The following is a 72,089-nucleotide window of genomic DNA, read 5'->3' as shown; positions in this document are numbered from 1 at the left end:
AATAACAAAGTAGAAAAGTATTATCTAAGAAAAAGGTATATTCTTTCCTATTTCCATTCAATTCTCTTCTGATATCTGTCATATCTAGTTTATCTAAAATTCTATTCACTTCTTTGATTTCTTTCTTATTTATTTTTTGGTTAGATTTATCTACTTCTGAGAGGAGAAGATTAAAGTGCCCTACTATTATAGTACTACTATGTACTATACTATACTATACTATATAAGTACCTGTAATTCATTCAACTCTTCTTTTAAAAATTCAGATGCCATAGTATTTGGTGCATATAGGTTCAGTGTTGACAGTGCTTCATTTTCCATGGTACCTTTTATCAAAATGTAGTTACCCTTTATATTCCTTTTATGAAACAAATATAATACTGATGCCTAAACCAGGAAGAGTAAAAACATAAAAAGAAAATTATAAACTAATTTCATTAATGAATATGGATGCAAAACCCCTAAATAAAATGCTTACTAAAAGATTACAATATATTACAAAGATTATACATTATGATCAAGTTGGATTTATACCAGGAATGCAGGGATAGTTTAACATAAGGAAAACTATTAACATAATTAATTATATCAATAATAAAAGTTTGAAAAATCATGTGATTATATTAATAGATGCAGTTTTTGAAAAAGAATATGTTTTTGAAAAAAATATGACACTCATTTTTCTTAAAATAAAAACACTTGAAAATATTGGCATAAATGGATTTTTCCTTAAATTGATTTTTTTAAAAGAGCATTTATCTAAAACCATAAACAAGCATTATTTGTAATGAAGATAAGCTAGAAGCCTTCCCAGTAAAATCAGGTGTGAAACAAGGATGCCCACTGTCACAAATATTATTCAGTATTGTATTAGAAATCCTAGCAATAGCAATAAGGGAAGAAAAATAAATAGAAAGAATCAGAATAGAGGGTGAGATAATAAAACATTCTCCTTTTTGCAATAGTATGATGATATATTTTGAAAATCCCAAAGACTCAACTAAAAAGTTAGTTGAAATAATTAAAATTTTAGCAAAGTAGCAGGATATAAAGTGAATCTATATAAATCATCAATATTCCTATATGTCACAAACAAAACCTTGCAAGAAGAGGCAGTAAGAGATACCCCATTTAAATTAACTCTAGACAATATAAAATACCTGGGAATAAACCTGCCAAAACATTTCCCAGGAACTATATAAACAAATATAAATAATAATAAAGACCATTTATAACAATAATAATAATAATAATAATAATACCATTTTACCTAAACTATATATTCCATGGCCAGCCTAGCTAAATTACCAAGAAATTATTTTACTGAATTAGAAAAAATAACAACAAAATTCATTTGAAAGAATGAAAAGTCACGAATATCAAAGGAACTAATTTTTTAATATGTAAAGGAAGGAAGGTTAGAAGTACCAGATCTTAAACAATATTATAAGATAGTAGTTATCAAAGCTATCTGGTACTAGCTAAGACTTAGAAAAGTAGATCAATGAAACAGAGTAAACATACAATTTACAAATAAATATAATAACCTTGTATTTGACAAGTGTAAAGACTTAAGCTTTTGAGATAAGAATTTAGTAAAAATTGTTGAGGGAACTGGAAAGCAATATGGCAGAAACTGGGCATAAACCAATATCTTACACCATTTGCAAAAATAAGGTCAAAATATAGACATCACCTAGATATAGACATATTACAAAAAAATTAGAGGAATATGGAACATATTACTTATCAGACTTGGGAATAGGTAAGCAATTTATGCACAAACAAGAGTTAGAAAGCAAAGTTAGGTATAAAATGAATAATTTCAATTACATTAAATTTAAAAATTTTGTACAAATAAAACAAATGTAGCCAAGATCAGAAGGAAAACCAAAAATTGGGGGAAATTTTTATAGGCAATTTCTCAGATGAAGTTCTCATATTCTCAAATACATAAAGAACTTTGTCCAATCTATAAGAATATGAGGCATTCCTCAATTGATAAATGGTCAAAAGATATGAACAGGCAGTTTTCTGATGAAATCAAAACAATTTATAGTCATATGAAAGAATGCCATTATTGAGTAGAGAAATGCAAATTAAAACAACCTTAAGATATCATTTTATACTTACCAGATTGGCTAAAATGACTGAAAGGGAAAGCAACAAATGTTGGAGGGGACATGGAAAAATTGGGACACTAATTCACTGTTGGTGAAATTATGAACTGATCCAACCATTTCAGAGAACAATCTGGAATTATGTCTAAAGAGTTATTAAACTGCCTATACCCTTTAACTCATCAATACCACTAGGTCTATTTAGGGAAAAAGGAAAAGAAACTATATGTTCTAAAATGTTTATAGCAGGTGTCATGGAAATGCTTGTTTTATCTCATAAATTAAACATAAAATACATAAATTTTTTAAAAGAATAGTATTATCTGATTGATGGAAAGGAATATAGGAGTTTTTTAGTTATCGGTAGCATTATATGACTATTCAAATTGAAATTCAGCAAACATTTATTAAGTAGCTGCTATGTGCAAAGCCCAAGACGAACCATAATATAGTAGAGAGTTGGCCTTGAAATCCAGACAATCTGGCTTCAAGTCCTGCTTCTGAAATATAATGGCTGTGTGACCCTAGGCAAATCACTTGAACTCTCAGTCATTTAGTTTACTCTGAGGGTACAAACTGCAAGGTAGTTGCTGATCTGAATTCTTATACGAGGAGTCTACTCACTGGGAAATTATGCCAATGAAATTACAGATCTGGTCCCAAAAGAAAAAAAGGAAAATGACAAAGCATTGTTCTGGGGAAAAGGAGAAATACCAGAAAAATGTTTTCTGCACTCAAAAAGACTGAAATCAAGTAAAGCAGATATGACAGGTACACAGATAACTATAATGCAAAATAGGGAGGAAATGGCACATGAAAGAGGTACAAAGTATTAATAACATTACAACAAAATAAAGATAACTTCCAACACAGGGGATCAAGAAACGCTTTACGGAGGAGGCGGTATTTGACCTGAATCTTGAAAAGGTATCTGTAGAGAAGTCATACATATATATACATATACACATATATATGTATATATGTGTATGTAAGTATATGTATGTATATATATGTATACACACATATATTATATATATATATATATATATACATATATATCATCAGAGGGTAAGTTAATCAGTGGATCAGTCACTGGATCGACAATCAGGAAGACCTACATTCAAATCCAAGCTCAGATTCTCATTAACTGTGTGACTCTGAACAAATTACTTAACTTCTGTCTGCCTCTAGTCTCCTTATATGTAGAATAAAGATAATAATAGTGCCTACCTCCCAGGGTTGTCGTGAGGATTTAGTAAGATATTTATAAACCTTAAGGCACCATGTAAATGCTAGTTATTGTTGGTATTATTGCTGTTATAGTGGGAGGTAAAAAAAAAATACTGTACAGCAAGTGACTTGATTTGATTTCAGTGGGTCACAGAATCTCAGAACTACAATTTCATACTTGAGAGGGAACTCAGCAGCCATTTAGTCCAAACCTAAACTGAAAAAGAGGCCTAACTAAAATACACCCAAAAAATGGTAATTCAGCATTTGCTTGAATATCTTTAATGGGAACCTCACTGCCTCCTGAGGCAACTCATTCCATGTTTGGATAGCACTAATTATTAGGAAGACTTTCCTGACATAAAAATTAAATATGCTTCTCTGAAGTCAAGAAGGATGAGGACTAAGAAAAGGCCACCCGATTTGGGAATTAATAGATCACTGGTCATCTTCAAGAGAGCAGTTTCACTTGATTGATGAGGCTTAAAGTTAAATTTTGAGTGGTTGTAAAGTGAATGAAACAAAACAAAATGAAGGTGATGAGTATAAATAATTTTTTCTAGGTATTTGGCTGTGAAAGGGTAAGACATCAGATAAGAGTTTAAGGGAATGGTAGGGTCAAGTCAAAGACCTGGACATCATCATATACATCATCTACAAACACATTTGGCCCTATTTGGGATATCCTCTCTGACAGTGGCTAACAGCTTGGGGGAGAATATGTGTCTTAGTGTTTGTTATTGCTGTTATTCAGGCATTTCAGTCATGTTTGAATCTTCAAGACCTCATTTGGGGTTTTCTTGGCAAAGATACTAGAGTAGTTTGCCATTTCCTTCTCCAGCTCATTTTGCAGATGAGCAACTGAGGCAAACAGTTAATTGACTTGCCCAGGGTCATATAGCTAGTAAGTATCTGAAGCTAGATTTGAACTCAGGAAGATGAGTCTTCCTGACTGCAGGCCCAGCACTCCTATTTGCCCCATTTCTTAGCGTTAATGCCTCACTTAATACTGACAACCCAAAGATTATTGAACAAAATTATGTCTATAGTTTCATCTGTCAGAAAATCTTGTATGATCTTAACACATACATAGGACATACCTTGTTGGAAGAGGGAGGGAGGTAAAAAGTATTTACTGTCAAGAAATGACAATACTCCAGATGTAGGCTGGCCATATAATGTATCATACATGTAACATATGTGAAGAGAAATAATATGAGATGAGACTGAAAAGTTGAACTAACACCAGATTATAGCAGGCCTTGATTGCCAGGCTAAGAGTTTACTTTATTCAATAATTAACAGGAAATCACTGAAAAATTTGGACCAGTGGAGCGACACAATCAGACCTGTAGATAAAAAAGCCTAATTTGTCAGTGATTTGAAGGATAGAATAAAGAAGGGGAAGACTAAAAGTGTGGAAGCCACTTAGAAGGGTACTGCCATCATCTAGGCTAAAGACAATGAGTGATTGAACTAGGGTAGAATGCAGTGGGGATAGAAAGGAGGGAAAAGAAATAAAAGATATTATAGAGCAGTTCTTAAACCTTCTTAGTGTCATGGAGTCCTTTGGCAGTCTGATGAAGCTTATGGGAGACTTTTCAGAATGTTTTTAACGTATACAGTAAAACACACAGGATTACAAAGGAAACCAATTCTGTGGATGTATAGTTATCAAAATATTAACAAAAACAAATTAATGGACCCCAAGTTAAGAATCTTTAATGTTTTTATTAGCTATGTAACTCAACTAGATATTGAAGATGAGGAGGGGAAAGAATATAACATTAACAAATGGGCAAATCAGGAAGAAGGAAAAGTTTGAAGGGAAAGGCAATAAATTCTGCTTAGGATATGTGGTGTTTATGCTGGTAAGCCTAGTATAGGGCACCTTGTACTTACATTAGGCACTTAGCAAATATTTATTAAATTGAACTGAACTGAATGCAGGTTTGTTGAATTGACCTGGACCTAGTATGTACTTACAAATGTGAATATAGTGCTGAGGCACAAGGTCAAAGCTGGAAGTACAAATCTGCAGGTTGACAACATAGAGATGTCACTTGAAGTAAAGAAGAGTCAATGGAATCACCAAAAGAGCATCTAGAGAAAGAAAAAAAAGGTCATTACCTTACAAGTATGATGGTAGACCATGAAGATGTTCATAAATCTCTTTTGTATTAGGAAATCAGTCAACACTACCCTTCTAAGGCATTATTCTATAATATCCACCTAACAGGAGCCACCTATTCTGGATGGTTCCATTATAAGGTTCCACTGTAAGACTGACTTACCTACCCTGATCACATAGCGAGACCAAACAGCATGCTGGAGGCAACATAAACACTGTCTTGGGCTAGTGACTTAAGCCTCTAGCCCTGCAGAGGACACACAGGTTACATGATAGGAAAGGGGAAACAAATACTAGAAACATACTCCATATCTACCAACTGTCAGAGGTTAAAAACAGGTACTTGGAAGCAAGCTGTTCTGGAGTAACCTGTGTGACCTGTTTCACAGCCAGGAATTAAGTCAAATCTGCCGCTCGTGATTTGCTATAGTGGGGATGGGGAAGTTTCCACTTTAATTATAAATTTCTCCATAGGAGGCACTATTTACTTTTCATCTATGTGGTCCCAACCCCTAGTAGTGCATCACACAATAAGAGCTTAATAATTATTTATTATCGAATTATTTAATTGATATTCCCAGTTGAGTGTCTATATTCATTCTGTGGAATGAATGAGGGTGAGTGGTTAGTGCTGTTCCTGAGGCATTGGCAGCTAATTTACTAACTAATTTACAATCAGAAACAAGAAGCAGGAAATCTTAAAGGAGATTTCCAAAAAGAATACCATTGGCCTCTTTAGCTAACTAGTAGTGTTTAAGAGACACGTTAAACCCTTAAGCTATAACAGTCTAGGCAATAGAATGTCTTCAACCTAGGTTGAGAAAAGTTCTAGCCAGTCAGAGAAAAGCACCCCAGAGATGTTTTTCCATAAACCAAGCTCAATATACAACAACAAATTTCTGGACTTTTGGCTCCAAGCTATGATTCAGGTTCAGTTGCTGAATTTTATAATTAGATAAAGGTACTAAATTATTTCTTTACTTTTCAAAATATCCTAAAATGATCCGCCTTGGTAGTTAATGTTATTTGACTATTTCAATGAAGTTACTTCTAATATTTATTAAAAGGATTTTGTTTGGGAGGTGTTTTTAGTTTTTCTCTCATTCAGTCCCTATGGATTAGGTACTGCCACCTGGTGACAACATACCTGAATTACAGCTTTGTTTTTGAGAAAGTTGATTAAATTCCTTTTTCTTTAAACTGGAGAACCAAAATAATCACTGTAAAACAACCCTGTCTAGAGGATGAAGGGAGTTGCTTTAGTAATATTTCTGCAAAGATCCTTTCCTGTCTCCCTCTATACCCTTAGGCTCTAATCTTGGGTTATAATAAAACACAGAACGATCACATAGATGTAGCTACAACCCAAGTGATTCCTAAATACTTGTGAGTCTCGGAACTGAATATTTCAGAAACCAGTAAGTAGTTAAACTAATCTACTGATTAGGGATATTGAGAAAGACATCAGGGATCTCTAAATCTTCTGCATTTCTATAATTCACTGATTTATATAAAATAACAACGTGAACTAAATTTTCAGATCCAATTTGCAGAAGATTAGTTAAGTCTATTGAAAGGTAATTAGAAATATGACTTTGATCTGTGCAGGGAAAATGCAAAAAGCAAAGGAGGACTAATAAATGTAATCCTGGGTTAAAGCCTGGATTTTTATAAGACTTTCCCCATTGGTAGAATTATGACTCAATGCTACATGCTTATGCAAGCAGAGGAGTTAGAAGTCCTTCCTCCCACCTACTTTGAGAGAGAACACATGTGGTTCTACTCTCTGGAGAAAAATCCAGAGAGAAATAGAACAGATTTTGGAAGGAAGACATTAAAGGGGAAAATCAACTCCCCAACACATCCCTGATATCCAACCTGCCTTTCTAGACATTTCAGTAAATTACCCCTTAGGTGATATTGAGGAATCTCTTGATTGAGCTGGGATGTGTCACTCCCAACAGAAGAGCTCATTCTCTCTTGGTATTGTCTAGTATTTCTAAGCTGTAAAACTTCTCTGATTTCTGTTTGCTATCTGTTTAGATACATGGACTTACTTGCTATTCACTATTTGTGCATTTGTGTAACTAGCATTTGGTGGGAAAAGGTCAAGCCTTTGGACATAAGCCTAAGGTATCCCTTCTCCTTTAAAGCTTAGGGACTAGAAATGTATTAGGCATATAAAGAAAAATAGTAATTTCCCCTAGACTGGATATATTTCAGAAAGTAGGTAAAATTCTTGTTTGATACCCTCCCCCACTCCCCTAATTGAGCAGCTATAGCCCTTTCTCCCACTCTCTTCCAAGCAGGAATTAAAGTTCCCTTTGGAGAGGTAAAGCCAAATTTCCAGAAATGTCTATTCATGCCACCCCTTGAGACACATTTAGGCAAACCCAGGTGGACATACATAGAGCCTACATGGGCAAAACACACATTGCATAAGCATCACAAGATAAAAAACTGTCTATTTCTTTCCTTTTCTCTCTCTGTAAGTACCACTCAGGTAGTCTTTATATCATAGGGAAACAACATATGAGGTCCTTTCTGAAATTATAGCTTGGAGGAACCTCCATTTCTAGCTATGCACTTGAATCTAGGGACATTAAAGCAATCTCAAAAATATTTTTCAAAATACATCAGATATGAAAAATTTATATTTGATTCCGAGTTCACATTAATCTTTTTGTCTTTACCAGTGCCATTCACTCTGCCCAAGTTGTCACAACCCACCAAAAGTTTCTCATTTTTTAAAAAATGTTAAAGTAGACAAGAAAAAATAGCTGAATGTATTCAATATCTTATTCATTCTGCTGCCCAAGTCTCATTAGAGCCACATTTCTCTTAAGTTCTCAGTCTATGTGCCCAGGCTGTTGAAATCACATAGTTGACTCTATAAACTGAAAGTCAAAAGGAGCATAGCTTCAGTTGTCAGAGACTGTTAGGAATTCCTGTTATGCACAAAATCAGACAATTAGCCAAAGTGGAGTGAGAAGGATTTCTTGTTTGACATTAAGACAACTTTAAAAATAGAAACAAGAAGCTTCTGGGAAATAGGGCATTCACAAGTTTAGGTCAATGTATGAGATAGACTCTCACCTATTTATCCAGAATGATTTATGGTCAACCATTAGAAAAGAATGCTAATTTCACTAATTTTGACAGTAAAATGTAGCTTTTAATTTTGTGGTACTTTTTCCTCAAAAATTGGTTTAAAGTATTATGCCCAAATTTTGACAATTCATACTTCATTGTTCCTTTTCCTAAGTTTTCCTCAGATTTACAGATGCATACCTTCTTTAATACTATTGAGATCAGTGAGTTCCTTCTGCTATACAAAGGGATGAATAAATCCATCTTATTAAAAATATTTTTAAGAACCTTCTATTGTTCCCCATTGTCTAGAGGATGAAGTCCAAATTCTTCAACTTTTCATACAATACGCTGGACAACATATCCCAATCCTCCAAGTTTACATCTGCTCCAACAGTCTTCCTTCCATTCCTACCATTCTCATCAACTCCTATGTACTAATGACAGACATAAATGGATTGTCCTGTTATCATCCAAATCTTACCCATTTCAATAGGAAATCATTGCATTCCTGTAAGCCTAATATAATAAGAACCTAGACTGAGATGATAAGCCCTTTAAGAAATAGTACCTATGGAGCAAAAGTAGAGAAATTAGTTTTGTTTTGTCCACAAAGAGTCTGAGTAAGGCTCTGTCATCTAGAAGAGAAGGGAGGGAGAGAACAAAATAAGACATTTTACCAGAAATTTCTAACATATTTAGTAACTGATTAAAAGCTCACCAAATCGTGGATTTAAAACTATCAACAATCACATACTACATTGTATTGCTATTTAAATGTTTCACAAGTAGGTAACTAGACTCTAAAGTTCCTTGATGGGAAAGAGTGTGTTTAACACTTGGCTTATTTGTCTATAATTCTTAACACATAGTAGGTGTTTGGTAAATACCTTTTGAATGAGAGTTCTCAATTTTTCAATTTGTTTAAAAGACTGGAAAGGTGGTTGGTCTACGTGTCTGTAATAGAACAAGTTAAGAAAAGATGAACTTTTCTGAGCTATTTTGTTTTGAGAAAAAATATTGAACATACATGAGCAAAGAACATTATGTATATGTTCTACCCTAGAGTGCTATGTGGCTGCTTAATAAATATTAAATAATAACAACATATGGCAGTGGGAGATTTGGGATTGTAGAAACTTGCTGGGTTCCTTATTTGTTTTTATTTCATTAACATTTTTGCCCCATCAAAGAACTGTGAACAATAAACTTACTTTGGCCAACATATGGGAAGAATTAGACAGAAGAACTTTTATTTCCCATTATTGTGCCCAGAATAATTGCTTTGTTAACCAGAAAACTGTCTTTGTCTTCAACCTCACCAATGACACGAAAAAAAAAGTTAGATCATAAAATGGTATTTAGTCAAATATTTTTGTTTAGTTTTTTCTATGTATTCCTACAGTAATTGTATCACAAGGCATTCTTCCAATCCTACTCCACCCTGAACTATAATTAGGTTAATGCTACATTAGAGAGTGCACAAAAATCTGTTGTTTGGTATAATATAAGGGAAATTAGAAATCATCACACTCCAAGGCTTAGGGCTATGCCTAGATAACCTTGAGCTCCTAATATCTCATCCCAGTCTACAACTGCTATTTACCAATAAGACATAGTAAGGGTGGTCCATGTGGTATTATGGAAAGAACATTGTAGGAAACCTTCAGAACTCTAGTCATTGCAGCAACCAATGGAGACTTTTGGAGGACAGATGTTGAAGCTTTCCTCCAACTTTGGTAGAGAGGTGGTGGAGAATATGTATGGAATTAGGCATATGTGTTCAGACATGACCAATGAGTAGCTCTGTTTTTCTTGACAGTACTAATTTATCACATGGGAAGGTTCTATGGGTGTAAAAGGGGAGAGTCATTGGGAAGTGAAAGAGACAGAGTACCAGCAAGACATTTAAAAGAGAAAAAAAAAAGAAAAGAGTACTGGATTTAAACTAAGATGATCTGGGCTCAAATCCTGGCTTTTCAACCTATTTGACCTTGTACAACTTATTTAGCTTCTCTGAGCCTCAGTTTCCCCATTTGTCAGATGAGGAGTTTAGACTCTATAATGTCTAAAGTTCCTTTCCTGTTCTAAATCCAGTGATCCTATAACCTACTCCCTCCCAGGGGCCCTGGCCTGTTTACCTGGTATACTCTTCACATGATTATTTTGCTTGCACTGACAGACAACAGAGTAAATTCCTGTCTTTGTATTACAGGTCAAATACCTTACATCTGATTTAGTTCTTATTAAGTGCCTTCCTATGAGCTAGACAATGACGTGGATGCTGAGGATAGAAAGACAAAAAGAAAGAAAAATACCCTGCCTCAATGTTCTATTAAATGTGGGGAAAGTAGGATGGAGAAGAGGTGATTATATTAGCAAAGGGAAAGCAGAATATCATTGAAGTGTTTGAGAGAGTTCGTTGATAGAATGTAAGAGACCAGAACGAAGACTAAGGGACCAGGAACTGAGGAAGAAGGCAGAGGAACAGACAGGTCCCAGGCAGGAATCCACCATGAAGTAAAAACAATCAAGTTTCCATACAATTCAGTCTTAACCTTATTTAGCTGATGCTAAGCTATGAAAAGAGTTGGATCTACCTGCTAAGACAAGACAAAGTCCAGTTAGATGAAGAGTGATGTGTTTAAGAAGAGTGTACCAACCTCCTAGCTAAAAGGTCATAAGGGTCTTTCCTGTCAGAAAAGGCCTAGGGTTATTACACTCCACAAGCTGGTTGGGCAGTCTAGTGCTCTACACCCTGAAAGCAATCCGAGCTCTTAAAATTCTTAATATACTACAGTACAGCAGAGGGAAAGGGAAGCTGATCATCTTATCATTGCACTCAGTTTTTAATATGGCCTTCATTTACCAGCAGAGACTCATAAAAACTAAAAAAGGACTCAGAGATCATCGGGTTCTTACCCCTCATATTACTGATGAGGAAACTGAGGCCAAGCACAGAGAAGTTACTTGTCCAGGGTCATATAACTAGTGAGTAGGGAAAGTTTAAAATTATAGTCAGATTAAGGCATCAAAACCTGATACAGCAAACTTAGGGAATCTCCATGGAGGAACAAAACCATGACAAAAGGTGGTTTTTTTGGTTTATTAAATATTAAATTTTTTGGTTTATTAAAATACTTATGGAGGAAAAAATAAATAAATTAAGTTTACTTTGTCCACAAAAGGCTGAAGTAAAGCTCTGTCATTCATTAATTCATTCATTCCAAAAATCTATTAAGTATTAATTATGTGCCAATCTTGGAAAGAAGGATAAAACAACATTGAAGAGTGTGTAATTATAATGACCAAACTTGACATGAGAGAAGAGTTGAGAAAAAGATACTTCATTTACTTCATTCCAGAAGTAGGAAGATTATGGGCATGGAATATTGCATATAAATATAGGTGATGTGCTAGTTGGATTTGGCTGAATTTTTTCTTTTCTTTTTTAATATTTGTAATGAAGAAAAGTCCAATAAGTAGGAGAAGGTAATATTTAGAAATGAATGACATAAAAACAATATTTAAAAGATAAAAAATATTTAAGTGTACAACTATACCATTCAAATCATCCACCTGTTTTCTCTCATTTATGTTACATAACCAACCCACCTATCCCTTCTTCCAATTATGCATTTTCTGAATGACAAAATTTATGCCATTTCCTCAGCATGCCATCATTAGCAATATTTTGGAGCAGTCATATCAACTATGCACCTTTCCATTGTCTTAAAATATTAAATTCTTTTGTGCTTCACATGTTTCATGATTCAATCAAGTAGCATCACCAGAAGAAAATATTTTTAAAATAGACTTTTAGGACAGGAAACAACTTGAGATTATTGGCAACACTGAAAAATTTCCTAAATATAATCCAGCCCTCTACTTGGACCCAGATCATTGTCCATCTGCAATACCTGCCCAAGACATAGATATTAATGAACTGACTCAATGGATTTCCCACCCAAATATGCATCATAATCTATGAAACGGGCAGTGTTCATCCATTTTGTTTTTCTTGTATGGATTATTAGTTTATTGTCTTTCAAATGGCTATGGTTGTCATTGAAGAAATCCCATAGTGTTCTAGACTTGGATGTATCCAAAGTGTCTTATGAACAGAAGTAAATAGGGGACTAGAGCCACAACTAGTGATGACTGTACATAGGGTTAAAGGAGAGAGATGAGAATGAATAGCAGCCATTGTGCAAAGTACAGCACAGTATACAGTAGCCCTTTATGTTGCTATAGCAACATAACCCTGGGGTCTGTGCCATATCACATGTCCCTGGAAAAGGGATGGCAGTCACTGGGGTGAGAAAGGCCCCTTCTGAGGAAGAAGCACATGCACATATGCACTGGGGCAATGCCATGTTTGCCCTGTACTAGTTAAGATTCTGCAGAGGACCCCAGCAACTACAGGGAATTCCTCTTCCACTACCACTGAAGTTAGAAATCTTTCCTAAATTGAGTTGAAATATAGCTAGCTCTTTGCAGCTTTCACCCATTTGTTCTTTGGGAACAACACCAAACACATCTGTCCTTGCTTTTGTATGATAATGATTAAGTTATTTGAAAGCAGCTGTCATCTTTCCTCTTAGCCTGAGGCAGCTAAGTTCCATAAGAGACTGGAGCCTTGCACTGGAAGTCAGGCAGAAGACCTAAGTTTGAATCCTGCTTCAGACACTTGACCCTCAGCAAGTCACTTAACCTCTCTCTGCCTCAGTCTTTTCATCTGTAAAATGGGGATAATAATAGCACTTATCTCACTGGGTTGTTGTAAGACTAAAATGAGACAAATGATGTAAAGTTTTTTGCAAATCTCAAAGTGCTATTTATATGGCAGCTCTCATTTTTATCTTCTTTTCTCTACACTTAGCAAGCTCAGTCCCTTTAACTATTCTAAGTCTTCACATGATACGATTTACAAACATCGCCCTCCTCTACACACATTACAGTTTGTCAATATATCTCTTGCAAATGTGACAACCTGGAGGAGATACCGTATTTCAGATCTCATCTGAGCGATGTAGAATATAATAGAATAGCTACTTCCTGTGACACAGATATTATACTTCTATTAAAAATACAGCCTATGATTTTATTAGCTTTCAACCATTTCCGAATGTACCTAATGGGATTATTACCTAGGCTCCATTTTACTCTCTAATACATGTTTTAACATTAAGTGCTTTGCAGATGCATGGTGTCCACAGCATTCCCCTGGGAAATCATCAGGTTTTACAAAAAAAAAAAAAAATACAAGAAAATTCTTTGACTCTTCCAGAAGTTTCATAAGAAAAGGGTTTGGGGTAATGGGTAAAAATAAAGTATTCTTAGGACTCCAACTAATCTACTGAAACTATAGGCCTACAAAAGCATAACAGAAATACCAGGGAGTAGGTTGTATATCATTTGCATAGCAAATCAATTAACCCAATTGCTAGGGAGTCCAAAAAAAGAATAAATGTACCAAGTCAATGTCTCTCCTCTAGCCAAGTAAAGCTATGGATACTAACTATGGATATTCACTCCAAGTCAAGATTGAAGACAAGAGAATACTTAAGTACATGCAGGACCCATACTTTGTGAGATATGAGCAAGACATAACGAGATTTAAATAAAGTAATGAATGTAAGGTGCTTTACAGACTTTGAGATATGCAAATGCCACTTATTATTATCATAATTATCCTACAATCACTAGGCCCCCAGTGTGGCAATTACTTTATTCTGAGCCTTCTACTGTACTCATGCCAAACTCAAATAATGTTTTTATGACAATACTGTAGAGTTCTGGAAAATGTTTAACAAAAAGTATCTCAAGAAATATATGCATACTTTATATTTAATCCGCATTAACACTTACTTAATCCTAGAAAATCAACAAAACAATTCAAGCCCTGATTTGTAGTGATTTCTGGTTTCTGATGTTTAAATGTTCACAGTGAAAATTTAACAAGTATCTATGAAGGTGATTAGAGCTGGGTTCAACAAATCCCTGGATGTGGGGCTCAAAGCCATCCACCCCACATGCCCCTCCTTCCAATATTCTGAAGCTGTCAAAGTCAAATTGAAGTCCATATCAAGAGCAGCCTTGAAGGGGAAAAGGTTTACAAAGGGGTAACGGCTTGTGTGGTGTGTATATAAAAAGGAGAAGGATAGTCCTGGCTATCGGAGAGCTGGGCAGAGAAATAGGAAAGTTGAAGTTGCTAGCTGTAAATTGTTTATATGTGTATCAGGGATTGCTACCACCAACCTGTAAATATTGCCAACTCTGCCAATTTTCCCCTCTTCTCCAGCGATTACTGGCTTTCCTATTTTTTTTTACTCTCAGCTCAAATACAAAAAAAAAAGCATTTTGATACAGCAAAACATAAAAAGAGGATTCTATATATGAAATCATAAATCTCCATTTTATTCTACTTGGTTGTTTAAAGTATCTAATAAATTCCACACATTTTTGTGGAGTTCATGTCTCTCTATGTTTCCTTCTGCACTTGCTTTTGTCCTTTTCTGTGCATTTTTTAAGAATGTCACAATGGTCCTCTTACTTTTTGGCATTTCCCCTTCAAAACCCCCCCCTCCAAACTCCCTATCCAAATTAAAAATTGAAAGAGAAAAAAAAACACCACCTTGTAACAAATAAGCATAATCATTAAAAATGAATTCATACAGTAGCTATGTCCAAAAATGTATATCCTTGTACCTTTTGTCCCTCACCTCCAAATCAGGCAGTGGGTAACATGCTTCATCATAGGTCTTCTGAAGACATGCTATAGTCCTTGATAAATTATTCTCCCGGTTTCCCTCCCTTTACATCTATTCATACTACTCCAGATTTTGTTTTTCCAATTCTTAAATTCTTATATTCCCATACCACACTAATTTCTTCAGGCCGTCCTCAATTATCAAGAGGCAATAGAAGTTAACCCCTTAGATTCTAGCTCTTTTCTTCCCTCGTCATCCCCCATTTTTAAACCCCCTTCCAAGGTTTGTTTTGTTTGTGACTTCTATCCTCCCTCTTAAACTCCAACTTCAACCATCTCCAATTGTTTTCATGCTGAGTTCTTAAAACTTATTTCTAGACCAAACTGTTTGTATGTGTATGCATGTGGTTTCAAGCCTTCATTGTCTGTTTCAGATAATGAGGTTCAGCTGATACATACTCTTTCTACAACTTCCTCCATGTTTGTATATTCTCACATACCCCAATGATGAGAAATACTAAGTTCCACTCCAACAGTATCTAATAGTATCTTGGGGACTTTCATTTATGTTTTCCTGAAATATTGTGTCCAGGGTTGTGGGTTTTTTGTTTTTGTTTTCTCATCTTTTTCATCATAATATAAGATCTCTGAATCTTAAAAAACTGACCTGAAAAACAGATCCAGGAGAAATCATTTAAGAATCATTGACATGTTTTTCAGGCCAGTGTTTTTTTTTTTAATATCAGATATATTTTATTTAATTTTTTCAGTCTTTTGATTTTTTTAATATTTCTTACTATCTCATGAAGTCAATGATTTGTTTGGTCTATTATAGTTTTCAAAGAGCCAGTTCTTATTAATTTCTCTTTTAGCTAAGATGGGTCCCACTGTGCAGGAAGAGGCCATTACTTTTCTATGGTAAAACTTCAGGACCCAATGTTACAAAAAAAAAAAAAAAGAATGACCTCCAGAGTCCTACAATAGCTATGACATTGTCAGTTGAACCTCTGTTATATACCTCTACTGCTCAAGAACCAACTACTGGATAGACCAAACTCTTGGCAAGTGTCTGAGATGAAGCCATGATCACGACTAATCAGGAATCAAAGCCGCTGAGTAAGTAAGAAACAAGAAGGAGCAGACCCTGATCTTAGCCCTTGCTGAAACCCCATTGAAAGCAATACTGAGTATCACTAGAATGACATGGGTCTGTCTCCACATTTTGTGGAGGAGTGAGAGGAGATATCAAATCTTTAGGTGCTTGGGTGACTCCTTCCTTCATTCTTCAGTGCAAATGTAATAGTGGCCATGTCATGGAGCATTAATGGAGACATGCCCAGGCCCTGGCCACTTTGAGAGACATGTGTCTGGAAGCAGACGGACCTTAGGTCTGTAGCCACAAGCATACCGTATCAGGTAGCCCCTGTTATATAAATTATACTTGTTCCCTGTTTGATGTGTATGAATGTGATTGTATCCCCAAGCTAAGGAAATGAAGGATTCTTCTTATATTTGTGTATTATTATGTTTAATGTTATTGGGAGTTTTTTTCAGAAAATTTTCATTATCTCTTTTAAATATAAGATGTTAGCAAATTTGGCTCCTTTGTTAAGCATGATTATTATATCCAGAAACTGAAAGTTTATCTAGACAAGCTTTCTGGATTTATAATGGAAGTAAAAGGAAAAATGAGATTCAATGAACAGAAATTTGCTTTAATAGAAGCTTATATTGGTATAATGCTTTACAATTCACAGGGTGCTTTTAATCCTTAGCAATAGTTCTTGCAATATCCATTTTAAAAATGCGCAAACTGAGGTGCAAAGAAGTTAAATGACTTGGCCAAAGGCACACCACTACATGGCAGGAAGTATAGCACTTTTTTCAGCAAACAAATTTGCTTTACAAAGAGTTTTCTGCATAGCAGTTATCTGGGTAAGTGAGGACTATTTGTAGCTATAACTGAAATCGAACGGTTCCCAGTTAAATAAACGTGTATGTACAACATATTCCATGCACAGATGGTTAGAGCTCAGCAAGAAAGCATCAGAAGTGCTCCCAGCAGAAATGCCTGTAATTTCTTCACAGAGGTCAAGTTTTTCACCACTGAGGATGGATGGCTAGTCTGCACAAAAAAGTATCATGGGTTCTTCCAACTGTGCCCTTCTTAACTGTTCCAAGTAATACATCTCATACTAATATATGAGAAACTCTTTAGTTAAAAACAGATGGTCAACTGTTTTCTCTCTCCTAGAGCAGTCAAAATGGGCAAGAATATATTTGGGGTCAGTAAGTTGACAGGTCCTAATAACATGAACAGATACTAAAATATTTCCCAGTTCATCCATAATTAAATTATTTGGGTTAGTCTCCACCTTTCTTTTATTAAGTCACAGTTTGCTCTCTGAAAAATATTATTATTCTAACACACTTCAAGCCCATTCCTTCCCCATTCCCACCCTTATGTAAGCTTAGGCAAGACAGACAGCAGTCTCTGACAACACTGCCAAACTCACAATGGAAAAGGCCAGGGTCAGCGCATGATGGGGTGAGGTCAGTTCTTGCACAGCAATAATGGTTTTCTAATCCAAAGCCAAAGGATCCTCTCAGAGAACCACTTGCTAACACATCTAGAGTCAAAAAAGCACTGAAACTGACTGCAGACCTGTATTTGAGTCTTCCCTTGTCAAATCAAGCAATTTAAATACTCTGAGTCTAATTTCCTTATCTGTAAAATGAGGGTAATACCTGCCCTCCCTACCCTGTGAGGTGAAGGTGAAAATCAAATAAGAACATGCATATAAAGCGCTTTCTAACCATATAATGGCATGTGAATTTGTTATACACAATGACATCAGCAAATGCTTATTGAAAGTCTACCCAAGTTCCTCATCTGAAAAATAAAGGAAATCAAGCTACACGATCTCCAGTATTCCTTCCAAATCTAATTCCTATGGTCTTGATAGATGCAAGGTACAGAAGTACTGTCGAGGATTTAAACACGTGATCCCCAGCCTCAGGGATCTATTGAGGAAAACAACACACATGTAATACATGGGTCCTATCATCTCTACATCCTCACAGATTTGGATTCAAATCACGGGGACTTTAATGGCAATTCACTTCTCTTGGATTGCTTTTCCTCACTCAGTCCAAAAACCAGGAATCTGTGAAGATAATTCAAGTAGAGGTATTCAATTGCTCACCCTAATTGACACACAGGTAAAGAATTACATGAAGGAGTATAATAATTTAATTAGTACAGAAATTAATAATAAGGCAATTAAAACCATCATCAGTACACATTCTTAAATGAGTACAGTGTCCTATTACCTTCTTCTAATTTGGGAAATGAAGGCCTCCAAAAGACGCATACTTTAAGAGGGCCAGGTGGAATGAGAGTTCAGGGCTTGTCAAGTAGACCAGTTAGACTGGAGCACGTTGATTTGTATAGGGAAGGAATGGAAAATGAGGTTGGAAAGGTGAGTAAGGGCCAGATTGTGGAAGATGTTGAATGCCAAGCTAATGAGTCTGGATTTGTTTGTAGGCACTATGGATTCGCTGAAGATTCCTAGACAGAGGGAGTCATGACAAGGGCAGTATTATACAAACTGTGTGCAGCAAAACAAGTTAGGAGGTTCCTGTAATAGTTTGAGTGTGAGATATGCATTGGAATTATGATTATGGCAATGAAATAAGAAATAAAAAAATCAAGGATATGGAAAACAAATGACACAAGAATTGACAGCATTTGGTGACTGACTTGATTTGAAGAGAGTAAAAAAAAAAGTAAGTTAGCAGGGTGGTTTCATTTGAAAAAAGGTAACAAGTTCAATTTTAGATGTGCTGAGTTTGTGGTGACAGCAGAATGCAATATTCTCAAGAGCCTTGGGGCAGCTAGGTGGTGAAATGGATAGAGTCAGGAGGACCTAAGTTCAAATCCAGCTTCAGATACGTACCAGCTGTGTGACTCTTGGCAAGTCACTTAACCCTGATTTCCTCCACCAAAAACAAAAAAAAACCACCTCACTGCCCTCTTGCCTAGGCTCGAAACCTTTCCTTTTAGCCTGACTTGAGACCAAATTGTCTGATGGGCAAGAAAGGAATAGTCTTTGGATATAGGCTTCCCACTGTCCCAAACAGAATCTCCCCTCAGACCAGGAAAATTTTAAGAGGCCTTACCAAGACTCACTTAGACTTTTCCGCAGTCTCTAGAATTGTAAAACTGGAGGTCAAGAAACATGACGGGTTTAGCTCCCATACATGCCTGTGGCCCAAAGGGCTCCAGTCTGCCATTTAAAATATCTACCTTTCTCCACTGCCCCCTCAGAGCTCCTCTCTTTATGCGTGTCACCAAAGTCTATTTTAGAACTCTCTGCAACAAACTGAAGTCCCTTACACAAATACATGTGTTTAGCATTCTCTCAGTGAATCGGAAATCACATCTCCCTCCACATACTTAGCACAGGGTTGGTTGTTGTTGTTGTTGAGTCATTTCAGTCATGCCCAACTCTTTGTGACCCCATTTGGTTTTTCTTGGCAAAGATGATGGAGTGGTTTGCCGATTTCCTTCTCCAGTTCGTTTTGCAGATGAGGAACTGAGGCAAACAGGGTTAAGTGACTTGCCCAGGGTCACACAGCTAGAAACAGCGTTATCCTTCAGGGGAAAAAAAAACTACCCCAGGCTCGAGTGGAAACAAGATCACAACTAAGAAAACTATTATTCAGTCACCAGAGAATCTCTAACTTGAACTTCTCTGAATCCACCAGGAGCTAGAGGATTCAGGGCTTCCTTGGCACCCTCTGGAAATACTATCCTCTATTTCCTATTAGTTTCTGCACAGGAACCATTTCAAGGAGTTCAAGTACTGGGGGTCAGATTGATGCCTATAATGCTAGCTCTGTCCGCATCTCAGAAGAGCATAGAGAAGAACTATCAACAATATAATATTTCCTTGACCTCCAGGGCTTGCATTTCTAGAGACTGCTGAAAGTAGACCTCCCTTGAGTGAGATTGTTCTCACTCTCCTGGTTTTAATAGGCTGGAGTTGGTCCCAACCTACATTGAAACCCTGTGTATATTGGCTGTGTCTAGACATACCAAGGCCATGATATCTACCTTCTTGCTGACACCCACAACTTCCCTGGGAAAATCCCAAATGCATATAACATAACCTAAATGGGTCATCTGTACTCGGTCAAAGGGTCACAAATTTACAGCCAGAAGGTTCCTTAAAGTTCATCTAATTCAACGCCCTCATTTTACAGGTGAGAAAATTGAGTCCCAGAGAAGTTGTGACTCATCCAAGATCATACAAATAATAAATGGTAGAGACACAACTTGAACTCGCTCTTTCCACTGTACAATTCCACAAATCAAGTCCTTTAAGGGAATATAAAAGTATTTTTCATAAGATAACTGAAATAAAATTGTCACTTGGGATCCACTGTCCCACGCAATATCACATTCCATATCATCAGTCTTCACTGTCATCGCTATATAGAGTCCTATACATTCATATAGAAATGATTCAAGAAAGTCCAATAAGGAAGGAATGACTTTTCAAACATCTGGGACAGCTCCTACCCATGACTCAATTCTTATTTGCTAAAGACAATCTAACGGAATTCAGCTTCTTACAAAACAATTCTAGATTCCTCTCTTTAACACATTCAGTGTGCATATACCCATCTCACCTGCAAATGCAACCAAATACCACTCAGCTTCTTTGTGGCCATTTTTTCAGTGTGGTTTCCAAAATGGGCAGCCTCCACTTCTGAATCTGATTTATCACACCAGGAGGGAAGACTCTTCAGAGTGATCCAGCTGTATCAGGTTTCTTCAACAAAGTTGGTCTGGTCTCGATTTCTTTCTATTTTGGTATTAGTGACTAATACCTGGAGAGATCCCTGGAACCAAATGGGGCCAGTTTTTTAGCCTAGTAGCCTCTAGGTCCATAAGCTCCACCTTCCTACTTCTTGATAAAAATGGATTAATTTTGAATAACTTTGGGGGAAGGGTGTGCTGGTAAATGTTTAATAGTCACCTGTTTTACAATTCTTATAATAATTGCATCATTAACATTTTCTCCATCAGTTTCTTAGGTCTAGACAATCAACAAAATGGAAAACCAAGCCCTGATTGATAATGTTTGCTGGTTTCTGAGGTGTAAATATACACACCAAAAATTTAACAATCAGCTTTTGCTGGTAAGATCTGGCTCCAGCTCCAGGGAAGGGGAGATTTGTCATAGGTACAACAGTGGTATATTGTCACATACAATCTCCCTTGTCACTTGGATCACTTTAGTGTGGTCCATATGCTCCATTGCACCTTTGCTTTCTATATGTTTTCTATAGCATCCTCACCAATCTTAGTACAAACCGGTAGGCTTTCCCTCCCATCCTGTTAGAAGGTAGTTGGGAGCCTCATATATTTGTCTTCTTTACTTTCAGTGCTACCAGATTGACTCTCCAGCATCTGTGAAGATTTAAATGTTGAACTCTCAGGACATTATATCGTCACTCTAAGAAGAGGCAACTCCTCAATTGGGGAATGGCTAATCAAACTGTGATATATGGATGTAATGGAATACTATTTGTGCTATAAGAAATGAGGAGCAGATGGACTTCATAAGAACCTGGAGAGTCTTATATGATCTGATGATGAGTGAAGGGAGCAGAACCAGGAGAACATTATACACAACCACAGACACATTGCTTCTGTGATGACTAACTTTGATAGACTTGGCTCTTCTCAAAAATGCAAGGTTCTAAGACAGCTCCAAAAGACTCATGATGGAAAAGGCTGTCCACATCCAGAGAAAGAATTACAGAATCTGAATGCAGATTGAAGCAAACTATTTGCTCTCTCTTTTTTTATTTTATTTTAGGTTTTGTTACCTCTTTCTAGTGGTTCATTTAATTGGTTATAATTCTTTACAATTTGATTATTGGGAAAAGAAGTTTAATGTGAAGTTATATGTAGAACCTATATCAGATTACATGCCATCTTGGGGAGCAGGGGGGAGGAGAAGAAAGGGGAGGAAATGTGGAACTCAAAAACTTGTGGAACTGAGTGTTGTAAACTAAAAAAAAAAATTAATTAATAAAAAAAGAAGAAGAAGCAACTCCTCCAAGGTTCTGTATTAGGGGCCTACATTTCTCAACATCAGTCCCTTGCCAGTCTCGCACCAAATCTGGAAAAGAAGGCTTTGATATCTCACTAAAACATGCTGCAGATGAATGGTCATCTCCTCACCCCACCCCCCAAAATAACTATAATTGTCCATAGTGGGCCCTCTTTAGTCATGTTACTTGATGAACCTATCCCACAATCTTGAGTCTTGGCCTCTGCTGGTAATGGATTGCTATCCAAAGAAGAGTATCCTGACCCTGCTAAAATCCCCTAACATTGTTGTTAATAATAATAATTATCATAGCATTTATACATCACTTTAAGTTTTATAAGGGGCTTTACATATGTTACATCATTTGATCTTCATAATAACTCTCTGAAGTAGGTACTATTATTATCTCCTTTTTTCAAATGAAGAAACTGAGGCTGAGAAATTAAGTGACTTACCCGGGTTCATAACTATAAATATCTGAGAGAAGATTTTAACTTGAGTCTTCCTGAAAGCCCAACATTCTAACTACTACGCTACCTAGAGTCCACAGTCTATTCTTCCTTCTCGATGATGGGCCTCGGCCAAGTTAGTAAATAGAGGGTTTAGACAGTCATGCTGCCTATACTCTAGGACAGGGTGGAAATGACCAAAAAAAAGCATTCACTCAAACCGAGCTTGTACTAAGAGGTAAGGATGACCAACTAAAGAGGATAGAAAAGAAGAAGAATCCTTATCATTGCCTGAGATGCTCCTTTCGACACCACCCAGACACAGTAGTGAGTCCTGTAAGAGGAGAGCTCTAATAGCCACCTTGTTACATCATCCTGAATGAGATGACCCCCAAAGAGCACTGAACATATCCTCCTTCCCCAAGGCTTGAGTGCTAATAGTGGCAAAAGATAAAGAAACCAAAGAAACTTTCGATAGAGAAGGAACAATAACCAATATCCAATGGCAGCCAAACAGCCTGGCGGCAACAGTGACAGAGAAACTGCTGAGAAATGGCACTATCGTAACTGATAGCTGTAGAGGTGACAGCAGCAGAGTGTGTGGAGTGAGGGGTGGCTATCAAGGTAGGGCTTTTGTGATTGACGGGATGTAGGCTGAGGAAGCAGTTTTGCCAAATGAAAAGTCGCCGAGGCAAAGCTTTGGAGAGTGACAGATGTGGAGGCAGAGTTTTGCTAAATGACAGCTTCAGGGGCATAGCTCAAGCAGGTGGCAGCTGAGAAGGCAAATAGCTACCAGGTGAGGGGTTCAAGCAGCAACGTAAGGCATTCCTTTCTCCAGTAAGCTCAGTGTATTAACTCTCTGCTTTCCTACAGGGTCACTTTTCTATACGGTTACAAAAGTTCAGGGGGAGGATTGTTTCCCTATTTGTTTTTGTGGAATTAAGGATGATTCTGTTGCGCAGATTTTCCTGTTAACTCTGTTTTACTATGTTTAATTAAATGCTTTAAAGTCAAACTTGTCTGGTTTATGAAATGCACACTCTATTAGATAGGGTTTCAAGCCATATATTTCCTATGTGTTGAACCCAAATAACATAAAGGCCCCAGGACAGAGAGAAACTTTCCTTATAGGAACATAAAATACTTGTTCAGGATGGCAATAGGCAGAGAATGGACTGGTATTCTAACTATTTTGGCAAAGGAGTAAGTATATATCGTCCCATTACTAGAGGAATACTGTTTCTGATCTTTTGGCACCTAGAATGGATCAGTCCTAGTCCCTGGAAATTTTATGAAAATTCTATCCTCAAAAGAGGATGTCCCAACAGCATGAGTGCACTATAACCATTGCTAGATGTTCTGTATCTCTGTCTGCCAGCTGCTCCTCCTTTTCCCCTGGTTCTTTTTTTCTCTGCCTTTGTAATTGCTATTCACCATGACTGCTACCACCATATTTATCTGTAGTGTTTTCTGTAGCTTCTAGCTCAGTTTCAAGTAGCCATTATCCATAAGAGGCAGCCAGTCTATAACCCTCAGAAGGTTTTTGTCTTTCTTCTTCAAGTATCTTCTTCATTACTCTCCCAGAATCTTCTGCTCACTGTCTCCTGCCATAAACCTTTGGCCCACAACATTCTAGAAAGTATTTTTAAAACTGATGTCAATTTACTACAACAACCCTGTACCATCTCCTATCTGTCATCCCTTGGAAAAGGGGTTGGGGAAAGCTATCCTTTTAAAACCACTTGCGAAAAGAGGGGCTAGTTCTTTTCAGATCAAGGAATGACTACTGCCCACTACATTTTGTTTACAAAAATGTTGGGTTTTTTCACCTGAAAAATTCACAGATAAACTATGACAGTTACTTAAGCAACTCTCAGAAGTAATATACCAAGTACAAGATATGAGGAAAGGGCACAGTGAAAGCAAGGGAGTAAACTAGGTGTGGTGGGCGCAACTATAATCCTTGCTACTATGGAGGCTGAGACTGGTAGATTACTTAAGCCATGGAATTCTGAGCGGCACTGAGCTAAACTGGTTAGTTGTCTTCACTAAGTCTGGCAAGACTATGGTGAATCTCTGGGAGTGGGTGGCCACTAAGCTGCCTACAGATGAATAAACTAGTCCAGTTTGGAAACAGCTCCCATACCAATTAGGATGGCTCCCCTGGGCCATCACCAGTAGTCTTGACCTTTGCTTTGGTACTAGACTTCAATGACTCTGGAGAAGAGAGTGAGGCTGACAATTTCAGGCAGCTCTGCCCCACTCATCTCCAATTCATGCACAAGTCAAGACATCACCTTTATGATGTCACTTTGGTGTCTCTTAGAGAATGAAGGATGAATAACAATGACAGTTGGTAGTGGTACCCATTCCCTTCCCAAAGGAGGCATAAAAAATACATGAAAAATAAGGCTTGAATACAAGAGGTGTCTGTTTAGTATATACATGGAATCAAGGCAGAAACCTGTGTTGTTGTCTTTCCTTCTCCATTGGGGAGGGGTTAAGTCTACTAGGAAGGCTGGTAATTAAGATGCTAAAGTTCTGGCCTTCCTGCATGCATTGTCTCTTTTCTTTCTGGAAAAACAGAGAGAAGTGGCACATAGGACAATTGGAGTGTGATCCTGAGGCATGCAGCAGACTGGGACAGCTGGGTGGCAAAGTGGATAGAGTGCTTGGGCCTGGAGTCAGGAAGACTCATCTTCCTGAGTTCAAGTCTGACCTTAGATATTTACTAGCTGTATGACCCTGGGCAAGTCACGTAACCCTGTTTGCCTTAGGTTCCTCATCTGTAAAATGAACTGGAGAAGGAAATGGCAAACTGCTCTAGTATCTTTGCCTAGAAAACCCCAAATAGCGTGACAAAGAGTCAGACACCACTAAAACAACCAAACAACAATGAAGCTGAATAGATAAAGATCCCTTATTCTCTGGTAGTAAATATGGGAATGTTTTTCACCTCTTCACTAATTTCTCACGTCAGGCATGAGAAGCATTCTGAAAAAAAACCATTTGAGCTTTGAAATATTTTAAATTAAGGTTTTGGTTTTTGGTGGGGAAGAATAAAAAAATTCATGTGGCTTTTGACTGGAACAAGATGTATCTTTGGGACTTGGAACTGTCTTGTACTTATTATGCTATTGTTATTTTTAACAAGCTCTAAGAATCATGAAAGTTTGTTTTGATTTTACTCTATTTAAAAATAAACTGAGCCCATTTCAAGAGTAGGTTTTCATCCTATAACATCAGACATTTGTGTTGCTGATATAAGAAGTTCCTTTGAATCGGTATTTTGTTAGTGTAGCATAAGTTACTATTGGTAAATACTGAAATTCTATTGTTTGTCAAAAATCATGAGGAATTTTCCCTTGAAGTTATAGGTAATCTAGGAATTTTGCTAGGGAGACAGTGTATTTGCATTGTCCTTATACTTTGTGATTTAATATGCTCCCTTTTTTTGTCTTTTTTTCTGAGACTGGATATTTCTATCTCACCCAGTCTGGAAGCAGAGCAGCCACTTACAGGCCTCATCCCACTACCAATTTTTGTTGTTTGTTGTTGTCATGCATTCTTCATTCTCAAAGAGAATCACAAGGGTGGTGTCTTGACTTGTGCATGAATTGGAGATGAGTGGGGCAGAGCTGCCTGAAGTTGTCAGCCTTACTCTCTCCTCCAGAGTCACTGAAATCCAGCACCAAGGCAAAGGTCAAGACCACTGGTGTTGGCCCAGGGAAGCCATCCTAATTGGCATGGGAGCTTTGACCTGCTCTGTTTTCAAACTCCTGGTGGCTTCCCACTCCCAGCCATTCACCATACTCATGCCAGACTTAGTGAAGACAACTAACCAGTTTAGCCCAGCACAGCTCAGAATTCCATGGCTTAAGTAATCCATCAGTCTCAACCTCCATAGTAGCAAGGATTATAGCTGTGCCCACCACACCTAGTTTATTCCCTTGCTCTCGCTGTGCCCTTTCCTCATATCTTGTACTTTATATATCCCTTTTGAGAGTTGCTTAAGTAACTGTCATAGTTTATCTCTGAATTTTTCAGGTGAAAAACACCAACATTTTTGTAAAGAAAACACAGTGGGCAAAGCAGTGGTTATTCCCTGAAAAAAAAGAGAGAGATCCAAGTAGAGGACCAACCAAACTTGTCATTTCATTGACATAAGGAACCTCTGGAAAATTCTCTAGCAACAAAGTGTAGAACAGTACCTGCTTTGAAACTTTTCATCTTTGAAAATGTCTTGAGGTACCCAGGGGTTAAATGACTTGCCCAGGGTCACATAATCAGTATTTGTCAGAGTTGAGACTCAAACCCAGGTCCTCCTGACTCAAACATTGACTCTCTATCCACTATGACAAATTACCTTTCATGTCATGATTTACTGGCAAAAAATAATTTCTTAAAAATGAAAAATGGAGAAAACAATTCCAAGATTTCTTATAGAGCTCCTGTGAATATACATATATATATGTCAAAACACACACAGTCAGAACATTTTATAAAAATGAAATTGCATATAAAGACATTATGATTTTTTTTTTACTTTGGAAATGTTGGATATAAACTTTTGACCAAGTAAGCAAAAGTATGAGAAAATGACTCATGTTTATGTGCCATATTAGACATCATCCTGTTGCTAATATCTGTTATCATGAAAAGTATTGTCCTTTTTAACAGTTGAAAATTCACATTTATTCAGGAAGAAAGTCTTTAAATAGGTTCCCCAAACTTCTGACCCACAAAAAAGTCAAACTGAGCAATACTTCATAGCATTTATTAAATTAATCTTCATAACATTTATTACAACTAATACAAAAACAAATAGGCAATTTGTATTTGCTGGTGAGAAAGAACATTTGTGCAAGTATTGTCAAAGCTGTAATGCCTGATCAAAAGTTACCTTATTACATTTCATTATACTATCATTAACACGGAGACCAAATAGAATTTTCTTCAACACCTACAGAAGTGCCCAAATACTCAACCAGTTATGTAGCCGATAAAGGCTATAGAGGAGAATGACCAGGAGGCACAACTACGGCAATGAAAACCAAAGAGAACTTACCTCTGATCTTGTGCCTTGCTAAAGACCCACCCAGGGCAGTATTGAGAGTCACTAGAACTACGTATCTCCGCTGGAGTTTAGGGGAAAAGGTACCCATCAGAAAGGGGACTCCTTTATTGCTATCAACTGCAACTGCTCTTCTTCCACAACCATCTCTTCCTGCTGAGCTTGCTGCTACTGCCTAACTGTGACTATTCTTTTGGTGTGAACATGCCTAGTGTTAAATTCCCTGTGTACCAGTAAGCAATGAAATGGTAGACAAAAGCGGGCCGGGCAATCAGCTTCAAGACTAAAGTTACCTAATTTAGTAAAGTTATTCGATAATAAATCATAGGGATGTATGTGTCTATGCATGTGTGCATGTATGTGCATGTGAATATGTATTTTTTAACTCATATAAAAAGGGTATAAAAAATACATGCCCCTCGGGTTGATTTAATGACTGTCCTGGTCCCTGCTCAGGGTCAGTTTAAGTTGTAAGAATGGAGTTCAGGGGAAAAGATAAGAACTGACTATTCAGATCTATAAGTCTTCTTTGCAGAGGTGACCATTGAACTGATAGAAGCTGAAGAGATCACTAAGGAAGATAAAAGAGAAGGTAGCCTGGGTTAGAACCTTAGAAGACACCTACTCTCAGGGGATGGGGGGAGGGAAAGAACCAAAGAAGACTGAGATGGAAAGCTTCATTGTCTGCATGAGTTTAGGTGACTGAAATTTACGACGTTGATCTTATTGATACCAGTCTCTGATTAACTAAGGTACATAGCCCAGATTAAGAGGTGTTTAGCCCAGACTTATACTCTGCTAATTTCATTGCCCATTTCTGGAAATAAATCAAAATTTACTTATATGTAGTAGCTTGAAAGTCATTTACACATGGAAGAATAGCTAAAGTCCCCATTAAAAAATAAGTATTTTTTAAAAGTTTGTTGTTGTTCAGTCATTTCAGTCATGTCCAGTTCTTCGTGACCCCATTTAGGGTATTCTTGGCAAAGATACTAGAAAGGTTTGCCATTTCCTTCTCCAGCTCATTTTACAGATAAAAAAACCTGAGGTAAACAGGGTCAAGTGACTTGTCCAGGGTCACACAGACAGTAAGTGTCTGAGGCTGACTTTGAACTCAGGTCTTCTTGACTGCAGTTCCGGCACACCATCCACTGTGCCATTGAGATATCCTTTTAAAAAATTAGAAAACCCATTTTCTATGACCGATTTGTTTCTAGTGTATAATAGAATGAAACCGTATTTTGATTCATAATATAGAGTGAATGTTTAATCTATGTAACATAAAATAGCCAATAAAAGCAAAGTAACAAAATAAATATTATAGTGAGAGAGGGCAAGTTTCCTAAAATCACAGTCACTGACAAGACAAAAGATTCTGAAGGTGAGTGACTGAAATAAGGTGATGACCTTGACTTTATTGGCAACAGGCCCTGAATGTTTCATGTGATGTACTAGATGTCTTCAGTACACTGAGGTATCCACCCTTTTAAGAAACTGAACTTTACTTAATAAAGGAGAATTTGGCATCAGGTTTATCTCTATCAAAACCACATTACTGCTGAGTGAAATAACAAGTCTATATTATTTAAGCAAGGCAACATGCTAGGCAGCACATTTCTGAGTGGTTATATTAGACTATACCTCAGGTGGTTGCTGTAGGGCTCAAAGTCAAAGCCAAAATGAATCTACAGAAGTGTATATATCATCTAGAAAGTTTTTTTTCTTGGCTCTCTTATTGCTATTGTAAAAAGGAATTAATATGTGCCAATAAGGAAAAAATCAATTATTTATTGTGTTCTTCCTGGGCTTTTTTCTCATGGTCCCAGAAACTGGAGATAGAACTTAGTTTAGGTAAAAGCCAGAATCCTAGTATTTACAACTGAAATACCCTATCCTGTAATCATTATCTGATGACTCGACCTAATGATTCCTAGATAAGAAATGTTACTGAATGCTCACATTGCACTGGGAATGCAAAGTGATGCTAAGATGTCTCAGCACTGGAAGATAAAAGAAAGGGGGCAAGGTGCTCATAATGCAGAAAACAAACTGCCATATAGTACTAAGCAAATAACAATAATAATAATTTACACTTACATATTGCCTTAAGGTTTGAAAAATGCTTTCTTCACCACATCCCCAGAGGCAGCTGACACCAGGATAGGGGGAAGGGAAAGGGAAGGAAGGAATTGACTCTGATACTGTAATGTCAACAGTATGGGAAACTCCCAGTGAGAAAAAACTCTCTCCTCCATGAAGATTAGCAATTTACAGGTAACTTTTCATCTGAGAGCATTTCTTGGGGCACTGAGAGGTTAAAGATCTAGTCCGTGGTCATTAGGTGGCAGAGGCAGGACTCTTAGGGAAAAGGCAGAATTGGAACTCACGTCTTATTGACTCCAAGACTGACTCCCTAGTTACTACACCACACAGCACCTCTATGCAAATGTAACCCTTGGCTCAAAGGGCCATTTGTATGTGAGTCTTTCCTTATTAATGGAGACTGCTTATCTTTCTCCCAAAGGAAGAATTCATTTAATCTGTATTGTCTGAAAGATATTTTCCCATATAAATTTTCTCTGGTTTGTTTTGGTATTGACTTGGATAAAGGGGTTTTTTGCTATTTGTTATCAGTGTTCACTGAGGAACTGGCATCTGATAGAAAGGGGGTCAAGCCTTGCATATAGAATTTGAGGCACTTCTTTCCTATTAGGGAATAGAGATCAGGAATTTAGCTTTTGAAACTAAAAATTGCTTTCCCCTAGACTAATAATATTTAAAGGAATAGATACTTTGGTGGGATTCAGCTGATTCACACCAGTTCAGTAGAACCAGTACCTCATTTTAGGTTGAGTTCAGCGACCCAGTTGTTAGTATTAGTTAGCCATGTCAGCAGCAGGGGCAGTGCCTGGGCTCAGATTCCGTGGAGAACCAGTTGTTAATTTATTTGAATCCCAACACCAAACAGATAGATATAATCCTATAGCTTGGAACCCTCTGTCTTTGAGGAAAGCAGAGTAGCTGGCCTCTGGCCCCATCCTCCTGCTTTCCCCTCCTAGTAGGAGCCAAAGTCTCTCTTGGAAAAGTGGGGATGAGGAAGGGGATTGGAAACACTAGAAATATCTATTCTTGCCTCCCTCTTTTCGAGCCACCTCTAGATAGACCAATGTAGACAAACATAATCTGAATGGGCCAAATGCATCCCACAAACTCCTTTTTACACAAGTACTATTAGAAGCTGATGCTCTGAAAACTTAGCGACTTACCATGGTCACACAGCTAGTCAGTGTTAGAGGCAGAATTGAAACTCTGGTCTGATTCTCACCTATCACTGATTGGTAAGTTTGAGTTACCTAATTAGCTTCCATAGGCAGATTCTTTGTTTTATAGAATTTCATATGTTTCCTAGAAACCTGAGCATAGACATCTGCCCAAAGCACTTGACACTCAGAACACTGTGAATGAAAAGAACCCAGTAACAGCATGTGAAAGACGGAAGATGGAAAGAGAAGCCAGGAAAATAATACTAAACCCTTCCTAAACAACAAAACCCATTTTAAAAATGAATGACATTCTCTATTGTTGTGGTGTAGGAAATGAGTTGGTGAGCTTAGAAAAAATATGGAAAGACTCAGACTTATGAAGGAAGATGTTATCCAGCCTCAGAGAAACAGAGGATAAATAAGTATAGTACAATCTTACATAGATGCATATGAATGTGATACATATGACTATGGTTATTGATATCTAAATATATGTGTGTGTAAGTGTATTATGTATGGGTGTATTGGTGTTTATGTATATATGTATATCATTGTGTATATATGTCTATGTATGTATATATGTGCATATGTGTGTGCATACATACATATAACCGTGCTTAATTGTAGCCTGGGGTGGGGAAAGAACAAAGTAAAAAGTGTGTAGCAGAGAACAAAAGAAAACTCACAAGGAAGCAAAGAAAAGATGGTCAGCTCTCAACACAACACATAGTATTTATTATATAGGCTTTCTTGAAATGGAAATTTATTGCTGTATATTTTTAATCCTCTCTCATGTTCTGCTGTGCACATGGCAATGCTTTTTTTTTCTTATTTTTGTATTAGTTTAGTTTTAATATTTAAGTTTCTTTTTTCTTTTCTTATTTTGTATTTAAAATAAATAATTTAAAAAGGAAAAAAAAGAAAAGAAGTTACATTCCCTCTGAGGACCCCTCCAATCTTCCCTGGCTTCTTTCAACTCTCAGCTGAAAATCCACCTTCTTAAGAAGCCTTTCATGGACTTCCTTAATCATAATGCCTTTCCTCTGAGACAATCTTCAATTTATTATATGTTATTATATATATTATATGTTATTATATATATTATATTATTATATATCATGTTATATATTATATATATATGTGTGTGTTTGTGTATGTGTATCTATCTAAATCTTTATATATATATATAAGAATATACATATATACATATATATATATGTACAGAGAGAGAGATCTTGTTTGAACATAATTGTTTGCATGTTGTCTCTCCCACTAGACTGATCTCCTTTAGGGCAGAGACTACTTTTGTCTTTCTTTGCATTCTCTGAGCTTAGCACAGTGCCTGGTACATAGCAGGTATTTAATAAATATTTGTTGACTTGACTATATCTCCTACTGACACAGTGACACTAAAATTTTGATGATAAGGTTCTAAGAAGACGTAGCACAAATTCCATTGCCTTGGAACCTGTTGCAAACCAAGTGCTCACTTGTCAGTTTACTTGGCTAACAGGTAACAGAATGTCAAACTTACTCTCACTTAACCATTGAAAGCTTCCTAGGTTGCAAGTCAGCTTTGAAAAATCTATTATCAATCAGCAATGTAAATTCCAAAGACTGATATGCAAATCAGTCAAAACCACAAAGAGGCAGATTTGAAATTTACATTTCAAATAGCTTCCTCCCATACTTAGCTGGAGCTCTGGTTTCATAGGCTTGAGCAATCCTTCCACTACTGTGAATAAGCAATCTTTTAATTAGACCAGGGATTTTAGTACAGTGTCTGGCACATAGTGAGTGCATGAAAAATGCTTGTTGACTGACTTAACTTGGGTTCTATGGACCTCCAAAGAGTCTGTGGATAGATTTCATGGGGCCTATGAACTTGGAACTTTTAATATTTTGGTGACCATAGTTCAACATAATAGCTTTTCTCTTTTAATCTATGTATTTTATTTTATGTTTTTAAAAAATAATTAAATTAAATAAATTAAAAAGTTATTCTTTACCAGACCAAAGGTTTGATGATACAAAAAGGTTAGAAATTTAACTCTCTCTCTCTCTCTTTCTCTCACTCTCTCTCCCATGTATTCCATGAATCCCTGGTGAGGCTCTATTCAGATAGCTAAAAACCCTTCCTTTGTTTCTTTTCAAGTGAAAGTCATCACAATAATATATTGCATAATTGCTGCCTTTGGTCTTTCTACCACCTTTCGGGCCACCTGTGTGATTCTATTTGCTTCAGAATAACAAAATGATTTTTAAAAAATAGTTTGATATATAACTTCTACTGCTTTCCATTCATAAGACCTACAAAATAGCCCTAAGAGAAAATTTATAAATGTAATACAGACTGCTGTATCATGTTCATGAGGGTCCCCATCGAGATCATGAAAATAATAGAACATAAAATTCAAACTTAGGCTAAAATATTTAACCCTAGATTCTATATAATACTCTAGTACTTTAATTTCTCCCTAGCAGATTACTTAATACTCTCCATGGTGGTCTTCCAATCCTTTTCTACACTTCTTAAATCTTCAATCTCATATTACCTTCCTTTCTATTTCACTTCTGAAAGATTTCACTTTGATATAAGCAAAATTTTTCTTACCAGCCTGTCTACCTAAAGTGTTCTGTTTTGAAGCTTTTCCTTCCCTTCAGTCTCAGAAAAAAATATTGCCCTCTTCTCAAAGGCTAACTCCATTTTTATTTAAGTCCCATTACTCCCCATGTCCTCCAGGATATTATTTTATTTCAATTATGATTTTTTATATTAACTTCCTCAGTCTCTCTCTCTTTTTTCCTCCTTAGCTTCCAAATGCGCACACATATCATCTGCCTCAAAAAAAAAAAAATGTTTTAGAGCCTTGCTACTTTCTTTTGCTCCATTCATTGTTAAATTTACTGACTTCTTGACCAAATAAATTCTGCCTTCACGTTCTCTCCATCTATTCCTTCTATTTTCTAGTGCAATCTTTCTTCCATTTTTACCACTATATTTCCATTGGCCCTCACAAGACTGCATAGGATGTTCTTAGTTGTCAGAGATGGGGAAAGTGTATTTCTGATATAAGCAGAGACACTGAGGTGGGAAGTGAGCCTAGTAATTTTTTTTTGGTATTTATTTGGGTTATTCTATGTATTTTATTTTATGCTTTTAAAAAATAATTAAATTAAATAAATTAAAAAATTATTCTGCACCAGAACAAGGGGTTGATGATACAAAAAAAATGGTATTTACTTGGATTAAAGATCCAAATAGAACTCTCTAGTCCCACTTCTAGACCACTAGAGGTCTGACACTGGAGCTTAGTAAAGGGACTTGAGCTGAGGAAATAGTCTTGATGATTGTCCATATAGTGATTCTGCTTGGATCTGTAGAAGAGGACAGTTTGTCAGACAGAAGACAGAGAAAAGAGCAGAAACTCTAAGAACAGAACGTTGTGAAATGCCTCCCATTAAAGAATGTTAAGAAGAAGAGGAGCATTGGACAGAGGTTTAAAATGTAGCAGAACAGGGCCAGAGAAGAGAGTAATCTCTAGTACCAGATGTTGATAAGTAAATCAGTCTGAGAAAAGATTTTGGATGTGGTAGAGAGGTGGTAAGGAAATAATTACTGGACAGGAAGTACTATATTTCTAACCTTACACTAGGAACAATGGAGAGTAAAAAAGTATTCTACAGTCCTTCCCTCAAAGCCTTTTTAGTGTAATTATGAAATCAATACAAATATACATGGCATGATTATGGAACAATTTAAGTACAAAATCAAGTCCAAGTGGGGTACAATATAAATTCAATTAAAGGTGTTCGAATAGTTTAGAACAGAAGTGTCAAACATGTGGACCATGTGCAGCTCCCTAGAGTAAAGCCTGAACCAGATTAAGATGCTATTGGGAGAAGGGCATTCTGGGAAGATGGCAGAGAAGGTCACAAATTCCCAAGCTCTCCTGATTTCCTCCATGAACAGACAGAAAGTCACCATGAAGTGAACATAGAGCAGCAAAAATAAAGGGGTAAAGCAGTTGTCTTCTTAAGATAACTTGAGAGGATCTCAGGAAAGACAGGACCTCCAAGGGTTGAGGTTTGGCCCAGTGAAGTATAGACACCTCCAGGCCAACTCCACTGAATTAACAAACAAACTGAGGGCAGCTTTTCTGGGAAGTGGGACTAGGCCTCAAGAAATTGCACCTCAACTTTCATTTTTCTCAGGGCCTCATGAGCTTTCACCTCATGAACTTTTACCTCACAAACCTTCATCTAACAAACAGCAGACAGCTGAGTGTCCGAAGATTGAAGCCCTCCCACCACTTCCCCCCACCCCCTCCACCTCCCCAACCTTGTTTCCAGAAACCAAGCCTAGCACTGTTACTTGGAAGTAATGTGGTCTGCAGGAAGGAGCAAACACACACCTGGAGAGCACAGTATCCACAGGGAATAAGAGCATTTTCTAGACAGCATGGCTGGGGGTCCTAACCATGACTTAAGAGAGAAGAGGAGTTCCTGAGGTTGAGTCCCTGGACAGAATTCAGAAAATAACAATAAGGAAGACCTGAGGCCTAGGCTAACATTGCCTACAATTCAAGATTAAAACCTGATTATAATAATAAACTGCTAAAAATAAAATAAAAATGAATGTGCAAAGGAAAAAGAACCTGACCACACCTTTGATGTAAAAGATCTGGGTTCATATTCAAAGGATGATAGTGAGGTAAAAAAAAAGTCATTCTTACCCCAAAGAGTAGTATCAAATGGTCACAAGCCCAAAAACAATTCTTAGAAGAACTTAAAACTGAATTTAGAAATCAAATAAGAGAGATTGAGGAAAAATTAAGAAAAAAAAGTAAAAGGAATTGCAGAAAATCATGCAAAGAAAGTTAAACAATTGGAAAAAGAGATACAAAATCTTAAGGAAGAAAATAACTCCTTGAAATCTAGACCTAGGGAAAGAGGAATCAAATGGCATTATAAGACATAAGAAATAATAAAACCAGAAAAAATAGAAGAGAATCTGAAACATCTCATTAGAAAAACAAATGATCTGGAGAACAGATCAAGGAGAGACAATATGAAAATTGTCAGACTACTTGAGAATTATCATCAGAAAAAAGACTCTGCATACAATATTACAAGAAATTGTTAAGGAAAATTGTCCTGGACTTCTAGAACAGGAGGGTATAATAGAAATAGGTAAAAATCTACTGTTCACCACCTGAAGGAGATTCTAGGAGGAAAATTTATAGGAATGTCATAGCCAAGTTTCAAAGATCCCAAGTTAGGGAGAAAATATTGTAAGCAACAAGAAAAAAAAACCATTTAAATACTGCAGAAATACAGACAGGTTTTCACAAGACCTAGCAGCTTCTCCTCTAAAAGACAGTAGGTCTTGGAACATTTTATTTCAAAGAACAAAAGAGCTGGAGTTGCATCCAAGAATAACTTACCCAGAAAAGTTGAGTATAATCCTGAATGGAAAAAAAAATGACATCTGACGAACTGAACTTTCAGGTATTTGTAACAAAAAGATCAGAACTCATTGGAAAATTCAATATAAAAGATCCAAAAGAAGTATAAGAAAAACATTAAAGAATAATTATAAAGCACTCATTAAGATGAAACTGTTTGCTATATATAAAAATGTTTTCAATAATCTTAAAAATGGCATCATTACTAAGGTAGTTTGAAAGAAAGGTTGGGGCTGAGTTGTGTATGATGGGGAGCACAGGGTTCTCCTGCTTTGCCCTGCTTGGATCTGGGTTGCAGTTATGGTTGGAGGTTCTTGGGGGAGGAGGAGCACTGCTGTGGCAGAGCTTGAGGTGAAGGTAGAGTAGAAGTAGCTCTGAAAACATCAGTACAGCCCCTAAAGCTTGGGAGAAAGTACTCTCTACTCTACAAGCAGTCATACCATGACAAAAAGCTCAAAGGTCAAGTAATTGGCTCGGAAAATGACCAGACAGTGCAAAAGGACTCAGATTCAGACTCAGACTGTAAAATTTTTTTTGGTGACAAAGATCAAAACATACAGCCAGAAGAAGTCAACAAAGTCATAGAGCCTACCTCAAAAGCCTCCAAAAAAAATATGAATTGGTCTCAGGCCATGGAAGAGCTCAAAAAGTATTTGGAAAAGCAAGTAAGAGATGTAGAGGAAAAGTTGGGAAGAGAAATGAGAGTGATGTGAGAAAAATCATGAAAAACAAGTCAATGGCTTGCTAAAGCAGACCCAAAAAAATACTGAAGAAAATAACACCTTAAAAAATAGACTAACTCAAATGGCAAAGGAGTTCCAAAAAGCCAATGAGGAGAAGAATGCCTTGAAAGGCAGAATTAGCCAAATGGAAAAGGAGGTCCAAAAAAACCACTGAAGAAAATACTACCTTAAAAATTAGATTGGAGCAAGTAGAGGCCAGTGGCTTTATGAAAAACAGAACCAAACAAATGAAAAAATGGAAGACGATGTGAAATATCTCATTGGAAAAGCCACTGACCTGGAGAATAGATCCAGGAGAGATAATTTTAAAATTATTGGACTACCTGAAAACCATAATCAGAAAAAGAGCCTGGACATCATCTTTCAAGAAATTATCAAGGAAAACTGCCCTGATATTCTAGAACCAGAAGGTAAAACAGAAATATCCCAAAAAGAAAATTCCTAGGAATATTGTTGCCAAATTCCAGAGTTCCCAGATCAAGAAGAAAATACTGCAAGTAGCCAGAAAGAAACAATTTGAGCATTGTGGAAACACAATCAGGATAACATGAAGTCTAGCAGCTTCTACGTTAAGGGATCGAAGGGCTTGGAATATAATATTCTGGAGGTCAAAGGAGCTAGGATTAAAACCAAGAATCACCTACCCAGCAAAACTGGGTATCATGCTCCAAGGCAAAATATGGATTTTCAATAAAATAGAAGACTTTCAAGCTTTCTCAGTGGAAAGACCAGAGCTGAATAGAAAATTTGACTTTCAAACACAAGAATCAAGAAAAGCATGAAAAGGTAAACAAGAAAGAGAAATCATAAGGGACTTACTAAAGTTGAACTGTTTTGTTTATACTCCTACAAGGAAAGATGATGTTTATAATTCATGAGACCTTTTTCAGTATTTGGGTAGTTGAAGGGAATATACACATATATATAGACAGAGGGCACAGGGTAAGTTGAATATGAAGGGATGGTATGTAAAAAATAAAATAAAATTAAGGGGTGAGAGAGGAATATATTGAGAGAGTGAGAAAGGGAGAGATAGAATGGAGTGAATTATCTCACGTAAAAGTGGCAAGAAAAAGCAGTTCTGTTGGAAGAGAAGAGGGGGCAGGTGAAGGGGAATGAGTGAATCTTGCTCTCATTGGATTTGACTTGAGGAGGGAATAACATACACACTCAATCAGGTATCTTACCCCCAGGAAAGTAGGGGGAAAGGGATAAGAAAGGGGGGATGATAAAAGGGAGGGCAGATCAGGGGGTAATCAAAAGCAAACACTTTTGAAAAGGGACAGGGTCAAGGGAGAAAATTGGATAAAGGGGGACAGGGTAGGATGGAGGGAAAACATGATTGTTGTGGAAGTGTTTTGCATATTGATACATGTGTGGCCTATGTTGAATGGCTTGCCTTCTTGGGGAGGGTGAGTAAGGAGGAAAGAGGGGAGAGAATTTGGAACTCAAAGTTCTAAAAGGAGATGCTCAAAAAAAAAGTTGTTCTTGCATGCAACTGGGAAATAAGATATATAGGGAATGGGGCATAGAAATCTATACTGCCCTACAATAAAGTAAGAGGAAAGAGGATGGGGGTGGGGGGGGACTGGGGTGACAGAAGGGAGGACTGACTGGGGAACGGGGAAATCAGAATATAAGCCATCTTGGAGTGGGGGGAGGGTAGAAATGTGGAGAAAAATTGTAATTCAAAATCTTGTGGAAATCAACATTGAAAACTAAAAATATTAAATAGAAATTATTCCCAGATGCTTAAAAACAAAAAGAATGACTTTGAGCAACTAAGTCATTCTGACTATCATAAATGCACAAATTCAAAATAAAGGACATAAGAAGAAAAATACTATCTTCATCCAGAGAAAGAACTAATAAATAGAAGTTATATATAGGACCATTTTACATATACATACTTATGGTAACCCTCTCTAGGGTGGGAGGGGGAGAGGGAAGAAAAAAAGGGGAAAAAAGAAATTTACATGATAACTTTATTATATATTTAAAAAGAATAGCAAGTTGTTACAGTTTCAAGTGCAATTATCCTTTTATTATACTATGTTATAGAAATGCTTGCTTTGTTCCATAAGCTAAAAATAAAATAAATTTAAAATGCAAATGGGAAATATTTAACAAAGAAAATAAAAATACACTAACACATAGATTATGTTAATACGTAGCTTCTAAGTCAATATGTGATCTTCAGGGATCCTTATGTACAGTATAGTGGCCCTGTTTCTATATGAATTTGCTAACACTTCTTTAGAAGGTGTAAATGAGGAAATGGATTTTAAGCTGGGCTGTGAATAGGAAGAGAAATCAGGGGAAGGCATTCTAGTCATAAGGCCTATTTTGAGCAAATAACAAGAATGTTAACAGTTAACTTCATATAAGGTTTAAGGTTTACATAGCACTTGATATGAACTCCCATTTGATAACAAATAAGACACCGAGTGGGAATTATCAATAGTACATTCAATAGTCAGTAGACTGTCCTAATAGGAATAAGAATTTATCTTGGAAAGTAAGGAAATAAGTTTGGAGAGGCAAGGTGGAGCTAGATTATGTAGGGCCCTGGAAGCTACTGGGAGACCTAAAGGTAGCAAGTATTGGAAACAAATCATGGATTCTGGTGTAGGAAGGAGATCTGATGAAAGCCATATTTTAGAAAGATTGATCTGGCCCTGGCATAGATTAGACAGAAGGACTAGCTTGAAGCCAGGAAGGTTAGTTCAGAGGCTATTGTAATCAAGGTCTGAAGGGATGATTCTTTAACTACCTTGCTGACAACTTGAGAAAAACACATTAGAAAAGGAAAATTGAGAGGACTTGGCAACTGATTCAATACAGGGGAGCAAGGAATAAGAGACAAAGACCAAGACACTAGACTGGACACTGGGGAAATGGCCATACTATTCATAGGAATTTGGAGACAAGGAATCTGCACTTTCCACCTCTTTGCTTCCTTATCTTGTTTGTTCATTTTTATTCCTCATCTTCCAAGCTAGATTCCAATTCCACTTTAGCACATGTAAACTTATTTCCCACCCTTTCTGTGCACCCAAACTGCAATATTTTTAAGACTTTTTTTGGTGGGAGGAACAAAGATTATTAAGACCACTTGCATGAAAAAATGTATGCTCACATGATACAATTAAATGGCTGCTCAATAATTTTTTTTTTTTAGTTTCAAAAAGCTTTGATTTGTGGCTCCCCTAAAGGCAAAATATCAGAAAACAATCCACTGCAGAGACAACATTTTACAGGAAAGAAATAGTATCTTTAATCCTTCCTTTCCCTCGAGTATACATGCTTTCATCTTATTATGAATATTTATGAGCAGTTTTCCCCATGTCTAGATATGTGACTTGTTTAAAAAGGCCCCCATAATCGTGGCCCTCCACCATTCTTTACATCACTAGCAGGCATTGTGCAGCTTCTCTGTAGTCTCAACCACATACTGTAACGTAATTAGAAAGCTCTTTTGCCCAATCTAACAATATTTTAAGGTTATATTCTGCTTCCCTGTTATCTGCTGGAAAGGGAAGAATCTCCAAATTTTTCCTAACTGTGGTTACAACACTCAACATTTAAGGAAAAAACACTATCTGAAATACCTAAATTATTACAAGTTGTTGGTTATAAAATCAGGGAGGTGAAACTCAAAACTAGATGTGTTAAATTGTCTCCTCCCTCAAATGGATAATTAGAAAAAGGGGTGATTTGTCTATTAGGTCAGTTAAAGAAGTCCCACTCCTGCAATGCTCCTAAGGAGTCCCCTTCCTAAATGCCAACCATACTAGGCGGCTGATGATAGAGATTGCAACAGATCTCACAAGGATTTAAAGTCCCAAACAGGGCCATCCCAAAGATAGCCAACGGAGCACCAAGGGAATTCAATGACCCAAGTGAAATTCTGGCAAAGGCACAAGGAGAAGAATTATGGGTAATTTTTAGTGCTATTTTCATTTAACAAGCCATTAGTAGAGCCGCCCAAAGACTCCTGACTTTCATCACCCCAAGATGTTTAAATCAATTACGGTAGGAAGACATGACTGGCAGGCTGGTATCCCTTCTGGGAGAGATCTTCAAGGGAGGCCCAGCATGGTGTTGCTGGAGTAACCTATGGCTGAAGGGCGTACCCTAAGTATTCCTTGCCTGAAGGGAGCTCTTTAGTGAAGATGCCTTTAGGAAACACTTTTTTTGGCCTCCTCTTCAGAGACAGTTGGAACAACCATGACACTATCCCCACATTTCCAGGCAACAGGAGTAGCAACCTTCTTGTATCTGTCAATTGAAGGGAATCAACCACTCTGAGGATCTCATCAAAGCTCCTGCCAGTAGTTGCTGGGCAGAGGATAGACAGCTTCATTTTCTTATTGGGGCCAAAAATAAATACCACTCGAGCTTTCAGAGGCACGCCCTGCCCATCTCGTTCATCTGGGTCTAACATGCCCAACTTGATGGCAAGGTCTGGTTTGTGATCATCAGTGATGGGGAAAGGCAGATTCTCTGTGGGCTCAGCACCATTGTACGCACTGATAGCCTTACTCCAGGCAACATGGTCTTGGACAGAGTCAATAGAATGTCATCTTGACATTCTGCTTCACAAATTCTGGGGCCAGCTTTGCAGCACAGCTCCGTTGTGCACACTGGAGTAAAACCCCAGGGCGGGAGAAGAGAAAGCCCCCTGTGTCTCCGAGGAAGCTGTGGAAATGGATGTGGCTGATCGTGGTGTCTGCCTCGAACTTGGGGGCCTAGTCTCCGAGCAGCAGACCTCGGGCGTGGTCTCTAGAGTGCACCTCCAAACTGCATGAGTCACGCACTATATTACTCTGTTTAATTCAACCTTGGATATACTCAACACCTTCCCACCTCCCCTCTGACTGAAGTGCTGGAGGATGGAGCATTCAACTCTGTCCAAAGTCTTCCTTTATAGAGAGCATATCCTAGACTTTGCAACTTACTCCACTCTCCATCTGCAGCTCTGCTTGGTCTCAACTCCATGGAACATGATGCCCCTGGTGTTCTCCAACCTCTTTCCAGCTTCCTATTGTGTGTTTTCTTCTCCCATTAAATTGTAAATTCCATTCTAGACCATCTTTTTCTTATTTGTATCTCAATGCTTAGCACAGTGTAAGCACATAGTAAGCATTTAATAAATGTTTGTTGAATTGAATTAAGTTGAAATGATTCAATGGGAGATAATGATAGGAATGGACAGCAGCACATGGCAGTGATTTACCACAAGCCCTCCAGAAGTGGAAAATTCATTCGAAAAGTTTGCTCAGAAGACCCTCACACAATCACATGGGAATCTTTTATGTACAAGTATTGAACTGCCAGGACCTAGAAGTATAACCAAGGGCTTTCAAAAACTGGGGGCCCTCTGGTCAGATGGTACAGTTTCTGGTTGTAAACACATTTGGGCAGTACCAGAAGCTCCCAAGTAGTGTGTCTAGGTGGGCCAGCCACTAGAAAGTGATCCCCTATGGAAGAGGGGCAGCGTGGTGTAGTCAAAAGAACACTGAATTTGGTGCCAGAGGGTTTCAGTTGAAATCCTGACTCTACTACTCACTACCTATGTGACCCTGAAGTTCCTCATCTCCAAACTAAGAGGATTGACTAAATGGTTCCTAAGGCTTGAAGTCCAATACTTGTGAAGTCCAATGAAATAAACACAGCTTGTTGCAAGAGGGGAGGGGAGAAGAGGGAAGAATTAACAGAGCTGTGGAAGCCACACACAAAAAAAGGAAGAGAGCTCCTAAAGCAAACAGAACTGGGAAAGTATTGACTTTGAGATAGTATTTTTCTAGCAAGAAAATACTGTTTAAAACACAATAACAAATAACCCTCATTTTTCATCAAAAGTTTATATTTTTTAAAATTCCATGGTATATAAATTTAAACGTCCATTTCTCCAGTCATAAACACATAGGCATTATTTCTTTTTAGAATTATTTAGAAACCTTTCTTTCATTTCTACCCTTGGCCCACCTTTTTCCAAACTCTTTCCTGTAAAAAGATTATACTGCACCCTTGTGGTGGCTATTGTTACATTTAACACAACTCCAACACAACCTGTGCTGAGAAATAAAGAACTTTACATGGTGCTAATTGCTTTAGAGAAACACACATAACAAGGAATGGAGGGGATTTCCACCTGGGGTCCGGCCAGCCCCAAATTAGGGAAGGACCTCATATCCTCCACTATAGTTTTGGCTCTAGAGAAATGTTTAGAACCATATACCAATGATAACATTTTCAACATACTTTACGGAAGAAGACAGTGGAGAGGAAGCATGGGATAGTGAACAGATAGCCTACCTAGGAGTCAGGAAGACCAGTTCAAGTCTTACTTCTGACACATACTGACTACATAGTCTGGGCAAGTCACTTAAATTCCTGATAGTCCCAGTTTACTTTCTAAAACTAGACATCATAGAGCAGTTGCCTATCCGCCTTAGGAGGCAGTTTTCTCACTGAAGTTTCACAGACCCCAAAACAAAACTATAGGGAAAGGTGAAAATCACTTGTTATTGTCATTATTCAAGTAGCATATTCTGGTTAGAAAAACATCCACTCAAGGATAATTCTTATTCTCCTGGTAGCTTCTTGGACACAAAATTATCCACGGCTGCTGGTGGGATCTGATCATAAAAAGCAGAGCTCACATACGGAGCATGTTAAATAATGTCTTTAAGAGCTAATATGAGACATCTGAATTAATAAATGTTTATTAAATTGAATTGAATTGGTTCACTGTAAGATAATAAGAGAGGGCAGCAGCAAATGGCGGTGATTCATCATAAAAGGTTGGTCCATCTTAATCTGATACTTGCTTCATATATTCTTCTGCATACAGTGTTTTTATATTTCTCCATTGGCTTTCTGCATCCACGTGTTATGTGGGTGGCACAGTGGAGAGAGCATTAGGCTTAGAACCAGGGAGGCCCAAGTTCAAATCCAACCTTGGATGCTCACTGACTGTGTGATCCTGGGTAAGTCACTTAACCTCTGTTTTCCTCAGTTTCCTCATCTGTAAAATGGGACAATAATAGCCCTTACCTCGAAGGGCTGTTGTGAGGATTGAATGAGATAATAATTGTAAAGTACTTAGCACAGTGCCTGGCACACAGTTAAGTGCCATAATAAATGTTATCTATTATCATTATTGTTATTATTATTACTATAGCAATAATATTTGGTTATTAGTTACATACCTATTATACTGATAACATTTGATTATTATGTATTATAGTGATAATATTTGGTTATATGAAAATATAAAATTACTTTCCTGAAGAGTTCAGTCAATTTGAGTTAAATGGTAATAAAAATTTCTTTGCATCCCTTCTTTTGTTATTATACTTTCCATCCTTTCAGTTTCAGCCATTGCATCAAAATAAAAGAATAAAAGATAATTTGGAATTATTCATCTTGAAAGTTAAAGTATAGAAAGTTCTTGTGTAGCATGTCTAAAAATGTTTCAGTATCAGTGTGGCATGTGCGCCACCTAGAGGAAAAACTTTAAACTTTTTAACAAAGGTTAGTGAAGATCAATCATATAACAGGATAGTAGATTTAGAGCTGGAAAGGACCTTCAAAGCCATTTTCTTATCTGTCTGGGGATGTACACATAGCTATTTAAAGATAAACCCAATCCCATTTTTCTTTGATGTCATATCAGTAAAAATGTAATAGCAACTCTCATCTTGAACTTAATAAAACCATTTTCTAAGAATAAGAACATTTTAATGTTAGAATGGATGTAGAAATCATCCAACATAAACCTTTCATTTTTTTAAATGAACACAGGTAATCTCTTGGGTAGGCTTTCCACCTAGGAAAAGCATATTAAAATGCAATAACATGGATTTTAGGCTAATTCAATGCTTCCCTAACACTGGACTGTGTTGCTATGTATATACTATTCCATATAATGTAACTAGAGAGTTCCCTAAGGAAATTGTAGCGCTAATGATAACGTTGTCTCTAAAATATCGAACAAGAAATTATACATGGCTCAAAACTCTTTGTTTTTACAATATTTTCTCAGCATAAAAATACGCACAATTTACTCTATTTTGCTCAGGTTATAGTTTGTCCTTCGTTCTTGAAAAGGACCATGACATCAGGGAGATGATGACATAACTTGCAATTGACTTTGAATTGAGTGAGAGAGGGCTGTGCAAAGTCACCAGTCTCACTTTGAACTCCAGAGCCACCTGAATCCAGTGGCCAGATATCTACCAGGATGACTAGAGATGACCCAGGATGCAGTGGGAGACCTTGGCCCTTTTAAGGTGTCTTTCCAAGTTCTCATTTTGAGTGAGGCAACAACCATTCAGTGAATAGGCCTCTTTAAGAAGTGAGTCAAGAGATGGCTCCTTTAATCAAAAAGAAAAAAAAAGTCAAACTGGGAGGGGAAGGCCCTCAGGGTTGCTGGCCAAAATAGAAACAGTTATTTACATTTACTCTAAGCCAGGAAGGCCCAAAAAAGAACCATTAAGTGTTGCTTGGGCAGGGACCTATTGTTGTCCAATCCATGAGATTCAGAGTGAATTGGGTTTAAGGCTTGGTCTTAGAGAAAGACATCTAGCCAGTAAACCCCAAGTTAACTAGGTAGTTTTCAGCCATCAAAATTTACCTTACTTTGGGCAGAATCCCCTCAGGAGAAGGGAAAGGAGGAGGTGCCCAACTGGAACTGGCCAGTGGGGTCCTCATTCAGGCAGTAAGGATCTCCTATATAAACTTTCTTATTACCCTGAACCAGTTTCCTAAATAACTTTAAAGTCCAAAAATATTCTGTAGCCAAGTCATTGGGGAAACCTAGTCTAGTTAGTACCTCAGTTAAAGCAGTGAATAGCTGACATTTATATAGTATTTTAAGATTTACAAAGCACTTTGCAGGCATCACTTCATTTGATCCTCTTAACAGACTTATCATCTAGCTACTATCTTTATCCATTTTTTTCTTTTTTCTTTTTCTTTTCTTTTTTTGTTTTTTAATTGTTCCTTCCTTCCTTCCTTCCCTTTCTCTTCCTTCTTTCCTTTCCTTATTTTTTCTTTCTTTCTTTTTTTAGTAGATGGAACTGAGACTCAAGAAGATAAGTGACTTACCCAGAGTCACACAACTAGTAGGGGTCAAGAGGCTAGATTTTAACCCATGTCCTCCTGATGCTAAATCCAGGGCACTTCCTACTATATTTTACTGGCTCTAAAATTAAAGAATGATAATGTTTCTAGACAAAATGACATCTGAGTTAATATTTTAAAACAAGGAAAGGATTAGCTGTGTAAACTTCATTAGATCATAGATCTCAAGCTGAAAGGGATCTTAGATATCATCTAACTACAAATGAGGAAATCAAGGCCCATAATAATTAATCAACTTGCCCAAGGTCCCACAGCTAATACTGTAAGAGGCTGAGTAAAGATTAGAACACATGTTCTTTAACTCCAAATCCAACAGTCTTTCCATGGCACTGAAAAGCCCCTTGCTTTAATTCAATACAAAGGACACTAGAATGTTAAAGATTTTTAAATGATAACATCAGTGTCTCTTTTAAGAAAAAAAAATTCTGGGGGGCGGAGCCAAGATGGGGGCTAGAAAGCAGGGACTTGCTTAATTAAACTGCCTCCCAAATCCCTCCAAACACCTGTAAAAAATGGCTCTGAACAAATTCTAGAGCTGCGGAACCCACAAAATAGCAGAGGGAAACAGGTATCCAGCCCAGGAGAGCCTGGATGGTGCCGGGAAAGGTCTATCACGCGGTACTGAGAAAGAAGAGCCGCCCTGCTCGGACTGCTCCAGGACAGACCAGACCCTGAGTCAGCCAGCCATAACAGGCCTTGGGACCATGAAACAGTGAGCTGTGGCAGTTACCAGACTTCTCAACCCACAAAAGCCAAAGAGCAGGTTAGGCGGAAACTGCAGAATCAAGTTCAGAGCGGTCTGGTGCCGACTCTGGGGGTGGAGGAAGTGGTGCAGCGGTGGCCAAAGCAGCAGCAGGAAGCTCCTGAGGCTGCCTCCAGAGCACCAGTGTCAGCGGCTTCCCAAGTCCCTGGCTCACACGGTGGAAGGAATGTAGCAGCAGATCAGAGTGGGAGCACAAGGAGTGCTTTGTGGGCACAAAGGCAGATTCTCTTGCTGTGCCCTGCTGGGATCTGTACTGCTACTGCGGTCCTGGTTGGCAGTTCTTGGGGGTGAAGGTGCACTGCAGTGACAGAGCCTGAGGTGACAGTGGAGTAGAATTAGCTCTGAAAACAGCAGTGCTTGGACCCTAAAGCTTGGACAAAGTACTTTCTACTCTACAAGCAGTCATATACTGACAAAAAAGCTCAAGGGTCAAGAGTTGGCTGGGAGTGTGAACAGGCAGCGAAAATGGACTCAGACTCAGACGCAGACTCAAACTCAAACTCTAGATTCCTTTTTAGGTGACAAAGAAGACCAAAACATAAAGCCAGAAGATGTCAACGAAGTCAAAGAGCCTACATCAAAAGCCTCCAAGAAAAATATGAATTGGTCTCAGGCCATGGAAGAGCTCCAAAAGGATTTAGAAAAGCAAGTAAGAGAAGTAGAGAAAAAATTGGGACGAGAAATGAGGGTGATGCAAAAAAACCATGAAAAACAAGTCAATGGCTTGCTAAAGGACACCCAAAAAATATACTGAAGAAAATAGCACCTTAAAGAATAGACTGACCCAAATGTCAAAAGAGCTCCAAAAAGCCAATGAGGAGAAGAATGGCAGAAGTTAGGCAAATAGAAAAGGAGGTCCAAAAGACCACTGAACAAAATACCACCTTAAAAATTAGACTGGAGCAAGTGGAAGCTAGTGACTTTATAAGAAACCAAGATATTATAAAACAGAACCAAAGAAATGAAAAAATGGAAGATGATGTGAAATATCTCATTGGAAAAACCACTGACCTGGAGAATACATCCAGGAGAGATAATTTTAAAATTACTGGACTACCTGAAAGCCATGATCAAAAAAAGAGCCTAGACATCATCTTTCAAGAAATTATCAAGGAAAACTGCCCTGATATTCTAGAACCAGAGGGTAAAATAGAAATTGAAAGAATCCACCAATCATCTCTTAAAAAAGATCGCAAAAAGAAAACTCCTAGGAATATTGTGGCCAAATTCCAGAGCTCCCAGATCAAGAAGAAAATACTTCAAGCAGCCAGAAAGAAACAATTTGAATATTGTGGAAACACAATCAGGATAACACAAAGTCTAGCAGCTTCTACATTAAGGGATTGAAGGGCTTAGAATATGATATTCTGGAGGTCAAAGAAGCTAGGATTAAAACCAAGAATCACCTACCCAGCAAAACTGAGTATCATGCTCCAAGGCAAAATATGGATTTTCAATAAAATAGAGGACTTTCAAGCTTTCTAAATGAAAATACCAGAGCTGAATAGAAAATTTGACTTCCAAATACAAGAATCAAGGCAAGCATGAAAAGGTAAACAAGAAAGAGAATTCATAAGGGACTTACTAAAGTTGAACTGTTATGTTTACATTCCTACAAGGAAAGGTGATGTGTGTAATTCATGAGACCTTCCTCAGTTTTAGGGGAGTTAAAGGGAATATAGACAGAGGGCACAGGATGAGCTGAATATGAAGGGATAATATCTAAAAAATGAAATAAATTTAAGAGGTGAGAGAGGAATATATTGAGAGAGGGAGAAAGGGAGAGATAGAATGGGGTAAATTATCTCATATAAAAGTGGCAAAAAAAGCAGTTCTGATGGAAGGGAAGAGGGGGCAGGTGAGGGGGAATGAGTGAATCTTACTGTCATTGGATTTGACAGTGAATATGTAAAAAAAAAAATGCATTGCTCAGATCCCCTTTTTTGTTGCATTGTATCCAGATACTGAATTTGATCATAGATTCACATACTTATACTCAATGCAACAAATACATACCACGTAGGCTTGAAGGCCCACGGGTTTATATAGTGGAAAGGACCCTAGAAGTAATCTAATCCAATGCTTATTTTACAGATGAAGAAACTGAAATCCAGAGAAGTCAAGTCATTTGCCCAAGGTCATGTAGATACCAAATGACTCTTGACTGCATTGCCCAGGAGGCCAGAAACCAGAGAATACACACAAGGCAAAAAGCAAAATGGAAAAAAGCCTAGGCCTACCATAGCCAAGCTGCTATACTGCTCCTGGACCACATTCTCCCCCACTCTGCAAAGTGAGTATCAACAAAGTTTAGCTGGCCTCACATGGGCACACCAGTGCTGCTCGCTTGACCTGATCCTATTTAATGCACTTCCCCTTTAACCCAGTATGGGCAGAAGCTGGCAGAGTTTATCCCTGATGAAGGGTGTATTCTCCATTTCCAAACCCACTGTTAACACAAAGCAGACAAGACCTTTTTACAGGAACAAATGAAAGAGAAGGGGAAAAAAATGTCATGAGCACTATGCTATCCTCTCTCATTGACTTAGACTGATAATTATTGAACAGGTTTGACTAGTCATGGCAGTTTACTCCAGTTCTAAAGCTCTTTTGTCACAGTATGACTGATCTTATGAAGACTGGTATCTTCTCATCAGTTGCTCATACCGATGGAGTAAAATAGTATTTCAGTAATAGATTTAGAGTTTTGTTTTTCCTTTTATTTTAATCTTAAGAAGACTATATGGGTTGTCCATTAATTCTTCCTTGCTTTTCCCACATGACCAGTCCACCTTCCTCTAGTCACACATTTCTTGGGCAATATCCTTTACGTTGATTCTAATGCATAATTTTTCACTGGCAATGTGCTGCATCCCGCTCATCCCACCATACACCTCCTTGTCCTTACAATGACGCTGGTATCAATGTACTATCAAGATGTAGAGTAAGACATCTCAGTATAGGCTCAGATTCAATCTAGCTCAGTAGATTGAATCTGGCCCGCTTGTGAAAACAGGCGTCACAAAGAGTGGGATTTCGTAAGACAACCCATAATGGCAAACCCTTAATAAACTTTGTCTTTTCCCTTGGCAAAAAAAAAAAGATATCTTAGTACATGCAGAATATGGATGAATGAGCATGTACAACAATTACAAAAGATGAGTAGGAATGGCTGGGTTGCAATAAGCATCATTGGAGACAAAACCAGTATCAGTGAGATCATAGATCTATCAAGGATACAAGAGTCTACATGAAGAAATTCTCAAACTACTATCAGACCAATTTCAACTCGAGGAAATCTTACCCAACTGGATTCAAACATCAGACATCATTCAGGAGCTACCCTATGCCCATGACTATATTTTCAAATGAACTCAAATTCAAGTCAAGTCAGCATGCGTGAGACCCTCCAGCTGAATTCAGCAGCACCTGAGAAAAGCAGATGGGAAGGGATAATCTAGGTCTGGTGTTTGAAAAAGGAATAACCAACAACTGAATAGAGAAACAAAAGATTTAAGAGTAAATATCAAAGTAAAATGGAAAGGCCCTCAGTGTTGCACAGTAATCATTTTAACAACTTTTTTTCCTGCTTGATATCCTATGACATTCTTCACAGCATTTATTCCACACCTATTCCCCTCAAGTCATCTATACCAGTTCCCCATTTCCTCTTGGTAGAGGATCTTATACTTTCTTGAAAAAAAAAATTGAGGCCATTGGGTGTGAGTTCCCTCTTCTACCCACTAAGTTCCCTCTTATACCTAAGTCCCAGGGATATGTTGCAGTCAGCTCCAGTCACTTGAGAGACAATTGTTACATATTGAGCATGAGCATTTACATCTCAGAAATAGGCAAACTAGGGCTTGATTGTTTTATTGATTATCTAGACTTAAGAAAGTAATGGAGAAAATATTAATAACACAGATTAAACTTAAAACTGTCTTGTGCATACTATCCCCCACCTCAGACACTTACCAGCACACTACTGTTTTGTTGTTGTATCCACCTCTTCGTGACCCCATTTGGGATTTTCTCAGCAGAGATACTGGAGTGGTTTGCCATTTCCTTCTCCAGCTCATTTTAGACATGTGGAAACTGAGGCCAACAAGATTAAGTGACTTGCCCAGGATCACATGGCTACTAAGTGTCTGAGGTCAGATCTGAACTTAGGAAGATGAGTCTTCATGACTGCAGGCCTGGCACTCTGTCCACTGCTTCACCTAACTGCCCCACATTACTGCTTAGCTCACTTTAACATCATTCCCATTTTTCTCTCCTTTGTTCCAGTCTTGGAGGAAGTGATGGACCTTTTTCTTACAGAGGCAGAAAGCTAGAGAAGGATAAAGATGCTAAAGAAATAAGGCTGACACTGATGCGTATGAGAGAAAAGAGAAAGGTAGCAGGGAAGGGAACATCCATATGGGCAGTCTATGACTGAATCACAGTGATGAAACTGCAAGAGATAATGACAGGTAAAAAATCTGAAGTCAGACATTACTTACCAAGTTATCAAATGAAATTTAAACTAAGAAAGAACATTTGTTGTTCATTCATTTTGGTTGTGTCCAACTACTTGTGACCCCATTTGGGGTTTTCTTGACAAAGATACTGGAATGGTTTGCCATTTCCTTCTCTAGCTCATTTTACAGATGAGGAAATTGAGGCAAACAGAGTTAAGTGGCTTGCCCAGGGTTACACAGCTAGTCAGCATCTGAGGCCAGATTTGAACTCAGGAAGATGAGTCTTCCTGATTCCAAATCCAGTGCTCTATCCACTGTGCCACCTAGCTTCCCCTAAAAAAAAAAATATAGAGCATAGTGAAGTTCTTTCTCGATCACTGGTCTTGGAGTCAAAAGGCTCTAGCTTCGTGACTTAGTTCCAATGCTTACTGTGAGATCTGAGTTATCTAAAGTCCCTGACTCTCAGTTTCCTCATTTGTAAAAATTAAAGAGACCAATACACTATTTACCTCACCAAGCTGTTACAAGTCAAACATCATAGAAATATGTGTTTTTGTTAGAATATAGAGCAATGGATGCTCTTTACCCAATTCTGCTTCCTTAGTAGCACATTATTCAGTGATGTGGTAAGAAGGAAAAAATTGGGAAAAAAATAGAAATTACATTTTCCTTTGAAGGCAAGATGGAGGTAAAATCAACATAGAATTAAACTTTAGACTACAGTTTTGTAGAAGTAAAGGTCTTCTAAACAGAACAGCAAGCACCAAGGCTACATTAGAAACTGTGACTTCACTGGCACACAAACAACCATAAATGCAAATCAGTACCTTTTTCTGAAATTTATATTCCTAGACAGTTACCAAGAGCACTAAAAGGTTAATAAAGTAATTTGTTCAGGGTCACCCGGACAGTCTGTGTCAGAAGAAGGTCTGGAACTCAGGTCTTCCTGACTTGAGGAATGCGCCCCATCCTCTATGCCATACTGTCTCAGAAATCAAATCTAGCTTTATTAGCCATTTAATCAGTTCCACACGTGGCAAGCTTTGCAAAGGTTAAGAAGAGATCCCCAATATTAAGTCTTCAAGCAGGCAAACATTTACATATTTAGAAATCAGGTTATATATGGTAAGCTAAAGTATAACCACAAACCAGGAGGAGAGCAGGGTGCAGAAAAAATTCTCTTATAAGGAGGACAGCCTCTAGCAGTGTGAAAAAGCTATGAAATGGTTCCCTTTAAGTAAGCAGTCTACAAAGGTCAGGCAATCCACAAAACTAACAGGCAGACAGAGCCTTAAAGAGTGACAGGCTCCACAAACAGCAACTCTTGCTACAAATGAAGTCACAATCCAAAAAACAGCCTTCATCTGTAAAGAGTGTGAAAATAACTGTGGCTCCTAAGTCATCTTTGCAGTCACACTTCCCATTGTAATAGCATCAGCTATGCTTTCAAACAAAGGAATCATTATCTCAAAGCTGGAATCATCAGCAGTTAAGATTTTCATCTTGTCAAACAAAGAGCTATGGAACTTTTGCATGACAAGAAAAAAAATAAAGGCTGCCTGCTATGTTGTGACAACACTATGATTTGTGCTATCCAAAAGGATTCCTTTACTATTTGGGAATCATCACCTTTCCTAAGGACATCTGCACTTGCATAGGAACAATTTGTATTTAAGTATGTTTTTTTTAAGGTAACATATAATTGCAGTCACTATATGACCAACAAGCATAAGCCTAAAGAGTCATTTATATCTCAGCTCTTCAAATTTAGGTTACATCGAATATATTCATTTCTTAAATAACCAACATGTAGATTACTGTTAATCAGTTTAGCTTCAAGAGACCTCCACATAGGAGTATAGGCTTAAAGCCACTTTCTTTCACAAATAAGGAAATTGTAACCAAGAAAGATAGCGTCGTGCCAAAAATATTATAAAAGTTTTATTTCTCTTTTGAACCATTCTGGTACTTCTTGCTATTATTCTCTTACATTTGGGGAATCCTCTGAGTATCATTGTACCTTCTTGTTCATTGGCAGGGTGACATAATAAGCATTATTTTTAAAGGACTTTTCTAGGTTGCTTATTTTTCTTTCTTTTAGAATCACTAGTGGTTGATCTGTTTAGGAGCTAGGCTTATACCCAGACTCACACTCTCTCACTTTCTCTTTCTCTCTCTCTCTCTCTCTCTCTCTCTCTCTCTCTCTCTCTCTCTCTCTCTCTCGGCCTTTTTGTCATTTAGGCTTCACCTTCTATTTCTAGTTGTTTGTATCCTACTTCTTTCCAGAGCACATTTTCTCCTGCTGCTGGGTAGCATCTGGTTGTTTGGGTTGAGAAGTTGTACATGACCTAGTCCCTACCCTGTGTCAACTCCCCTAGGAAAGACCTAACTACACTTAGATTTGTAGACCCTTTACCCTCACAAGCCTGGAGGTCCCTTTCATTCCAATTGTGTCTACACTGCCAGTTCTCCCCACTCTTATTAGTTTCCTCTAGTTTCCTCTATAATTTCATCTAGTCATTGGGAAGGATCAATATTTTCTATTTGTTGCTGGAATACAGGAGGTTCAGACTAAGTCACTGAAGGGGCAACTGGGAGGAGGCCACTATAGAAGAATCTTGAAAAACCAGATTGTCAGTTTGTTTTCAGTTAAGTGCACTTGTCTCAGGATGGTTGGGATAAATGTGAACTTGAGAAAATTTGAAACTTTGTTATTATTTCAAAAAGCTTCACATTGTGAGTTGCTTCTGTCTTCTTGTTGCCACAGTTTTAATTACTATTGATCTGGCCCATTTCTTGTTGTTTTAAGGTTTCAGGGATGGTGGAGCAATGCTGAAGATAACTATGCTGCTAACTGGCCAACCACAGGCTCCCCTTGCCCAAGATCACACAGCTACTTAGTGACAGGGCCAGAACTCATGTCTCCTAATTTGAATTCTATGGCTCCTTCTGCTACACTGCTCTGACTTCTTCTCTGAAAGAATATATTTTCTAAATTTGATGTTGTCTTAAAATTCTGGATGCTTCTTCTGATTTAATACAAAAGTCTACATGTTTAAAATTCCAAATGCTACACTTAAATGTTGAAACCATATTCTTGACAGAAAAAAATATGGATGGAGATGGGGAGGATGAAGAGAGTCTCTAGGCTTTAAATATATTAACAGAGGAATAAAAATTATTCCAAGATAATATATAAATATGAGCTATCATTACAAAGTGCTTCATAAATCATAAAGTATTATAAAATGTTTATATAGTGCTTTATGATTTATCAGTAAATATAATCTATATGCCATGTAAGAATGGCTTAATTATACTATCATTTCATGTTAGACTAGAACTAAAAATCCAAGTCAGAAAGTCCTGAGGGATACAAAAAGGCATAAATTTGTTTATCCTATGGATTTAGAGTAATACCAATTTTTAGAAACGCCAAAAAAAGGAGATATTCATATTGATCTTACTTTATTTAGTCTGTGCTACAAAAATAGTAAAATATGCTCAGAAAGTCAGATAGAAAGATTAGCCAAAATACTGCTCTTCAAAGTTTTCACCTTCCTGTGAACTAGAAGGACAATACAGACAGCTTCTGGCTCTCAGTGAGTGGTAGCTGAATGGTTTTTAACATTCTGCTACTTGGGTTTTCTCTTTCTTTCTTCTTCCTCTTTTTGTTCCTCCCCATTTCTTCCTCTCAAGTTTTGCCTTCTCATAGGCCTTAAACCTTACATGTTAGAAGTATGATCATAATCCAACTAAAAGGGACCTTGAAGATTTTATAATCAAGAAGTTCTTAATCTTTTTTTGTGATATGGACCCCGTTATTAATCTGATGATGGCTATTGATTCCTCCTCTGAGTAATGTTTTTTAATTCATAAAATAAAAGATATAGTATTATTAAGAAAATTAATTATATTGAAATAAAGATATAACATTTTAAAATAAATTTGTGACATGTGTACTTCTTTATCATGACTTAAACAATGGCATTACATTTAAAATACTGGCATGTTAAAAGTAAATTTTATTTTTTTTTAAAAGTCATGAATGCTGATGGCAGCGACGGCGGCGAAGGCCGGACTGGTCAGGTTTAGGCGGGCGGCCTCGGTGATGTACCTGGGCACTCGGCGGCCACCCCTCCGGGAGCTCTCGGCTCCAGCCCGGCTGTACCACAAGAAGGTGGTTGATCACTATGAGAATCCCAGAAATGTAGGATCCCTTGACAAGAAATCCAAAAATGTTGGCACTGGATTGGTGGGGGCACCTGCTTGTGGAGATGTTATGAAATTACAGATCCAAGTGGATGAAAAAGGGAAGATTGTGGATGCCCGATTCAAGACGTTTGGCTGTGGCTCTGCCATCGCTTCGAGCTCCCTGGCCACCGAATGGGTCAAAGGCAAAACGGTGGAAGAGGCCTTAACCATCAAAAATACTGATATTGCCAAGGAGTTGTGCCTCCCTCCGGTTAAGCTGCACTGCTCCATGCTTGCCGAAGATGCAATCAAGGCTGCCCTGGCAGACTACAAACTGAAGCAGGACACCCCTAAGAAAGAGGAGGCCAAGGAGGAGGAGGAGAAGAAGTGACCGAGCCCTGCCCCTCCCCCTGCTGCGCCTGCACTGGCCAGGCCCTCCAGTCTCCCCTTCCAGCACAATCGATCTCACCTTAGAGGATAGGAAGCTCCTGTTCCCCAATAAAAGAGCCATGTGATAATCACGCACAATGTCCTGTTCTCATAGAAGCTCTAATCGATCTCGTGAAACTCACAGCTTCTGTTCTCAGTCTTTGCCCCCATCACCCCCCTCAAGGCCTGATGTAGCTGGAGATTGTGAACTGTGTGGCCTGCATTACCTCATCTCTTCCCAAGCTGGAAACAAATGGAACCCCAGAATACCTTTCATCTGAAGGGATGACTTTCATTTAGCACTTAATTGCACCTGAGTTGGGTTTGGGGAAAAGAGTTGTTGTTACAGATTGCCTTGGTCTAAATATTGGAGAGAACCATTATTGTATATAAAGCAGATCTTCTATGTATATATACACGTACACACATATACACATATATGATATAATAAAACTCCTGTGAGAACTGAAAAAAAAAAGGCATGAATGCTACTATTGTTTAGCTCAAATAAGAACTTTAAACTTTGGGGTAATCTTCAACGAGGCAATATGTATTTCAAGCTGGACATCCTATAAATTTCCATTTTATTCTAATGATTGCAAGTCTTACAAATCCCAGTTCACAAAGATATGTCATTGCAAAGGGAATTAAAGCTTCCAAAGCTAACTTTACAAAGCAAGGATAGGCTTCTGTCAAGAAAGACCAGAATTATACAGCCATTTTAAGTTAAACACCAGTTATCATTTTTTCTCCTAAATTTTACAAGCTCAACTTTCGTTGTGTCAATGTCTCAAATACAGTTTGTATGAAAAAGAAAAGGATGGCAAATTATACCGGCATTTTGAGTTAAACACTAGTTATCATTTTTTTGTCCTAAGTTCTTGAAGCTCACCTTTGGCTATGTCAACATCTCAGATATAGTTTATATGAGAAAGAAAAGGTCTGAAAATGCAGGAATCAACTGTAATGTCATGACAATAGAAATAAAAAAGTTCTGATGTGTCCAGAAGTCTGCAAATTTCTTTGTTCAAAGAAATTGAAAGAGAATTTTTTTAACTTCATCTGCATCTTGGTCAAGCATTTCCTCTAACATTTGAAAGCCTGCAAGTATGTCACCCTCTAATCTCTTCTTCCATATCTGCAGTTTGGCCAAGAAAGCTTGTAATTTGTCCTGATCTATAATGGTGACTTCAGGAGTGACCCTGAATGGAAAGATTTACCTTATGTATAAGGTTAAAAATATATTTCAGGTAACCCAACCAATATATAAAATATTTTCTTTCCAAGTGTTTTAAGAGTAGGTGTTCCTTTTTCTTTCATAAGGAAGGGAAGAAGGAAGGAAGGAAGGAAGGAAGGAAGGAAGGAAGGAAGGAAGGAAGGAAGGAAGGAAGGAAGGAAGGAAGGAAGGAAGGAGGGAGGGAGGGAGGGAGGGAGGGAAGGAAGGGAGGGAGGGAGGGAGGAAGGAAGGAAGGAAGGAAGGAAGGAGGGAGGGAGGGAGGGAGGGAGGGAAGGAAGGGAGGGAGGGAGGGAGGGAGGAAGGAAGGAAGGGAGGAAGGAATATCTGCCCTTAGTTCAAACAGGCACTTCAAGACAAGACTTGTTCTCTTGAAAATCAGTCAACTTCTATCTGGTAAATAACCATTTCATTTTCTGTTCCTGTTTCCTGACAAAATCATTTAAATGTATGATTTGTGTCTGAGGAAGTTGTTGATTTTTATGGCTGTTAACATAACTTCTTTTAGGAAGAATCTTTGTTGCCAATATCTATCTATGTAAAAAGCAATGAATGACAATGACAGGAGATTCTTCCTTTTTCAATGTATTGAAGGTTTGTAAAATGGTTTATAAATAGTATCTTATTTTATCCTTGCAACAACCCTGGAAGGAATTTAACAAATGAGGAAACTGAAACTGAGGTTAAGTTACTTGCCCAAGATCAAACAACTATTAAGAGTTTGAGCTGGAATTTGAACTTGAGTATTCTTGATTACAAGTCCAGCACTCTATCCACTGTGTCACCTAGAGAACAAAAATAGGAAGTTGGTTACTATATTTATGTATACGTATGTGCATATATGTATGTATTGTATATGTATGTATATATACATACACCTATACAAACACACACACATGTGTGTGTGTGTGTGTGTGTGTATATGCACTTTCATCCACTTGTATACTAACAGAGAATAGTAAGACTGACAATTTCCCAACGACCTGCTTCAAAATGTTAAGCATCAGCTATTCTAGAATGTATCATGTCGCTTGATAATGGAACTGCTTCTGGTTTTTTCCTCAGTTCCAGTCCACAAACCAGGTCGACCATTTCCAAAAAAAGTCTGTCCAATAACATGGAGGTTCTTTTGCTATTGCCTAGGAACAGCTAGGTGGCCTAGTGGACAGAGTGTCGGGCCTGGAGTTGGAATGACTCACCTTTGGGAGTTCAAAATCCAGCTTCAGACATTTACTAGCTACATGACGCCTGGGCAAGTCACTTAACCCTATTTGCCTCAGCTTCTTCATTTGTAAAATGAGCTGGAGAAGGAAATGGCTAAACCACTCCAGTATCTCTGCCAAGAAAACCCCAAATGGGGTCACAAAGGGTCAGACTTGACTTAAAAACAACTGAAATGAACTCTCTTGCTGGACAATCCAATAAGCAAATTTATAACATGCTTCAAGAAAAGATTTTTATGAAATGATAAATCCAAGTTTTGGAAATGTCCCAACTTTTTCAAACTCAGTTATCTTTGCATAAAAAGAATCCACATCTTTACATTTATTTTCAGAATGGAGAGATATGAGGTATACTTTCAATTTTGCTGGCTTCATATTCACATACTTTTGCACACATACAAACTTTTTCCTCGACAAAAAAACACTATGGCATTTGTGTCTTGTCACGTTCATTAATTCAAGTAAAACCATATAAAACATAAGTTTTTATCTTATTTTCTTTTCTTTGACGTTTCAACTTAATTGGGTCTGTAGAAACATAAAATAATTAAAGTTACAATAAAATATTCTATTCAATTGATTTTCTTTGAAACCGCACTTTTGTATAGCTTTTAAGCTGGATAATTTTTATAGAAATAAGTAATTTGTATATTAAGTAAAGTATAAAATATTTAAGATATTTTATGACAAGTAAAATAAGGCAATTTTATAATTTATCCAAAGTTTTAACACTTTTAATGGTTTTTATACTTCTTTTAGGCATGGAATCATAGTAATAATTCCATGGAATCTGGCTATTATTCCACGTGGATTTGAATGATTTTCTATGCCTTCCTAGAAATAATGGTTCTCATTTCTGATATCATTCACAGTTTTCTTGCCAAATTATTTTTAAATATGTGCTATTTTCACAGAGTAATAACACAAAAACACCACTTATATAACATACTGCCATGTATTCCTTTACTTTACAATGCAATGTACAAAAATAGTACAAAAAGAGAAACAAAAGAAAGAACTTCTCCACTCGCGGAACTTATAACGCTGTATATGAGCCGCTTCACCGTGCAATTTGAAAACAGTAATGAGTTATTTTAAATAATACACCTACCTATCACAACTGTCAGACATGTTTGAACTAGCCTGGTCTACACACATAGACAGTGCGCTTATCCATGTTACAAAAGGCCAGGCCACCTTACAGAGTCAAGAATTCTCATTTAAACTGTCTAGTTTGCAAAACTTGAATAACGAAAACCATTCACCTCCTTCCATATATTGCTCAATCAATAAATACAGGTGGGGAATACTGAGAAGCAACATAAATATCTGAATCATCAATATGGAAACACACAATTCCACATTTGGTGGCAGAATAACAAAGTGGTGCAGGGTTGCCCAATAGTTGTCTGTACAAATACATCAAATGAGCATCTGCAGAATGGAAGGAAGGCTGCAAGCACATTTGAACTAGCAAACAGACTAATAGCTATAGTAATTTCAAAATAGTGATCAGCATAAAAATATATTTTGGGATATCTACAACAACTATAATGTAATATGAAAATATCTGCTTTCTACTGGTGAAAGTAGATGGTAGAGATGAACAGGTGATTTCTACTGGTGCTTCAGTCATAGGCACTACCATGGTTTATTATATACATTCATAATTGAAAGAAATGCTAAATTTCAGTTAGACGTTAGTGAAAATAATGATGTATTTTCCCCAAAATTCATGGTCCCCTCTAAAATATATCCACAGATCCCAGGTTAAGAACTCCTGTTCTAGTCCAGCCTGACCATTTTATAGATGAAGAAACTGAAGTCTATAGAAATTAAGTGACTTGCCCAGAATCCTACAGGTGCTATATTGTGTCAGAACCATAATTTGAATACTAGTCCTCTGTAATGGTAAGAAAGGTAGGACTTTTTTACTGTTTTCTCCTTTGGAATGCTGAGGTAATCAAGTACCTTTGATGAATCTTGCCTTTCAAATGTAATGGCAAGCAAAGCAGGACTTTTTGCTGTTTTTTGTTTGAGTGCTTCTCAGCACTAAGGTAATCAGTTGCCTTTGATGAGTCTTGCCTTTGTTTCAATCGAGAGTCTTTGATTGAATCACAAGTCTTTGATGACTTGCTTAAGAAACAAGAAAGCCTAGTTCACATGGGTTTGCATTGCATGGTCGTGATGCCCTCTGACCCTGAAGAAGGGTATATATGATCTGGCTTTGTTTTGGGGGCTCTCACTCACTGAAAGACTGTCATGTGATTTGACTGGATGAGACTCTGGGTAGCTGTCATGGAGCACCCAGGCTTTGAAAACCCAGTGTTGATGCTTCTCTTTCTGGTAACTATATGTATTGCTATAGTTAGACTGTAAAAGCCTGTCTACTGGTTTGTGTTATTTGCTCTGTTTATATAATTTCTGCTTATAATTTCCGTTTGTATTCTCTCTGAAGTTCAAGGTGTTGGCTTTTCCCCCTGAACTAAGTGAATGACATATGTATGTTTAAAGTGAGATTGTAAACCCCTTAAAGTTGCTTTCCTTAGAAAAGCAGATCAAAGCACCTGTGCTAGCAGCCCTCCTGTGTGCTGGTGGTGTTGGCCTTACACAGCCACAGTAGAGGCAAGTAGCATTGTTGTGACTCTGACTCCAAGTCTGTCACTCTTCCTATTTGTTTTGTGTTGAGGCTAATTGTACAAAAACCAGAAAATAGAAGGTATAAGTGATAAGAAGTAAATGTTCACTGCTAATAAGCAGAAGCAAAATGAAGCAGTTAGCATACATTGACATAAATCATATTTACTGAATGAGTTACTATCTCAAGGATTGAACTGAAAGGGGAAAAATGAAATACCAAAAAGTTTACCAGGTAGAAAACTTAAGTGCAGAATAAGAATGATAATTTAACTCACTGAGCTTTAAGTTACCATTCACAAATAATCATTCACTTTCACAGAGAATGGATGTTTTCATTCAAGAGGAAATCCATTGTGGAGAAACTTTATAGCAGGTATAGAAAATAAAGATTACTGATCACCACACTCTTCTATTTACTAGCTATGTGACTGTAAGCAAATCGTAAATTCTCTGAGCCTGTTTCCTCTTATGTAAAATAAGTATAATGATAGTTTCACTCCCTACCTATCCCATGAGGATGATGTGAGGATCAAATAAGATAATGAGTATAGAGCATTTTGTAAACCCTGATGTTTTATATAGACAAAATAATATCCTAAAAATGAAACAGTCTTGGGGTGATCACATATGGTGTCAGAGTTGGCTACACTTTGTGCTCGGAAAAAACAAAGAACTTTTGTTGGTATTTAGTAGACAATGGTAAAGATGATGAGGTTTTGGGGTGCTGGGACCCCAAGAATGCCAAGGCAGAGTTGCCTGGAATGAATTCACACACTCAAGCCTTCTCTTAATCAAGTGGCAAAGAGTTTATTGTAATGCTTTAGCAAAAGCCGGCAAGGGTCCTTATGGGAACCTGCAAGAGACTGAGGATGGTGCTGGGAAAAGGAATGCCAGGGATCCTAATTAGGCAATCTAAGGGTCCAGGTGTCTTTGGGAGCTATGGATGGGAAAGTGTAGGGAGTATACCAGACATTAAGGGAGTTGTCAGAGACATGGACCTTGGGGATCTGGCAGGAGGCCAGCCAGGGACAAAAATCCTTGGGCCGGGCACCCCTCTGTCTGTTCTGATAAGGCAGTGTGCTCTGCAACAAGAGAAAATTTTCTCACAGGACAGGGGCCTACGGAGAAATTGGGACACTTTCAGAGAAATGATCTCAGGGCTGGGGCCTGAGCACCCCATCAAAGATACCATAAAGGCATATTCCTAAGCAAGTATAAATAAAATTTTTAATGAAAAATAGATCTTAATATCATAATGACAAATTGGTTTTTTTTAAATCATTGTACACATTTTATACCACTTTTACATTATATCATTAATTTAAATCAAAACGATAGTTCAGCAAAGAGGAAAAAGTCCTATCCGGCTACCTACCCAAAGATAGGGCACATATTGCAGATAACGAAGCATTCTGTTTTGAGGTAACTGAGGGAGCTTTCTTCTAAATCTTTGCATTGATTTACTAAAGTCAGTAAGTGAAATATTATTTTTCAGAATTTTGAAAACAAGAAATTTATATTATTTTTCCTTCCTTCAAGGCAGGAGCTTTCTGGTTGTCTTCTTTGACTATTCTAATCCATCCTCCACTTAGCTATCTAAGTGTTTTTTCTAAAGTACCGGTCTGACCATGTCACCTCTCTACTCAATTAACCCCACTGGCCCCCCATTATCTCCAGGATCAAGTATAAACACCTCTCTTTGCCCTTCACAATCTTTCCCCTTCCTATTTTTCCAGTCTTACTACATTAATTCCCTTCCATGTATTCTATGACACAGGTACACAGTCCTTGACCATTCTTCAAACATAACAATCCATTGGCCAACTCTGTGCCTTTTTCTTCATTATCCCCTAGGTCCTCCTCTCATGCTCCACCTCCTGCCTTGTCTGGCTTCTTTCAAGACTTAGATCCAGGGAGCCAAGATGGCGGCTGGAAAACAGGGACTTGCTTGAGCTTTCCCCCAAATCCCTCCAAACACCCGTAAAAAATGGCTCTGAACAAACTCTAGACCTGAGGAAGCCATGAAATAGCAGAGGGAAGCAGGTCTCCAGCCCAGGATGGCCTGAATAGTCGCTGGGAAGGGTCTATCACACAGGGCTGGGGGCGGAGCACAGCCCAGCATGGGCTGCACCAGGACAGACCAGACCAGGAGTCGACCAGAGCAGACCTTAGGACCATGAATCATTGAGCTGTGGCAGTTACCAGACTTCTCAACCCACAAAATGCCAAGGACCATGGAGCAGGTTAGTGGGTAAACTGCTAGATCAGGTTAGAGAGCAGTCCGGCCCCAGCCCTGGGGGTGGTGGAGATGGTGTGGTGGTGGAGCTCCAACATCAGCTGCTTCCAGAGTCTCTGGCTCACACAGTGGGAGGAATCAAGTGGCAGACCAGAGCAGGAATGCAGGGCTTGCTTTGCCCTGCTTGGATCTGGGTCACAATCCTGGTTGGCAGTTCTTGGGGGAGGAGGAGTGCTACTGTGGCAGAGCTTGTGGTGACAGTGGAGTAGAAGTAGCTCTGAAAACAGCAGTGCAGTCCCTAAAGCTTGGGACAAAGTACTCTCTACTCTACAAACAGTCATACCCTGACAAAAAGCTCAAAGGTCAAGTAGTTGGCTAGGAACATGGCCAGGCAGTGAAAAAGGACACAGACTCAGACTCAGACTTAGACTCTAGAATCATTTTTTGATGACAAAGAAGATCAGAACATACAGTCAGAAGAAGTCAACAAAGTCAAAGAGCCTACCTCAAAAGCCTCCAAGAAAAATATGAATTGGTCTCAGGCCATGGAAGAGCTCAAAAAGGATTTGGAAAAGCAAGTAAGATATGTAGAGGAAAAATTGGGAAGAGAAATGAGAGTGATGCAAGAAAATCATGAAAAACAAGTTAACAACTTGCTAAAGGAGAACCAAAAAAGTACTGAAGAAAATACCTTAAAAAACAGACTAACCCAAATGGCAAAAGAGCTCCAAAAAGCCAATGAGGAGAAGAATGCCTTGAAAGGCAGAATTGGCCAAATGGAAAAGGAGATCCAAAAGACCACTGAAGAAAATACCACCTTAAAAATTAGATTGGAGCAAGTGGAAGCTAGTGACTTGATGAGAAATCAGGATATTATAAAACAGAACCAAAGGAATGAAAAAGTGGAAGACAAGGTAAAATATCTCATTGGAAAAGCCACTGACCTGGAGAATAGATCCAGGAGAGATAATCTAAAAATTGTTGGACTACCTGAAAGCCATGATCAAAAAAAGAGGCTAGACATCATCTTTTAAGAAATTATCTAGAGCCAAAAAGTAAAATAGAAATTGAATTCCTAGGAATATTGTCACCAAATTCCAGAGTTCCCAGGTCAAGAAGAAAATACTGCAAGTCGCCAGAAAGAAATAACTTGAGTATTGTGGAAACACAATCAGTATAACACAAAATCTAGAAGCTTCTACATTAAGGGATCGAAGGGCTTGGAATATGATATTCTGGAGGTCAAAGGAGCTAGAATTAAAACCAAGAATCACCTACCCAGCAAAACTGAGTATAATGCTCCAAGGAAAAATATTGACTTTCAATAAAATAGAGGACTTTCAAGCTTTCTCAGTGAAAAGACCAGAGCTGAATAGAGAATTTGACTTTCAAATACAAGAATCAAGAGAAGCATGAAAAGGTAAACAAGAAAAAGAAATCACAAGGGACTTACTAAAGTTGAACTGTTCTGTTTACATTCCTACATGGAAAGATGACGTGTATAATTCATGAGACCTTTCTCAGTATTAGGGTAGTTGAAGGGAATATATATATGTACATATATATGTGTATATATATACATATATATGTGTGTGTATGTATATATACATATACATATATATACATATATACACATATACACATATATATATAAATATATAGACAGAAGGCACAGGGTGAGTTGAATATGAAGGGGCGATATCCAAAAAAATAAAATAAAATTAAGGGATGAGAGAGGAATATATTGAGAGAGGGAGAAAGGGAGAGATAGAATAAAAATGGCAAGAAAAAGCAGTTCTGTTAGAAGGGAAAAGGAGGCAGGTGAGGGGGAAAATGAGTGAATCTTGCTCTCATCGGATTTGATTTGAGGAGGGAATAACATACACAGTCAATCAGGTATCTTACCCCATAGGAAAGTAGGGGGAAGGGGATAAGAAAGGGGGATGATAAAAGGGAGGGCAGATAGGGGAGATAGGGGGAGGAGGTAATCAAAAGCAAACACGTTTGAAAAGGGACAGGGTCAAGGGAGAAAACTGAATAAAGGGGGACAGGATAGGATGGAGAGAAATATAGTTAGTCTTTCACAACATGAGTATTGTGGAAGTGTTTTACATAATGATACATGTGTGGCCTATGTTGAATTGCTTGCCTTCTTGGGCAGGGTGGGTGGGAAGGGAAGAGGGGAGAGAATTTGGAACTCAAAGTTTTAAAAGCAGATGCTCAAAAAAAAAAGTTGTTTTTGCACGCAACTGGGAAATAAGATATATAGGGAATGGGGCATAGAAATCTATCCTGCCCTACAAGAAAGTAAGAGGAAAGGGGATGGGGGTGGGGAGTGGGGTGACAGATGGGAGGGCTGACTGGGGAATGGGGAAATAAGAATATATGCCATCTTGGAGTGGGGGGAGGGTAGAAAAGGGGAGAAAATTTGTAACTCAAAATCTTGTGGAAATCAATGTTGAAAACTAAAATATTAAATAATAAAATAATTTTTAAGAGGAAAAAAAAGACTTACCAATCCCACCTGTCCTTCCCCTCCACCAATGCCTCCTCTATGAGATTACTTTCCCTTTATAATGTAGGTATATTGTGTTCATAGGTTTTTTTTGGATGTCTGTCTCTTACATTAGAATGTAAGATTATTGAGGTCAGGGACTGTGTTTTTACATTTATTTATATCTCCAGCACTTAGCACTATGCTTGCCACATAGAAAATACTTAATAAATCCTTATTTACTAATTTTCTCCCTTTCTATTTGTCTTCATTTAGGGCCCCAAATCACAATACAAATTAAAGATAGGAGCAGTAATAACAGAATTTGGACAGCAGAGTGTGCTATAGGAATAGATGCTTTTTTTTCTCATTAACCAGTGAGTTTAAATGATCTTCTAATTATCTAAATAAACCTGGTACTTGGTAGTAGCCAGACATTAAAAATGAACAGTGTATCATAAGCGATTTCAAAAATATTATTTGCTTTCTTTATCAGGAGTACTATTAAGGCACAAGCTTTCTTTTTTTGCTTGTGGTTCCATGAAAAAAGGCCCTATATTTAGAATCTTGCTGCTGCTGCTTACAACTTGTGAGATTTTCAGCAAGTTATTTTATCTCTCTAGGCCTCAGTTGACTCATTAAGAAAATTTGAGGTTTGGTCCAGATCAAGGGTTCTTAACCTGGGGTCTGTGAACTTAAAATATATATACATATGTTGCTATCTATATTTCAGTATAATTGGTCTCTTTTGTAATCCTATGTACTTTATTCTATATGTTTTAAAACCATTATGTTAGAAAGGGAGGTTTACATGATTTTACAAGACTGTCAAAGTGGTCCATCAATATGAAGAAAACAAAGATTCTCTACCACCCAGCACCACACCATCCATACTGGTTAAAGCAAGTCAAGAAATTTTGAATGCTATGGATAAGTTCACTTACCTCGGCAGTATACTTCACAGAGATGTACACGTAAACGATGAGGTTGATACACACGTTGTAAAAGCCAGCTCAGTGTTTGGGGGGCTCTAAAAGAAAGTGTGAGAGAGAAGAGGTATTATTAAGCTGCATACCAAACTGAAGGTCTACAGAGCCATTGTGCTGACCTCATTGCTGTATGCCTATGAAACCTGGGCAGTCTACCAGTGCCATGCCAAAAAATTGAACCCCTCCTATTTGAATTGTCTGTAGAAGATTCTGAAGATCACCTGGCAAGATAAGGTACTGGACCCTGAGGTCCTTTCCCAAGCTGAACTGCCGAGCATTCAAATTCTACTACAGAAAGCACAACTCCAACAGGCTGGCCACATTGTTCAAATATCAAATATATGTTTGCCTAAAAGATTACACAGGTCAGAAGAAACAATGTGACGATACCCTTAAGGTCTCTCTAAAGAACTCTGTAATTAATTGTGAGACCTGGGAGACAATGTCACAGGACAACCCAACATGGCATGCCTGCATCAAAGAAGGTGTTGTGCTCTATGAGCAAAGCAGAATTTCAATAGCTCAAAAGAAATGTGAGATGCACAAATTTAGAGACATCTCTTTCCCAAATGTCCATGTGGCCTATTTGTGCCCAACCTACGGTAGAGCTTCCAAGCTTGGATTGGTCTGATCAGCCACAGTCAGACACACTGTACCTTGACTCCAACATTGTGATGTCACCTTGGCCTTCTTCCATTATGAAGGACAATAATAACTCTTTACTTCAGTGATACCATGAGCTCCCATGGGTTCAATTACCATCTCACTGAAGATGATTCCCAGGTCTAGACATCCATCCAGCCTGGTCTTTCACCTGAACTCCAGGTTCACATCACCAACTACTTATTGGCCATTTCAAACTGGATATCTCAGGGGTGTCTTAAATTCAACCTGTACAAAGAAGAACTCATCTATACTTAACTTCCCTGTTTCTGTCAAGGGCATTACTATGCTTCCAATCACCTCAGTTTGCCACCCAACACTGTCCTCATGTCTTTACTCTCCCTTACCTCATATATCCAGTCAAAGTAAAGCTTGCCAATTCTTCTTCTACAGCATCTCTAACATTTGTTCTGTTTTCTCTACTTACCTGGCCACCGTTATAGTTCAGGCCCCTTATCACCTCTCGCCTGGACAACTATAATAGCTTTCTAATTGGTTTCCTTGCCTCATCTCCTATCTTTCCCTAAAGTTCAGGTCTGACCACCTCAATCTTCTATTCAAAAAATTCCGGTGGTTCCCTGTTATCTCTAAGACAAAAATAAATCCCTCTTTTTGACACTTAAGACCTTTCATGACCTGACTCCAAACTACTTTCCATACTTATTACATAGGGTGCCCCAAAAATCCTAGTGTAGTTTTAAGTTTTAACAGCCCAAAATTGCACTAAAACTTTTGGGACAGTGTATATTATTACCCTTCACAAACTCTATTAAGTAAACTGTTCTTTTTGTTGTTTCTCGAATAAGATCCTATCTCCTATTTCCCTTCCCTCACACTGGGAAATCTAGAACACATTCCCTCTTGACTTCTGCCTCCTAAAGCCCTAGTTTCCTTCAAAGTACAACCTAAATTCACTTTCTATATGGAGCCTTTCCTGATCTCTCCAGCTGCTAATGTCTTCTCCCTCCCAAAATAATCTTGTATTTTTGGCAATCCTTTTATTCATCCCTAATTGCATTCCCTGTCACGGCTGACCATTTCATACCCTTCAAACCTCCCACACCACCACTAATCACTATCACCACCTACATATATATGCTTAAACATGTATATGCTCTCTCCCTAGATAGAATTTAAAGTTCTTTTTTGTCTTTGTTATTTTTTTATGAGCATTCTCATAAAATCCTCCTCATCCTTTTACATCCTCAGCACCTAGCAGGTTGCCTGACAGATGCTTAATAAAGTGATTGAGTGATTGCCAGGTACTGCATTAGGTACTTTCCATCAATGGTGTCAAACTCAAATAGAAATAGGGACCACCAAACTACATATAAGGATCTCTGCTGCCACATATCAACTTAGAAAACCACATATTAACATTATCTACGTTCTATTGTATTTTTATCTTGTAAAAAATATTTCCCGATTACATTTTAATCTCACTGGGAGTGTTATGGGTCACATTGTGGTTGATACCTCTGCTTTACCTCAATAGGTATAATTCCTTGCATGTGATATGTTACTGCAGCAGGATCAGGCCACCATGAAGCTTTTTCCTTCCTTTGGGTAAGCTTCGACTTCAATTCTTTGGAGTTTGTGGTGTGCCAAGATTCAAGCAGCCATACAGCATCACTGGAAAAATAGTGCTATTAAAAAATGGGCCTTTGTTTCAGGGAATCATTTAGAATCATTAAAAAATAATAGCAAAACTTTGATGGCAGATAGGTATCACAATAACTATGAATGACTTAGCTATTCTCAACAATACAACGATCCAAAATAATTCCAAAGGACTCATGACCAAAAATGCTATCTGCCTCCAGAGAAAGAATTGATGGAGTCTGAATGCAGACTGGAGCACACTATTTTTGCTTTCTTTCTTTATTTTTTGAGGGGGTTTGGGTTTTCTTCCACAAAATGAGTAATATGGAAATATGTTTTACGTGATTGCTTACTGCCTCGGGGGGGGGAGGGAAGGGAGAGAGGGAGAAAATTTAGAACTCAAAATTTAAAAAAAAATGAGTGTTAAAAATTCTTGTTACATGAAATTGGAGAGAAATGAATTTTTTAAAAAAGAAAAATGGATATCACCACGAGTGATTTAGATTGGTAGGTCCTACTTTAACATTTAAATGAAATATCACAAGACTGTATATAGCTTTCATAGTCCATCACTAAGATAAAAATCTACCTGTACCAATATCAAAGAAGCCACTTATAGAACAATCACCTTACCCTATTCCCAGGTGGAAAGAAGTGAGTAATGTCCTCTCTTCCAAATTCAGAACACTCAGGGAATTTTTTTACCTAGAGTATTACCTCCTCTTGTGCAAATGAAAGGGGGAAAGGATGAAAGGGAATACACTTGTATGTAGTGCCTACTACATACTCATTTAAGGAAGTACTTTCCCTTATGCAATGCAGAAAGTTAACAATTAATGGAGAACAGATATTTCTAACTATCTCACTAGCCTACTTTATTCTTTACTCCCACAAGGTCAAAATTCCCTTCATCTTTCCATTTCTTACCTCATCCACTTCCCCCCTTAAGAAAAAGGGAGACCCCCATCTATGTTACTGTTAGGGTGAAGGTGCAAGGAAAACAAAATGTATTCATAGAATTCCTCTTACACTTGCCTTTGACCTCCAATCCCTACATCCCTCCCTGTTTTCATAGTCTATTACCCCTAATCTGGATTCACTTCCTCAACTTCATAGATTTTGAACTGTAATTGACACTGTTAAAAATGCAAGTTCTTTAAATTTCCGGTCACCTTCTCCTTCTATTCTTGCCTTGATAATTCAAAATGTAATAGTGACTATCCTGATCCCCACTGCCCGAAGGCTCAGTGTGTTACATTTCCCTCTTCTCTCAAGGCTCTCTGATACATTGACTCTGATACATGGTGTTCCCCCTGCTTTTATCAAATATGTAGAAAGATATAGGTACCTATATCTAGCTAGCTAGTTGGCTAGCTATAACTACATATAGATGTATATCAATAGATGGATAGAGATATAGACATGTGCTTTAAAGAATAGCAAGAATAAACATACAAACATCCCCTCAACACCTGGGGGCATAATCTCCCCTGTACTACTTCATACTCTGGACAGGAGGAGAGGATTCACTTCAGTTCCTATGTAGCCGAGTCTCAAGTTCTGAGTCCAAATGCCCCCTTGGGTTCTCAGATCTCTCCTGATGGGCTGGCTGTCTGCACACCTGGCCTGGAATCCTACCTATAAGGTTCTTGGCTCAAACTCCGGGGTCTAGTGGGGATTCTACCATTTGCACCTAGAATCAAAAAGGACAAAGCTGCTTTCTCAGGGCCACAAGGTAAAAATGAAGGAAGAAGGGAACGTAGCCCTTCCCTCACTCAGTCAATTCATGGCCACCTTACTGTTGGTGAACTTGGATCTTCACATTTTCTGGAGGCCAAGGGCAAGAAAGGGAGACTATCCCATCGTGAAAGTTTTAAAGATGCAGTCTGTTCCAATTATGCAGCCAATTGAAAGAAGCTGTTCTCCTAAAGGAATGCAGAATGTCTTCTCCCAGAAGCTGGTTCCTCCACCTTAGGTGATCTAAACATGTTCCAACATTTTGTTATACCAACCTAGAGTCACTGCCACCACCTGCTTTCTCTCCTGCCATTCTCAAACTTCAAAAAAAGAACTCATCTGGTCCACCTCATACCTGAACAGAAATCCTCTCTACAGTATTGGTGACAAGTGGCCAACCTCCACTAGGTAACCTCCAGGAAGGGAGAATCTAGTTATTACACTTTGGAATAGTTCCAGTTGTTAAAGGAATTTTCCTTACCCTAAGTAAAAAAAAAAAAAATGCCTCTTCTACCCGTTGTTTCTAGTCCTGCTCTCTCAGGCCAAACCAAATATGTCTAATCACTCTTCAATATGACAATTCTTCAAATTCTTGTCACCTCTGACTTCTATTCTCCAGAATCACTCAAACAATGTTCCTTCAAACATCATGGAATGTTGAAGCTCATAGGATCTCAGAGTCCCTCTAATCCAACCCATATCTGACTAAGAGTTTTCCTTTTCAGTACCCTTGAAAACTGGTCATCTAGCATCTGCCTGAAGACTTCTAGTTAGGAAATAAGCATTTCTATAGTATCTACCTTATGCCAGGCACTGTGCTAAGAACTTAACACACAGTATCTCATTTGATTCTCACAACAAA

The 72,089-nt window shown here is 37.8% G+C and overlaps 1 protein-coding gene and 1 pseudogene across 1 annotated transcript; one reads left to right on the top strand and one right to left on the bottom strand.

Annotated features, from left to right (window-relative positions):
• Nucleotides 1-41,527: 41,527 nt before the first annotated feature.
• On the bottom strand, nucleotides 41,528-42,418 carry LOC118857662 (annotated as a pseudogene).
• A 13,422-nt stretch (nucleotides 42,419-55,840) lies between these two features.
• LOC118857025 (iron-sulfur cluster assembly enzyme ISCU, mitochondrial) lies at nucleotides 55,841-56,876 on the top strand. Its single transcript, XM_036767615.1, has one exon. The coding sequence runs from the start codon at nucleotides 55,841-55,843 to the stop codon at nucleotides 56,369-56,371; it is 531 nt and encodes a 176-aa protein (XP_036623510.1). The 3' UTR covers nucleotides 56,372-56,876.
• Nucleotides 56,877-72,089: the final 15,213 nt, after the last annotated feature.

This window comes from Trichosurus vulpecula, chromosome 7 (genome assembly GCF_011100635.1).
Source record: "Trichosurus vulpecula isolate mTriVul1 chromosome 7, mTriVul1.pri, whole genome shotgun sequence".
In the NCBI taxonomy this organism is placed as follows: domain Eukaryota; kingdom Metazoa; phylum Chordata; class Mammalia; order Diprotodontia; family Phalangeridae; genus Trichosurus; species Trichosurus vulpecula.
Note: the sequence above shows the minus strand (reverse complement) of the source record. Positions and strands in the feature narration are given on the sequence as shown.

Coding starts and splice junctions, on each gene's coding strand:
- LOC118857025 (XM_036767615.1), top strand. CDS start 55,841: ATGGCAGCGACGGCGGCGAAGGCCGGACTGGTCAGGTTTAGGCGGGCG.